Source organism: Diadema antillarum, unplaced genomic scaffold (genome assembly GCF_040938485.1).
Source record: "Diadema antillarum isolate AM-2024a unplaced genomic scaffold, OU_Dant_1.0 seq00000968_RagTag, whole genome shotgun sequence".
In the NCBI taxonomy this organism is placed as follows: Eukaryota; Metazoa; Echinodermata; class Echinoidea; order Diadematoida; family Diadematidae; genus Diadema; species Diadema antillarum.
The window spans coordinates 196,144-268,232 of NW_027271813.1; the positions used below are offsets into that span (position 1 = coordinate 196,144).

Consider the following 72,089-nt stretch of genomic DNA (forward strand, 5'->3'; position numbering starts at 1 on the left):
TATAATCTGTATGGGCTGATCATGTGACTAACTGGATCATGTGTCTCCTGAGGAGAAAACAGCACCAAAAAAAAAAAAAAAGATGCCTACAGTGTACATAAAAAGTGATTAATAAAATGGGGTAATGAAGTACCCGATCAATTTATTGTTCACTGTGTTCTATTGTGCCTGTCCACGCCTCAACCTGTTTAAACACAGTGTGCATGTATGACCAAACAGCTATTTACACTGCACATAATGCAATATGATGAACAGTGGGTATCATGTCATATGATATTATAAATACAAGAAATTGTCTGGAAGCCAGACTAGGAAAAAAAAAATAACTGTCCATGCAGCGTACAGGAAATTGACCTCACTGATCAGAGTTCTCAACAAAGCATGAAAAAATATATACGGCAATGCATTTGCCTATGTACACAAAATCACTTCAAAGGTATCCAAAAGTGCATTCACCTGATTTATGCCAACCAGCCAGACAAAAATACACTAACCTCATACAGTCATTCTTCAATGCCAATGTCCAAGGCAAAAAAGTCAGTACTAAATATCATACATCATATATTATATGCATATGAATATGTAATCAATCCCATCATACCATATGGGATCCAAGAATCACCATAGACTTTGCACACAACCTCCCAGGATGCAGTGCCAGGGAATGGGTTTAAATACTGAAATGTTAGTCTCAGTAACCTACCCCCTCCCCCATAACACATAATATTGTCATCATTGACATAAACATAATATTACATATCATGATAAAAATGTTCTACACTTTGCTATCATCGGGATGCTACTGGTATCAATGGTGATACTGGTAGGTGGGGGTGGGGACATGTACCACCGTACAGAGAAAACAAAAATGGAATCATTCCATCTTAAGAGTTACTGAAAATAAACACTTGAACAATAGAAAATGAAAATAAAACACAGAAGCACAATCTACAATGGTTTACTAGTTGTTTACCAGTACACATGGTTCACTGACATGGCTTACAAGAACAATTTGGTCTCATAGCATTTTAAGGCCACTGGCATATAATGATGGCCGATTCAAATGTTAGCACAAGGACATTCATATTAAACACATTCCCAGATTATTCCTTCAGAACAAACATGAACAAGAGAAAAATAAAAGTGGAAGATTTAATAGCAACTCTTGCTATGAAAATACCCAACTGCCAGTGCAAAGTGACATCTGCATGAGAACTTCTTGCAACAGTCATGTTAGCCTTTTGCCAAGGCCCTCTCACTCTATGATGACTACAACGAGTGAGCAAAGCGAACCCAGCTGAATGGGACAGCACTAGGGCCTTTTGAGATCTGCTTCACACATCACTTACTATTCATGACCACATGAACCCTACTATCATACGTATTAATGGTTATGGTCGACCAATTGACTGGTGCACTGCCAACGCCGACATCCTCTGCCCTGGCATTTGGGCCCATTCGCATGCATCATTGACCACCCGTGGAGGTCAAAGGCAAGCATTCACCATATGTGAATTGGGCTCAGACAAACAGACATGCAGATTGGTCAATTTTGGCTTCCAAAATCGGGGAGCAGAAATTCGCTAACATACGCTGTAAGGATGCGAATCAGATCTCAAAAGGCCCTCGTGCTGCCATACTCAGATGGGCTCACCTCGTTTACCCCCATTCGTTCACCACCATACAGTGAGAGGGCCTTGGCAAAAGGCTACAGTCGTGTGGACTGGATAGGAATTGTTATGAAGGGTAACCACAGGAAGCTGATCGTAGAGACATCTTGAAAGCATGATCTGTTTTGTTCACATCTTAATCAATTCTCCATTAGATCCTACATCTCCACAGACGTTGCGCAAGACCAACCAGGTTTGTGCAGTAAAGGGTTTATTTTTTTTAAAGGGAAACAGGAATAAAGTGAATGAAGCTTTGAAAAAAAAAAGCTACAAAACAAACTACAAACTAAATTTCTTGCATCTTTCCAAGAAATCAACTCTTCTGACACACATTTCAGGGATTTTTTCCCCCCGGTACAGCATTTAGGGGTATCAATATGACTGGAATACAAAATATCATTCATGTAGCAAATTCACTACATCACATTATACATCATTTTGTTCAAAACTTCTCTCCATCAACTCGTTTTATCCAGTTTTAAGGGAAATTATTCCCTAAATTTGGAAATCGCAGTGGCCAGTGAATATCACTTGAACTAATTTGGTAAAAAATCAACTCGGTACAAAACTAAACTGGGACAACTGATGCTTCAAATAATAACCAGTAATACTACCTAGAGTCGAGACAGAAGAAAGTGACTGCCTGTCTTTCCAACTCAAGTGAGTAGACCATTTAAAATATGGCTGTGACATGGCTGAATAAAGGAAACGTTGAGTAATGCTCACAGGGTTGCTTGTCTCGAAGGTGTCTTAAAACATAAACTTTACCATGTAACTTTACATAACCTCTGACATTGTCAGCACCCGTGTATGGTACCAGTGCATGAAAATCTACAAGTTGTCTCTCTGACCCAGATTTGCTCACAATTGGAAAAGTGGTAGGAAGCAAATGTATTTGACACAAGAGAATCCTACATGTAAGATTCAACATGATTATTACTTCTACAACCTCTGACATTAGCTCATAACTTTGACATGTAAAATCCCCCTTATTTGGAGTGTCAGCTGCAAAGTTATTCATCATATCTAAAAAGAATCTCGCAGGTGATGAACTTTTATACAGAAAAGACTCTTACATAAGGTAACTGCAATGGAATGAGGTGGTTAAATGTGCTGCTTTGTTTTTACATTGTATACAAGCAGCAAAGTCAGAACATAGCAACCTCTGAATAATAGTTGAGTGTTTGGGAATGCCATGTGTGTAGTCCTGTTACCCTTATAATGCATGCTACATAGGAGCAAATTCTGTTTTTCATATGCATGCTTAGTGCAAATTTTCTATCTTGTTTGCCCTGAATCGTTGCTCAACATGTCACTGTATATTACACTGCAATAGTGAACATGTACAGGTACTGGAAAAAAAAAAATGGGGCGTGCACAAAAATTTTGCGAGGAGCCAATATCTGTAAAATTAAAATGCACATGAAAGTTATTGTCTACATTATTATGCACTGACATGCCACTGGAAATTTAGAAATATTTAATGCTATGAAAAAGGCTGTCGGCTCCAATTTGAATAACATTCATGCCACATACATTTCTTGTTTTACAGTAGATGAGAGTGATGGCTGTGCGGTAGCAGGTTAACAATAAACCCTTGAGGAATGAGCTGATTTTTCTGTAACACACATTTCTCATGGACACCTGCCTACAGGTTAAAAGGTGTGATTGCGCAAGAGGAAAATCCTACATTCTTTGGAAGAGGGGGACAAGATGGCTGGAGCTATGGAAGGTAAATGTGTGCATCTGTGAAAATGCAATCAAGGATTTATGTACACTGACACACATAAGATTGGGCTGAGCTCTGGGCCCTGTTTCATAAAACTTGTTATCAATTGATAATAAGTTACAGCAGTTGTTATAAGCTACTGAAATCCTTGCATCTAATTGGCTGAGAGCAAATTTGCCATAGAAATGTGGCACTTGTTACTTAAACGAGTTTTATGGACAGTCCCAAGAAGACCAGTCGTCATCACCCAGGCTTTTGTCTTGGGATAGACTTGGAATGTTCATGGTAATCAGGTCACATCCTACAATGGCTTTTAACCCGTTCCATACTGAATTTTGAAATGTCCATAGACATTCACAGGCCACCAGGTTCCCGTACAGAACAGGTTAGGGCTTTAATATGCAGGTGAGGTGATTCGTTTATAGTATGTCCCTGAAATTGTGCTTCAGGAGAGCTATCATTTTGCCCCGTGAAAGCAAATGAGTTGGAAGTTTGAGTGCAGTAGCAGTGGCTGGTATTTAACCCATTTTAATAGGATATTAAAGTTGATTTTGTTATACCATGCATTTCCCATAGAAACTTGCCCCAGTACTGTAAAACATGATATTCGCGGCATGAATTTTTCGCGAATTGGAGCCGACGGCCTTTTTTGCGGCATGAAATTTTCACGAACTGCCACTGGCATTAAATGCATATAGTGTAGACAAGAACTTTCGCGTGCATTTTAATTTCGCGAATCTTGGCGCTCGCGAAATTCGTGAAATTAAAATGGACGCAAACATTCCTCATTTTACAGTATATATTCGAGGTTTAAAGAAGCAACCTTCATCACCAGAGCTACTGTACAACCTAATTCTTCTCCATCTTCTCCACGTTTCATCCAGGGCCTGATCCACTTCATCAAAGTGACCAGTGAGCTAAGCATGTGACCTTGGGCACTGTCAAAGGATGAAGATTCGCCCCCCCCCCCCCCCCCCCCATGACTCTCTGACCCGACTTTGAGTAGTGGTCATATTCATCACAAGAGTCTTGCAGGCAAATTTTATAAACATTTTTGTGAATGGCAGACACACAGTGGGCAGAAAATGAACAAACATGACTTGGTTGCCCTAAATCCCATCTCTACCATGAATGACCCAGACAATGAAATAAGGGGGTCATCCCACATGACCTACACTCATGAGTCGTACAACCCACGAGATTCACATCAACAAGAGGACAATGAATCATACATACAGCCCATGTGTCAATCAGCCCATGAGTTTGACACTATTCTAAAGCAAATATACAGGCCCTGAGTTTGACATGAGGTATTAAAACAGCCCACAAGTTTGACATTACTACAGAGGGCTTAATGTGTTGGTCTTGTGGGCCTTGTTTGCTTCAAGTGTCAAACTCATGGGCAGTATGAATCATGGGCTGTATTTGATAGGCGTGGGATGTATGACTCATAGGCTGTATGGCTTATGGGTTGGACAAGTGTATGACTCATAAGTGTTGTTCTCATGACGTGCAATCCAAATAAGAACAGATGTCATATTAATAGTTCATGGTCAAATTCTACGTACCTTCACTTTATATGAAGAAATTATTAAATGTCATCACATCATATTCAGTTTTGCTAGGTGTGGTTGGCTAATCACTAACAAAGCTTTAGGTCAATGGGTGGAAAAATTTGAGAGTTTTAATAAAAAACAGAGTTGTACACATTGATTTGTTCTTTTATTCATTCGATGTCCCGAAACTTATCATACAATGTACTGAATTCATACCTACACTCTGACTGAAGTGAAAGCTACGATTCAACATTATCATGAATGAGGTTGCACTTCCACCTTTATCAGCAGCACGTCATTCTTGACAAAGTTACTATTACGCTCCAGGGAGTCAATTGAGGCAAATTCCATGTAGCCGAATCCCTTGTGATTACGGACAGTCTTGGGTCGCTTGAACGCATCCAGAACACTCTTCGCCTGGAGCATTTCCCTAATGTCTTTCCGCTTTGACACGTCCTCGTTCTGGTCGATAATTGAGAGCGTGATGGAGCCGCGGAACGGCCAGTCCAGGAGGTCGTCGTACTTTCCCTGCATGAAATGCACAAAGAGCGAGATGTAGCCTGCCCCGGCTAGCCCCTCCGACTTGTTGATGTTGACGCGGATGCACAGCCGATAGCCGCAGGAGCTGGTGTAGAAGCCGTCACTGTGGCGGACGGTGGGCTCCCCTCGCTCAGCGGCGTAGCAGAGCCTGCTGTAGCCGTGCAACCGCCAAACGAAGACGCCATTGGCCGAATGCTCCTGGATGTCTTTGATATCAGTCCGGGCCTGCTCCACCTTCCCCTTCAAGCTGCGGATCTCATGCTCCTTGCTCTTGTTCTTGCTCTCCAGCTCGATGACCTGCTGTCTCAGCATCACCTCCTTCTCCTCCAGGCCCCTCACCTTGTCCTTCAGGATCTGGATCTGCTCCACGAGGTCCTGGCTCTGCCAAGGACCGAAGCTGGCGTGCGGCGCCACTGCCGGCGCCACTGGCGGTGCCGGTTCAATTTGTGATGGTTTCCCCATTCGAGTCCTCCCAAGCATATCTGAATTCAGTTTCTTTGCACCGTACTCCTGCACATCAATGTTCTTACCGGCCGAAGCTGGAGGCTTGGAAAATAAACGTCTCCTGCCGGTAGGCTCAAAGTAGTCCATGCTACCTGAGGTTTCTACGCTGTGATGAACACCAGGCGCTGTCCTGACATACAATGCCACCAGTTCTAGATGCTTGGCCATGTGATTTGTCAGGTGGGTCGCCATCTCTTTCTTCGGCACCTTGGATCAAATGAAAAAAAAAAAAATGCAACTTTTAAGAATCTCAAATTTGACCATCTCAGGAAGTTAACATGACAATGATGACATAGTCAATTTTTGAATGATGGAGGTCAACTCATGCAATATGCAACTTTATCCAGCCTTTTTGAACATACATTGTTTGTGACTGTGCATCACAAAACCAACAAAAAGTAGCACACTGCAACTTTATATGAGGTGTCAAAATAGGTGACATTGGTCAATCTGTTCAATCCTTTGATATAAGTTTTTGTTTGTTGGTTTTTTTTTACATCTTCTGAAATAGCAATGCTTCTTACACATGATTCTCAAGTTTGGGATCATAAAATGGCTGGAAAATTGCGACTTTAGCAGTTTTTGTACAATACTTTATTGTAGAGTGGTGTTGTTACGCATGTTTTAATCTCCCCTTTTAATTTCTTTTTAATAATACTCACTCTTCACTTTCACCTCTAATACAATGCTACTGCTTTGAAAGCCAGTATCAGTCATGAATAAAATGTACTTGTAGTTTAATAGTGTGCAAATTTTCAGCTTACTCTGATAATCCCTTCATTGTGGCTACTTTGGGGTTTTACATGCATCCTGTTTTTTGTCCCATTCATTGCACAGAGCACAGCTTGGTGAGGATTAACACTTGAATAGACCATTAACTTCAAAGCTTCTTTTCTCAGGAAACTTGCTTCCACAGTGTGTACAATTGTACTTTCTTTCTATTATTTGAATAGATTAGGAAAGTCCATTGGTATTGAGTTATAAATCATTCTAAAGCTTTCAATAGAGTCTGCTCTTTATAATGTTGAATGCATTCATTCTCAACATACCCTTGGTTAACCACGTAGAGTCACCATCAGCCAAATTGAGACATGCAGGGAATAAATAAGGCCCTTATCCCAATTAAGCAATGTTCAGTCACCCACACACAAGTTCATTATGGGCCTTTGCTTTATAATGCAGTAAACCCCCTGAGTGTCACCAGCATGCTGATGCTGTACATGTTTGAGTACACATTGCTCAAGTGAAATTGGATATTGTCAATCACAGTTAATGACAAATTCTGTTCAACTTACTTTAACTTGCTGGGATTGATATAAACAAATTTATGACAGTGTACAATTGTGAATCATCGGGGGGCTGTTCTGCCAGGTCCATGGTGGACTACTGTAAAAAGCTGTTTTTATCGTGAGATTTTGATTTTTTCACAAATTTCACAAATCACTGTTGAGCTATAAATTGAGCAACATGAGGGCAAGCAGATTTTCAAACTGTTGCAAAACACTTGTGCGAATTTTACTTGCCAGAAAAGAAAGTCCAAAAATATAAAGAAAATGAAGTAGAAAATCACTTGTAAGTCAAGAGGTGAATAACAGCACACACTGATTAACACGCTTTAACACATTGGAGTATTAAACTTGGTTTGATCAAGTAATGGTGTTGCATTGCATTGGGGCTTTTTCACATAAGCGTTGGAAAGTTGCTATAAAATAAAATTTATGTGTGTTAAAGTCAATATCTTTGAACTTCTGTATACATTGTAGCTTCATGGGTTTGAAAGGGAGAAAAGTATTTGTTTTTTCTCATTGTTCCAGAATACTCGCACGACCTTTGATTTTCACTTGCCCCAGGCAATCCGGCAAGCGCTTATATAGTCCCTTGATTGGACATGTAGTGGGTTTCCCTCCATGGAGCATCTGCATAAATTTGCATATTAACAGTCCACAGAGGAGCCTCAGTACATTACCTGCTCCGAGCAGCCAAACGATGCAAACTGGCAGGGGACTGGAACCTCTGGACATGCAGTGTCGTGGTGCATCCCGAGGTCACAGGCTAGCACTTGGAGCTTGCAGAACTGGCATGACATGGGACGGTCTGGACACTGCAGAATGTGGCTCTGGAGTGAAAATATAGAGCAAATCATTGTTTTTAAATAGTTTTTAATATGTAATATGCCAAAATCACAAATTTATGAAATGCAGAGTTTCTGAACATGTACCTCTCCCTTTCATTTTTTATGCTATATCCAGTCCTACATTGATCAGCACATGAATTTAATCATTTTAACTTACTTGAAAAAAACTTTAAAAACATAATCAAAGAAAGCAGTGCAGATATAACTGGGAGGTGTTATAGATGGAGTGGCAACTCTTTGTAATCCATGCAAACGTATGTTTGGGTTCTAGAAAGATGTGTTTCTGTTCTCCTTGTAATGCATAAATCAATCCGTTGAGGACTAGTCCCAGGTACTGCTGATACTCGGGCACGTGTCTATGGGAAATGCATGTTGTAGCAAAATCATCCCATCCTCAACTGGTTAATAGGTTTCTTTAAAATCTGATATTTTTCAATGATGCTCACATTTGCCGATGTTAGTTTTCTGTCACACTCAATTTTCCAATAAAGTATATTGTTTTATAAATGAGTTCAAACATTTTTTTTTACCTTTTGCCCCTAATACATGAGCACTGTAAAGTGTAATTCTTACACTGTATTTGGGATCGCTGTTCCAATTCAAGACACACATTGCTGTCAGTACATTGAAAGAGAAAGAGAGAGGGAAATGCAATAGGGGACAAAGGTCTTTTCTGCCGTGACAGTGCTAGTCCTAATTACTGATGCTCTCATATAATTTGTCAAAGGACTTGTATAGCACCAGCAGTTAATGTTGTTTTCCCACTGTTGTACAGTCCACTATAATAGCCCTTTTTACACTTGTGTTTCTTAACTCCGTACTTTCTCTGACCCAGGGCTATCGTTAGTCCCGTACCAATTTTTTCAGCTTTTTACACTCGCCAATAAATTCCATACTAAGCTCTTGTCCTGGGCTAAGGAGAAAACTGACCTTTTTACACTCATATTTCATAGCCCCGTACTTTCCAAACTAATGAATATTCATGATTACGCTGTGCACTGTACAAGTACACGCACGCACCGGCAGCACTTGATTACCTCGTTTCTGATTGGTCAGTGGGGGGTCGTACTTCGTCTCCGTCGCTTGGCCCCAGATTATTTTTTCGTTCTGTTTACACCCGCTTGCTTGGCACTGCAATTGCGGGGTTAGCACCCAAATTGCGGTGCTACTGGTACCCCTGCTATTTTGCAGGGCCAGATAGTACGGGATTATCGGTGGGGCTAGCCCACTTTCGCAAAAACAAGTGTAAACAGAAAGTGGGCTAAGGAAAGTCCGGTACCAACGGTGGGGCTAAGGCCCCCCCCCCCCCCCCCCTTAGCCCCACCGTTGGTACGGGACTAGTCTAAGCAAAATTTTGCAAGTGTAAAAAGCCCTTATGCAGTTGTGACTAACCATTTGTAGCTGATCTTGAAATTTTTATTTATGTCTATCACAATTTGAACCACAACTTAAATCATGGTTGTAAACATTGAGTAATCACAGTGATCAGATCTTATCAGATCTTGAGGTCAGTAATGGCACCTACATCAAGTGTATGTTTAATAATAATAATAATAGAAATAACGCTTAAGACTACAGTGTAGTTGAAACAAAGTAGGTATGAAAAATATTTCAGAAGGCAACTTTGTTCAGACTTAACCCATTGAGGACGAGTACCGAGTATACTCGGGCAAACGTTTAGATAGGAAATGCGTGTTGTAGCCAAATCAAACCGTCCTCAATGGGTTAATTATAGGCCTCTGAAATCCAGATACATGTAGCTGAAAGATGCCCCCCCCCCCCCCGAATCACCACAGTTACATGCATTGAAATCCACATTCAGGCCTACTTAAATAGCACTGTGTGCAAAAGTTTTGAGCTGGAGGGTCACACAATTATGTAACATTGCAGCATCTAATATCACTGCATTCTCCTCCTTTAACACATAAAATCATTTCGAGAGTCATTCCCTGATTTCTTTCATAACTTTCTCTATTTTTTTGTCGTTGTTGTTGTTTCACTTCAGTACCTGTGTGTCGTCGAAAGCGATGTCCATCTGGCAGAATTCACATTCCACCAGCCTCTTCGGACAAGAGCTCTCCAGGTGGTTCCTGATTGACTTTCGGCGCATCGATGCCCCGCAGAGGTTGGGGCACGGCTCGGTGCGGAACTCACACACCTCCCGGTGGTTCTGGAAAAGAAGAAGAAAGGGATGTAAAAGAAAGGAAAAGGATTATGCATAACTTGTACCGGTGTGTGTAATCGCGCATCATAAACCCCCCAAAAAAATGGTTCCACTTTTGATTTTTTTCAGTCAGTATAGGCCCGAAATAAAACTTACTGGGCAAACTATGTTGACTTTTTCTATGGTGTTTTCTACAGTATATGAGTGATCCCTTTAATATTCATCTAAATACGATTAAGGTCTTGAAGCATAACATTACGTAAGAAGTTATGAGTTTCATTTTTCTTTTCAGAGTATATACAACCACTGCTGTTGTTGTTGCTGTTGTTGTCAACTCTGGCTTCTTCTGTTTTCCAAATATGAGGTTGATGAGAGCAGGCAGTCAAAAGAAATAAATGTACATTCAAAACAAAGTGAAACTGACCAGAAATGAATACTTTTCACGGTCAAAAGAAAAACAGAAACATAATAATTCAAAAAAAGACATCAGTGAAAATAAGATTTAGACTTAAGAACTAAAAGTACTATGTGCTTTGAAAAAGGGAATGCAAATTTTATTAGGATAATGTGATATTGCCTTTCACAGTGCTTGCTACAGAGTATCAATTTCATTTTGTGCCTCCAGATTAATCAAAGGTGTCAGTATAAACATCATTTTGACGGACCCTATTGTAAAATCAAAGGGTTCCTTCTCTCAAAGTAACTTTTCTGGTGGCTTGATTTTAAGAGTTAGGCTACAGCTGCTTAAAAGTAACATGTTATTTCACCTCTGAGAATCTGTGTTCTCAAATATTGATATTTAAACTACATGTACAGCTCTACTTCAAAATACAGTTTGTTGGTTTTGTGATGCAAGTTATTGTGACCTTTGCACCAACCTGAGGGAACCATTTGCCCACATGAAGGCCTACATCTCACATACATATACACGTTGTATTCAACATACAAAATTGTACCTGGGTCAAGTGCCAAGAAAATCAACTTCCAAAAAATTTTCTTTTTTCAGTTTTCTTCTTCTTAACTTGCCATAGCTGATCAATCTGATGGATGGACAACTCAAAAGCATATCAAATGCATCAAGCACTATTCACCATTTGAAGCAGGAGTATAAAAATATATTTCTGTTGTTTTGTTTTTGTATTAACCTGTTGAAGACGAGTCCGCGAATACTCAGGCAGGTGTCTATGGGAAATGTGTGTTATAGCAAAATCAGCTCATCCTGAACAGGTTAAATAGATTTTACCATCTTGGAGCAAGGACTGATCATCAATTTTACAAGCATGTTTATTCTTCAAAATGACTAGTGTGTTCAGGTACAGCCACAGAAAATGTAATTTGTTAACACTTTGGAGCATTGTTCTCAATTCCACACTGTCCTAAGCAAACAATAATGTATGCATGTATACACCGTTTTTGAATATTATACGGGTAAACCCCACATAATTTGAACAATAAATCATCAATAAAATACACCCCAATTAGCAAATATTTGCAAACAAGAGCACCCATACTGACTTGGAAAAGTTACAATCTGGAATGCTTTCAATATGCAAATGAGACCTGTTCATCAACATTTTTTGTATGCATATGAAGTGGAGTGATATTATCACAGCTTTGAACAAACAGTACTCTTGACTAATGTTTTTTTTTTTTTAAAATCTACACAAGTAAAATGAATAAATGACAAATGGCTGAATACCGGTATACATAAATAAATTGATATGACACAAATATCTTTATAAAGGAGAAAATTACATAAAAAGAATAATCGATGAATACAAATTGTAATAAATCCCATAACAAAGAAAAATGAATAAACAAGATGTAGGTCTTTCAGTTTCAATTTAGCCTCTCTAAGATTTAAAGGGGAAAGGCTGCTGTATTTGCTACACTAATGTATTTCAAAACATTGTTTCATTTTTATGTTCCTTTCTTCATCTTCTTCTCCTTCTTCTTTTTTTTTTTGCACAAACCACACATGGAAAAACTGCGAGGCATCATCCAAATGATATGTAGGTGCCTATAATGTGGTCACGATGTACACATCTGTCACTTTCTCATTGTATTTCCTTCATTGTGCATTCTTGTGAAACTGCTGCCGTTCAATCCCTTTTATTTTTCCGCTGTTTCATGAAAGGCAACTCGAACACAGGAGTACAGCTTGCTGGATTTTTGCTTCATCCGCCACAAGCTTATAGTAGAGGATTTAAAATGCCATCTAATGTGTAATGGCAAACACCACAGTACAACATACACTGTATACAGCCTTGCACAGCATTATGCTGCAGTTGTGGTGACCATTATCTATAGTCTACAAAGGAAAAAGGGACAAATTCAGACCCTGCACCACAAAACAAACAAAAAGTCGCCAGACATGAATTTTTAGTTAAGACCATATTCTGAAAGAGCAGACTTTAAGCTTTAAAATGATGTATAATTCAAATCAAATGGACTCTCCTAACCTATTTAAATATATGGAAAGAAAGCACAAACTCAGGAAAAGTGTGAACTGAGAAAAGAGGCTCTCAAGTACAGTGTGTCTAGATTCAAGCACTTAATCTTAACCAAGCTGTGCTGGCTGTGCGATGAATGGGACAAAAAAAAAAAAAAAAAACAGGAAGTAAACCACAGGAGTAACAACAATGAAGGGATTAGCAGATTAGACTGAAATTGAGCATGCCTCATTAACACATTCTGTATAATCAATGCCAACTTTTAAACCAGTAGCATTATCCTTTCAAAAGTTATTAGAGTTAAAAGTGAAGAGTGTGTACAATGTTTTTCAAAATGAAAAGGGGACTCTAAAGACACACCTAATCACACTATTTTACCAAAAACGTTTGAGATAAACTGCTATTGGGAAAAACACACTTTCCTGCCCGTTCCATGATCCCAAATTTTAGTACACTTTGTAAATGTAAAAGAAGACTTGCCCTTTCAGAAAATATGAAAAAGTTAAGATTGGCTAGGTTGACCCATTTCACTTATTGTCAGTCCTCATACAAAATCAGTGTGTGCGACTTTTTGTTTGTTTTGTGATGCACGGTCACAATTTGTCCCTTTTTCCTCGGTGAGATATTTTGTCAAATTTTGACAAACAAACCAAGAGAGGGCGCAACTTTTCTCATTGCAATAATCATGAGACTGCACGCTCAGCTCGCGTATCGCAATCCCTGCACAATCCTCAGGTGTCACCCCCTCTGCTGTTTGGCGCTTAGGTCTACACTGAATCACTGCTACAAGTAAAAAGAGTCCAGAAGCTAGACTATGGTGACCTAGGCACTACATGAAGTCTTTATGCTGATTGTAGTTGTACTGAGTGACCTGCACACCAGTGAACAACAGATTTTTTTTCTCTCTTTTTCATTGTATCTTTTCCTCTGAAACTGACCCAAAGGTGAAAGACCAGCACCTGGACAATGGTCAAGCAAATCTCCAGACACTATGAGCCCATACCGCACCTGTACATGTACACTGTACGTTTGCCTATCTCAACTACCAGTACTATTCTATTGTGCACATACAAAGTCGTACTGGGGTCCAGGAGTCACACAGTGAAAATTGTACGGAGTGAGCAGCGTATACGATGGTCTATAATACCATCATGTCTAATAGTCTCACAACCCCTTTAAATCAACATAATTCTCGGTTGTGGTAGTTGGTAATTAGATGGTTGCTTTGAAGATATGTCTTGGGGAAATGGAGAGGCAGCAGCTAGGGAGTTTCCCTGTAAACATTCTTTATTTCCACTGCTGAAACATTCAAGGAAAAAGGGGATTTCCCTGATTTTTCCCCTTTCTAGCCAGAGGAGGTTTCAAGGTCAGTGACGGGAATTTTGATGACAGGGCAGATTGGCTTCCGTGCAGCGTGTGCGTGTGTGTAAGACAGAACCTGTGTGATAGACAGAATAACATCAAAGTCGTTCGATATTTTCATAAACTTCACGATTTTGTACAGACTCTGTCTATTGTCAAAACTGCAAAAGGCAGAGGTTTAAACCCGTTGAGGATGATTTTATTTTGCTACAACACACATTTTCCATAGACTTGTCCTCAACAGGTTAAAATTCTCTCATGCTCTGTTTTTTTTTTCTCTCTCTCTTAGGATATATATGAAAAAAAAAAAAACATGAAATGAAATGCAGTAATGCATTGTGGACATTTTGTGTATATATTATTGTGACATTTTGCATGTTATATAATTACACACGTGGATGGACTACTGTAGCAGTGCTTGTACAATATAATGTAGACCCCTTAGTATACATGCACACAAAATATAGTTCAACAATTTCCAAAGAAAAAGCAAAGTGCTATAACGAAGACACTACAACTGTAAATACTGTACATTGTATACAAGCTCAATTATTAGCTCTGTGTACATGAATACCATAGGTTACATGGTCAATGGTGGAAATGCTATCAATACATGAGAGACATTTTCGTTGTTTTTTCTTGCAGGTTGCATAACTTCAAACAGAGTACGCAAAGGAAAAAGGAACAACTGATACACATTGTATTGTACATGCAGAGCTACCAAGTCTCACGCATTCTGCGTGAGACTCAAGCATTTAGGGTCTGTCTCACGATCTCACGCATGGCACCCATTTTTCTCACGCATCTGGTGAAGTCTGCAATTTGGGCCAAAAATAAGGAGCATAGCTCAAAGGATTAAAGTGATAGTTGCAATTGAAGGTATATTTCCCTTTTGCCTTTCAAAATTAGTACAAAATAGTCACTTAAGTATGCACCAGATAGCATCATTAAGAGCTAATAATTAAAAAAAGCTCCCTACCATGGGAGGGGGACACCCTCCTCTTTCGCATGCGCATGTGCGCAAGCGCCGAGACGCCGAGTCATAAAAATCTCACTCATAAAAGTTTTTTGAACTTTGCATCTCTGTACATGTGTATGTGTACATATCAACACTGTGATTACTGCTTTCTTTCACAATGTCAAGGACTTAAAATCCTACTGAACTAGATACATTTTAGTACATCCTGCAATGCAGTAAAAAAGGCTTCATGAAAAATTTCTCTCGTTACACAGGCTGGACATGGATGAAAATTCAATAGTGGAAATTTGAATGACAGGATACTGTAAAACAAGACATTTTCGCGGCATGAAATTTTCGCAAAAAATGAAATCACAAATGTTCGCAAATTATCACAAATGTTCTCAATTTACCTCTAACACTCAATACATATTAATAATGTAGACAAGAACTTCCCCGTGCATTTTAATTTTGCGAATCTTGGCTCTCGCGAAATTCGCGAAATTAAGATGCACGTGAAAATTCCTCTTTTACAGTAGGTTGATGTGTTTTTGTTCTTGTTTTTTTTTTTTGTTGTTGTTGCTTCTTCAAAAGAACATTGATTATGAGAAGGAAGGAAGGTGAACAAATACTGTGAATCCACACTGTGAATTTTCTTGCCCTTTTCCTACATGACAGCCAGCACCAACATTAAAGTTCAATCACATTTTACACTTCACACCCAAGTTGATTTTGATTAATTATAATGAAATGCCAGACATGAGAAATTGTCAATGTAGATAAGTTCCATCAAAGTAAGATTCATGGAAGAGTGTAGAAAATTTCTTTTATAGACTTCACAACATAGTGCAATCATCTCACAATTCTTCCACTGCATAGCCAAAAAGAAAAATATTCATTATTAATAAAACTCTTTTGCCTGAACAGTCAAGATTGCCAGGCTGAAGCAAAACTACAATTTGATGCAAGGGAGAGTATATATTTAATATATATATTTTATTGATATTGATGTCATACTAAAAGGGCAAATTTTTTGGTATTTATTATACTGTAAATCAAGAAAATTGTACATGCATCTTATTTTCACAAATTTCACGAGAGCCAAGACTTGCGAAATTATAATGTACGCTAAAGTTCTTGTCTACACATGGATGTCTATGGCAATTCACAAAAAAAAATTCATGCCGAAAAAAAAGTCGATTCGCAAAATTTTCATGCCACAAATATTTCTTGCTTTATAATAATCAGGGTCTGTGGAAGACTTTACATAAGAAGTGAAAACACCATCTATCCCTTCAATTTTACATAACATGTGGTTCCCAACTTTTTCACTCATCCATGAAAATTTACACTTAAAAAAATATCAGAATTTTCCAATGTATTTTAAGTCCATTTTCTGATGAAACCTCCCATATCATTTACATTCTCTGATTTCACTCTTTATCTATGTATAGTATCAGGGCTTTGTAACATAGTGTGGGATTACACTTTGCTGAGATCCGTTTTCTTGAATAATTCATTTACCTCTGCTATTAAATAAAAACAAGCATGCCGAGTGAATGCTGGGGCTTAAATCAATTTCGCAAATTGTATTTGACAAAACAAGGTCTGAGAATGAAACTGATGGGACGCGTAGCATGTGTTTACATTGTGGGTTTCTTTCCTTCACTACTGTACATGAAAGGTAGGGAACTTCCCAGAATTCTATACCTTCCCTGAAGTTGTTGGCGACAGGACTGGCTGACTTCCATGCGCGTTATGTTTCACGATACCAGAGACGTAAAGTAAGGACATAATAAAGATCTAGTATCACTCTAGAAATCTACATCGAGAGTGTTCTGTCCTTTTGTGGCAGTAACTACAACATGTTGCATCTTGTTTTCCTTCTTGGCTGGTTTCATAAATTGTTTTTCCTGTTTAATCCTAACTGCGCTTCGCTGGTCAATTGGCATGCATGTGGAGTGCTTTAACCCGTTGAGGACGAGTCCCGAGTATACTCAGGCAGGTGTCTATGGGATATGCGTGTTGTAGCAAAATCAAACCGTCCTCAACGGGTTAATACAATGGAGTTGATTGGCATGATGTGGATGTCAAGAGTCTAATTCTGATCGTGCATCACAAAACCAACAAAAAGTCGCACCCCTTGGTTTTACATGAGGACTCAAAAAATGTGACACGGGTCAGCCATGTCAATCTTGATTTTTTTTTTTCATGTTTTCTTAAAGAGCTATTCTTCTTTGGCATTATCTTCAAGTTTGGGATCATAAAATGAATGGGAGAGTGTGTTTTTAGCAGTTTTTCTGCAACCCCTTTTTTGTACCTAGTAGTCTGATCAGGTATGTCTTAGAGGTCTGTTTTCATTTCTTGGAAATCCTTTGCACACTCTTCACTTTCAACTATTAATAACTTTTGAAAGGATAATGCTACAGCTGTAAACTGCTTTGAAAGTTGGTATTAATCATGGACAGAATGCGTTAATAGAGCATGCTCAATTTCAGGTTAATCTAATAATCCCTTCATTGCTGCTGTTATGGTGGTTTACATCCTGCTGTTTGTCCAATTCATCAAGCAGCGAGCATGATTTGGTTTAAGATTAAGCATTTTGTGAATAGACCCTGCACTTCAAAGCCTTTTTTTTTTTTTTCAGTTCGCACTTTTCCAGAATGTGTGCTTTATATCATTTATATTAAACATTATACATCATTTTAAAGCTAAGAGTCTGCTTTTTTCAGAATCTGCCCTTATACCTAACAATCCATGTCTGGCGACTTTCTGTTGGTTTTGTGATGCAGGGTCACATTGAATACTGAAAAAGCTTGGCAATATATAAAAGACCTAGAAGCATGAGGATACCATGTCCATGTAATGGGAAGGCTCGGATATATTCAGGAATCCCTGCAACAAACTGCGTACAGCTGATCCCTAAAAATGAAAGTACACACACAAGGCTATTTAAAAATCTTGACTGGAATCAAACACTACCGATGAGCGTACACTTTGACACATGCTGTCGCTGGCAGACAGTTCTCTTTTTAGCAGGCTTGCATTATTTGTGCTTTTTTTCATGTCCCCTGTGGGCAGGATATGAAGACCAACGCAACGGGGCAACCTTTCTCTCCCCATGATACCGGATCTAAATCCCCGAGCACATTGATTATCAAAGACTATTTAAAAGGGGCAACTCAGCCTTTTTGCGCCATGGTAGAAACCCCTGTGTGCCACTTTTTCCTGAGACCACAACATAATGCTTTAGGGAAACATTTCTGTTTTTCAAATCTATGTATTAAACGTTAATACATTTCTGTCACTCCGGACATGTAATGAGCACCGTCAGCACTGACATACGTTTTGTAGCTGATGATAAGGAAGTTTGACTTTCTCAGGTATCATTGTGGGTGTCTGTTTTAAATGTTTGTTTGTTTGTTTGTTTCCTCTCTTTTTTTTTCTTTTTTTTATTCACGCAGGGACTCGGTTTTGAAGACTATTGACAGTACGAGTAGGGGGTTTCCCCACAAATTTCCCACTTTGCCAAGGCGCAACGAGTCTGATAGATGTCAGCTGTGCAGTGGTTGGTAAGAAGGTGGGCTGCCGTTCAAGAGGCTTAAAAAGTCAGAGTTGAATACAAAAAGGAAATGGGCTGGGCTGCACATGAACGTCACAATTAAAGAGCAAATCTGTAAAATGTTACTAGTAAACCATGATGAACAGAGTAAATAAGAAGAAAAGAAAAGTATTTCAAAATGTTTCATCAAAACAGACACGTACATGAAGTCAGTACTGAGTGTGCAGTTTTACGTATTATGCCTTTACTACATCATGATCATTTTGGTAACCGACACACATCACATAGCTGAGGTGTTGCCATCATCAACTCACACCTTTCTATTTCAAGGCATGATTTACCATTTGCAGATGAAACAAAAACCCAGCTTTAGTGCTTCAAAATAATTCTAAAATATGTGTTAGGGATAGAAACCACTAGTGTATTAAACAATTTGCATCAGTAAAATCAATGTTAAGTATTATCAAATATACAAAATGTGAACAATAGTTATACCGGGTAATGTAAATGTTTCTACTCAAAACTGTCTACAGTTATGGTTTAGCTTGGGAAAAACAGTGATATCTCCTTATAGTTTAGGCTTTGTTACACAATGTTTGTATGGTAGGATGTTTTGTGATGTAGTGCAAGTTCATCGAGCAACTTCATCCAACTCTTCCTTCTCCAAATTAAATTATGATGATAGTATTGGAGCAATGTTCTATAAAAATTATACAAATGTTTTGGGCACTTTACAGTTTAAGATATATTGACAACTTGACAATGCCTTTTACACACACAGACATGTTTGTTTAAAGTAAATAAGGAATCACTGATAGACAACTCAACCATTTCATGCAAATGATAAAAATAAATTACTACAGCATGATTTCAACTGAAGCAAAAAGAAGAATTTATAGTGAAGACTTTTGCATTATTCATGTCAATTGGACAATTGCACACTGTAGGGATTTGGGGACTAGGTATAAATCTCTGTTCACTGGCAATTTAAATTTCCAGTCATTTATCCCTATCAGCAAAAAAAAAAAGGCACAGTTGTTACTAAAATGTACTCGTTCTCACAAGGTTTCTTTATCACTTTATTTGTTTTGTTGCTGTTGATGTTGCTTTGTTGTTGTTGTTGTTGTTGTTGTTGTTGTTGTTGTTGTTTTGTGCATGTGTGTGTATGTGTGTGTGTGTGCAGTTGAATGATGAAATGACAAAAAAGGCAGAATCTATCCTATATGGAAAGCTGGAAATCTGTATCACAGCAGCATGGATAAACCTGTTAAAAAACTTACATCGATATTCCGAAGCTCTACCAGTTCAGGGCAGCCTTTGAATGGGCAATGAGCTTGCAAATCCATGATTTCTCTCTTAACGCATATATCTGGAAACATCTGTGATAATAAAAATGAAACAAAAGATTCAGACAAGAATTCATTAGTAAATTTGAATAATATTATTACCATTCAGTACCCACTGTGTGCGATAGGGATTAGAACCAGCACTGGCTGTTGAGTGAAAGCTCAGTAGTCTAGTGCAGATACAACGCTAGTCTAAATCAGGGGATTGATGGCTTAAAGATAATATAAAGTTTTGGTACCTCAAAAGTTTCCCTGAGTTTCCTTGTCTTAGTTTGTGTTTCAGGTTTAAGTACCGTTCATAGAACTAACACTGTGAGAATTACTCGCCCCAAAGTGCTCTCATGTCTTAGTAATCATGCAATAATGGTTTCGTATCACAGCAGAGCGGGCTCTGAAAAATTTGAATGAGCCGTTAGTTTGATTCAACGCGGTACTGCAATAATCAATGTACACGTATTGTACAAAACCATTATTGCATGATTACTAAAACATGAGAGCACTTTGGGGCGAGTAAGTCTCACAGTGTTAGTTCTATGAAAAGTACTTTAATCTGAAACACAAACTAAGACAAGGAAACTCAGGGAAACTTTTGAGGTACCAAAACTTATCTTTAAATACACCCTGGGTGTGCATGCCCATGGTTTTTTCACATGGTTACTACTAAAACACTGAATAATTAGTGTGTATTTATCTTGATGACAGGCAATTTGTCAATCAGTTGCAATGAAGAAAAAAAAAACTTGATGCAAAAATGTTAAAATAAAAAAAAACACTCAAAATCAGTAGCCACTGGTGCTGAAATACTTTAAGTTTAGCGTACCAACTTCTTTCCATTTGTTTGCTTGCTCACTACTTTGTTTGCTTTTCTGTTTTTTCAATAGTCCTACATTTGCTTGAGTTGGATCACAGTAGCATCTCAAGGATTTTAAAGCCTCTGCATTTCATCAAACACAAGGAGTCAAGGGGCCGTGAGCATGGCATACATTGTAGATCTGAACACAATGTATTTTTGTCCGCCTGAGTTGGTTTGTCCATCAGCGTAACGATCCCCTCTTTATTCCCTTTATACTTAAAACCCTTCCCTCAATTTTCCCCATTTCACAGATCTTTTAAATCACAGAGCAGGATGCGAAAAAAAAAAAAAAAAAAACGAAGAAAAGAAGAGAAAAAAAAGAGGGGCTCACCTGGGCTTCCGTCAGCGCCACATTATCTACAGGGCAGCGTAGACTTGTAACTCTGTGTTGATTGCAACAAGGAAGACAACATGGGAATTTAAGACAGAGTGAGAGAGGTAGGACCCTACATATATAGCATAGTGACGGGGTCAAAAGTTGAATCATAATTCATTATCATAAACCCTACAAACGTGATACACCCTGGAAAGAGTCTTGTATCAATACCTCTATTTAGTGTATCACTTGTTCATTTTCACAAACCCTACATAATACATCCTGGAAAGAGTCTTGTATCAATACCACTAGCGTATCACACATTGTAGCAACATTTTCTTTGCAAATATTGTATATCTCTGTATGGACTGTTCATCACCAATATTAAGACTTGTATACACACAAATACATAATTTTCAGTTAAGAGTAGATCCCAAAAGAGGAGACTCAAAGCTTTAAAATGATGTATACCTGAACACACATGGACTCCCCTAACCTTTCTACAGAGCCAAAAGAATGTGTATATTCTGTATAGAAATGTTTACCAAAAAAGGATTAAAGCTCAAGGGCCTATTCAAATGCTTGGAGAGCAGTGCTCTGGCAAAATAAATGGAAGAGAAAAAAAAAAAACAGAGTATAAAACTCTGTAGAAATTACAATGAAGGAATGGAATAGGCTGCAATTTTCCTTTTGAAGCCATTCTCTTCATTGCTGTGCCACCAAATTTCACCACAGTAGCATCAACCTTTCCAAAGTCAAAAGTTGAAAGTGAAGAGTGTGTGAAGGGTTTTCATAAAATAGGAAGGGACCCTAACTTTTGTATCCACCTATTCCACGCAAAGGTGTTCCAGAACAGCTGCAAAAAATATAATTTCCGATTTGTCTTTATATGATCCCAAAGTTAAGAATTATGTAGAAAAAGAATGCTCTTTCAGAAAATATCAAAACTTTGTTAAAAGTGGACTATGTTGACTATTTCCACCAATTCTAAGTCCTCACATTAAAGTGAGTTGAGCAACTTTTCGTCGGTTTTGTGATTTCTCACATTAACAAAAAAGCAATTGACTTGCATCTTTCAGAAGGCAGGCGGGGAGAAACACTACCCTTTTAAATACATACATTGTAATGTCGGTTTGTAAAGTCAAGTAAATGTGTACTTTTCAAAAGAGAAAAATCATTTTGTCGATTTTCTTTGCATAGTGTCCTTGTCATTCTACACATGTGACATCACAAATTGTTTAAGGTCTTCTCAGCGAGCTATGGTGGCATTGAAACTCCAAAATTTAAATCGGTTCAAAATCTATTCAAGGATTTTTGAACAGATTGCCCAATTTTCCTCAAATTTGCATGGATGTGTTGTACTAATAATGTTGCATAAACTCAATCCACACCTACAATGTAGTTAAAGGTATACTTGTCTTTCAAACGACGTCCAAGTGACTTCTAGAGGTTTGACACACTGGTACCTTAAGCAGTGGCGAATGCAATCAGCACAGAATCGATGCCCACACTCCGTCTGCACGGGATCCCGTAGGCACATCAGGCAGATCGGACATTCATGCTTTGGATCCAGCTCGGGTTCAAACTTGTACTCGTAGCCGCTGGGGAGGGGCGAGTCTCTACCCCTGCTGAGCTGGCCGCCGGGCGCAACAGACTCCGCATTTCGACTAGACTGGTGATGACTGATGTAGCTATCCTCAGAGGTCGGCAGCGACAAAAAGGCGGCGGGCGGGGCCTGGTGAGGGGCGACGTGCCCGTGGCTGGACCGGTATAACCGCTCGACAGAGACGGTTGGGGGAACGCTGCTGCTTCTTGCGGGAGCTGGAAACCAGTTGCCCGGATAGGCCTGTCCCTGGCGGCTCCCTCTCAGCCCATCGTCACTGCGGGGCGAGTGAGGGACATCGGTCAAGCCGTCTGGAAGACCAGGGTCATACTTGTGGTCACTCATAATTTCCGTCCTCACGGTGCCCTCTGAGGTCCTGGAACTCTCTCCTCTGATATTCCCAGCATGCTACGACCTCCCAGCATCTACCTGTCAGAACCAACCATAGATTGTGACAAGTTCATAATGGGTACGTTTAATGTGAAACACCACCAATAACAAGGGTGTGTCTTGGCAGTGCAGTCGCTAAAGATGGTACCATTTTCTTTCAGGTAAAATGATATCAAATGTTTACAATTGGTAAGTTAAGATTAAAACAACTAAACGCGATCAATTTGAACTGAAAGTGTTAGTTGTGCCATCTGCAAAATACTGAAATGGATGTTTCTATGATGAGCAATGGTTGCCACTGGCTACTGTAAAACATGATAAATTCGCGGCACAAACATTTCGCGAATTGGGGTCGACAACCTTTCTCGTGGCATGAAATTTTCGCATATTGCCACTGGCGCCCAATGCATATTACATGTACATGTACATGTTGTATGTAGGCAAGAATTTTGGCGTGCATTTTAATTTTGCAAATGTTGGCACTCACGAAATTCGCGAAATTAAAATGCACGCAAACATTCCTCGTTTTACAGCATTTAACAACTTACAATGATATATATGGGGGCAGTGTACCATGGAACACTTTATTTTTTTATTATCTTTACCACTGAAACATAGTGTGATGCTTATGAAAATAGAGATCTCTATGTAAAAAAAAAAAATGTCTTTAGTGAAATGTGCATTGTATACAGGTACAGTGTTGTATGCACAATTTTCATAAGCAAGGGGAATTTAAGTCTCACAATTTAATTTATTGCAAGTTACAGTGCTATGTGCATTGAACTTCCTGTCAAATATTGATGTCTCTATCAATGACCTCTTTCGATCTGGGCAGATTTATCAGTACTCCTTTGACACAGATGTATGTATTTAAACTCTTGAGTCATTCTGAACTCAAGTGGAGTTGTTGATACTGCATTATCACTGAAAAGGATGTCATGCTGTACAGCAGTCCATTGTATACACTGCCGTACACATTGCACATTTCCAGAAAAAATAAACAAACAAAACAAAACAAAACAGTTGTAATATAGGAAAATGGTCACTCACTCTATTTAGTTTTCATTCTTCAAGCATGGTGACTCTGAACAAATGGAGTAAGTAGAACTACTTGAGTACCGGTACTGGAAAAAGCTCTACCCAGATGCATTTTTGTCTTTTTATTAGGAATTGTATCAAAACCAAAAAGCACACTTTTAATGAATTTTAGGCCAAGAGTGTAGATAGTATTTAACAGTGCGCAGTGTTCCTGTTGAAGGTGTACCTGTGTACATGTTCCGTAGGCCTGACATATTTGTCCCAACACACATACGAAAAGGTAATAAAAATAAAAGGAAAACAATTACAAGAGATTATGTTTTCACATAGTAGAACAAAAGATTGCTTTTCCCCCCTTTTTTTGATGGGAATTCATATGTGTGGGAGGAAGCACTATTACACACAGATACCAGTAATTAAATGGCAAAACTATGAGGAAGTACAAGGAAACCTAAGATCTGACAACTTAAGCCTTGGACTATTTTAATCACACACCACTGACATGGGGTAAATTTGACCTGGCACAACCTTGGTTCTTGTATTGATATAAGGATTTTGCAACTATTTGGTCAGTGGAAGAACTGTCTCTCTTTTCTGCACATCTGTAAATCATCTCAAAGTACAAATTTATGATATCTATTACCAGCAATGCACATAATTAGCTTATCATCTATGTGTACATTGTCCAATTCTGACATCTTGAATGCCACAGGAGACACACAGCTTTGAAGGAATACAAATGATGAAACTCCTGAACAATTTCTGAACAAGTTCTAAAACAAACCATGTAGAGTTTGGGTTCCCCCCCCCCCCCCTGATTTCTTTGGTATTGATGTTTTCCAGGCTCAAGGGTTACCCATTAAAGGACAAGTCCACCTTCATATACATGTGGATTGAGTGAATGCAACAATATTAGCAGAACACATTAGTGAAAGTTTGGGGAAAATCGGACAATCCGTTCAAAAGTTATGAATTTTTAAAGTATCTGCGTAGTCACTGCTCGATGAGAAGACTACTACAGTGTATGATGTCATATGCGTACAACCATATAAAGAAAATAAAAAGAGAATTTCACAAAACTTTACTTTTTGAATAAAGTGCACATTTCTTCGACTTGTTACTGACATATGTTAAGGGTAATATTATTCCCCCTGCCTTCTGAAAGAGAGAAGTCAAGTGTTCTTTTGTTATGCGAGGAAAGTGAAAATACATGTATGTTGAATTTTCTTTATTCTTTCTTTATATCGTTGTACTCATGTGACATCACAAGCTACAGTAGTCTTCTCATCCAGCCTTGAGTGAGCAGAAACTTCAAAAATTCATAACTTTTGAACGGATTGTCCGATTTTCCTCAAACTCTCAATGATGTGCTCTACTAATATTGCTGCATTCACTCAACCCACATGTCTATGAAGGTGAACTTGTCCTTTAAGGCTAACCATCAAACATGTAGGGCCTACAGCACAAAAAAGTGAAGATCTACAAGTTGTATGTCACATAATTCCATTTCTTCTTTCTTTCTTTCTTTCTTCTCCTGACCTTGAGACTAATAGCACCATGAGCATCTTTTGATGGACTGTTGCGCTATGAAAGTATACACTACTATTATTATTATCTAAAAGACCCCTTTTACGTTGTACCTCCTGTGCTCACTTTTTGTCGCTTCTCTTTGGTATTTCAGACATAAAAGGATGGTACAGTATTGGTGGAGATGAGGATTGGGCTCTTAACTTTTTGTGAGATAGCAAGAAACCACAAGTATATGAAATGTACAGATCATACCATTCTAAGAGGAATTCAAACTTTATTTGATGAAAATCAGTTTGGAATGGCTGAGACATCCAAAAACAAAGTAAAACAAAGCAACTGTAATAAAAGGTGAGTCCCACCTTTCATTAGGATTGCTCTGTTTTGGATATCTCAGCCATTTCAAAACCAATTTTCATCATATGAATGTTGATTCCTCTTGGAAATACATCTTCTTTCAGATTTCATAAAAAGGTTTCTCACTATCTCACCAAAAATGTTAGAAACATGAAGTTAGGTCTCCACTAAAACTATACGATCCCTTTAATCTGTTACAATAATTCTTATAATTTTCTTTCAGTATCAGGTTCACTATAAATGTCTATTATGAGAATACCATTTTCATGTGTGTGTGTGTGTGTGTGTGTGTGTGTGTGTTATAGAAAATTTCAGACTAGTGTTACAATCATATTGCCTTTATCATATCAATAAAGCTTCTTACTTGTACATTCTGTGCTTATCTTTTCTTTATAATTTAAAGTCAAAATCCTCTAGATTCAAATGCTGGCCCATACCCAAACAGTTTAGTTGCTGAAGCCGCTTGGAAATATTGCTTGAAAGATGATCTTGCCTACAGAAAATACATCAGTGCACAGACTGAAGGGTGATCTGATCCAATCTGCATAAAAAATCTGAACCCCCCCCCCCCCCCCCCCCCCCCCCTTGGGAGGTGGTTTCCGTGGCAATCCAAGACATTTGGGACAAGTACTGCATATCTACAGGTTTGATGCAAATTTGCTGAAAATGCCAATATTTGGGGTATGTGTAGATACAGTGTCACCTATACAGCTATTTATCAGCATACGGTTGGCCAGGTGCCGGTACAATGTGTAGTTTGGATTGCATTTTGCCACATCAAACACTCTCTCCTTGTGCATAATACTTCATTTGATACACAAGTCTTCTTTAGGAGAACTTCTAGAGAACCTCTGGAGGACATGTACTGTAAGACGTAAATGAGCGGTAGAAGTGAGATACACGTCTAACCCTGCAGGGGTGACAGAAACCCCAATTATAGACTTCCTGGTCATCTAGCATGAAATAGGAATATGTTTCTATGGAAACCTTTAGCAAAGCGTTTCTTGTCGAGAGAGGTGGCAGTACAGTGCACACATGTACATATGTACCCACACAACGGACAGTGCAGGTCACTGGAAGTGTGTACCGTGTTTACCCCGCAACTGTTTAGAGACTCTAAAAGAGGTACAGTATGTACATTATAACATGCATGATACACCTATAAGTACAATTTGTATCAGTGCACGCGCTGAATACTGTAAATGGACAAAAGTTATGCAGTCAACTCTATTTTTTTTTATCATCATCTTTTTCCTCACAATTTATTTAAGGGTCAATCAGTGCATAGACAGCAATAAAATAATGTACCTTGAGATTTTCAAGCAGACACTGAAAACAACTGCCTTGTTTGTGCCTGGATAACTACAAGATTTAGCACTGTACTCTAAAAGTGACAATTTTCACCTATTTTGCACAGAAGCTATGGCAAAAGTAAAGCATGCCAATATGTTTGCATGCCATCATGTTCAAATAAAGAATGTCTTGATTAAGAACACTTGAAATTTGTCTATACCCAGCCGAGTGCAAAAAAAGAAAAAAGAAAAAAAGAAATTACTCACAATACTAGTCACAAGTACAATACTCGGACAGGTGTCCCCGGGAAAAACACTGTACCTGGTATTCAAAATTAGTCAGCTTTTCCTCAACCAGGGTAAAGGAATGAATTATCAACATCTCTAGCTGGCCAAATCTGAGCTGTACGGTCCTGATGCCATCAGGGCGTAGGACTGGTATCGTGTGATTACAAGCAAGAAGCTACAGAAAGGGACTAGCAATATAACTCAAGTAATTATATATGCTTCAAAAACTGTGAAAATCTATGAATGACTACCGTACACATTGTACACCATGTTGGCAATTTGTTTTGAGAATGGCATACATACCAACATTCTGAAGTCACTACCAAAAGATCTACAAACAAATATCAGTATGCAAAATTATTAAAGTTGTTTTTGACTTCTGACACAGCTGTCCATGCGAAATACATGGACAGTAGTGTCAGAATAAATCATTTTAAAAATAGCAAACTGTATTTTTGCACACTGATATTTCTTTGTAGATGGTTTGGTAGTGACATCATCATACATAAGTGTCATTCTCAAAACAAAATTGTGCGCTGGCAAGTTTTCCTTTTTGATGATTCTGAAAACCATCCTGCTGCTCCGTTGTGAGCAAAGTTCAATCTCAAGGTCTGAAGTCCAGCAACCACATGTTGATAAACCACTGCCTATTATAAGGGCCTTATAATATCCTGTTGCACCGCACAAACTCCAGCAGCTGAAAATGAAATCAATCGGGGGAATATTGAATGACATCCTTTTCAACATTAAGATGCACTCAAACATTTTTGGTTTTACATTACCGGTACACTGTAGGTCCTACTGGTACTTCCAATTTGCAACTGTGTATTCCAAAATACACGATTTACCTTGAACACTGAAAGGACAAGTTCACCTTCATAAACATAAGGATTGACTGAATGTAGCAATATTAGTAGAACACATCATTGAAAGTTTGAGGAAAATCGGACAATCCGTTCAAAAGTTATGAATTTTTGAAGTTTTTGTGCAGTAACCGCTGGATGAGAAGACTACTGCAGTGTATGAATGACTTAGATGTCACATGCGTACAACAATATAAGGAAAATATAAAGAGAATTTCACAAAATTTCATCTTTTGAAAAAAAAGTACACATTCCCTTGACTCGTCACCGACATATATATTATGTTATGGGTAATATTATTCCCCCTGCCTTTAGAAAGAGGCAAGTCAAGTGGTCTTTTATTATGCGAAAAAAAGTGAAAATATGTTGAATTTTCTTTACATTTTCTTTATACTGTTGTACGCATATGACTCACAAGCTTTAGTAGTCTCCTCATCCAGCGGTTCCAACACAAAAAATTTAAAAACTCATAACTTTTGCATCGATTGTCCAATTTTCCTCAAACTTTCACTGATGTGTTCTACTTATATTGCTGCATTTTCTCAATCCTTATGTTTATGAAGGTGAACTTGTCCTTGAAGTAAAAATGCCTTTCACCTCAGCAGCTCCAGTGTGCATCACAGACTTTGTTGTCTCAAACTGGCTATAAAATCAAACATCTATACCAAGTCCTACATGTACATATATGTGTAATAGTGTTTGTGTGATACATTTACATCAGAGTAGGCTGTATAGTTGGACCTACCACTCATCGACCACTTTTTGAATGAATACAATGTATAAAAAATATCCCTCATTTTCACCTTAATTTCATTCCACTCGAGGCAGGAAATACCGCAGATTCATATCATGGGCTCAGATTGTTGACTCGTACCGTATGCGCGGAGTTCTGGGCGACAAACACAAGTGACAATTTTCACTGTACACCAGCGCAAGCTCATCATTCTAATAAATCGACTACCTGTTTTCCCATTGAAAAGCACATAAATCCAATGAATGGGCAAATATGTGTTAACAATATACGTGTATTAGTATTAAATGAGGATTTTCTTCATTCTCTTTCCTCCTGTTTCCTCAGGTTATTTACCTGTATATCCCCCTAATATTTCTTGATTTATATTGATGTTCGAATGTTCCAGTGTATTGCGCCCCGTCCCCACATATTTTTTATTTTATACGCGAGAAAGCCATTGCGCGAGGGTGGTCAATCTAAAAATAGGTGGTTGATGAGTAATATACTGTAAGTAGTTAAACATTATACAAATAGTGAATGGTCGCGAGTGCGATGGTACACAAGATTTTGCAAGAGTGAGCCTCATCTTTCACCGAGTGCAAAATCTTGTTCCACTGCACGAATAAAGACCATACACTATTTTGTTTTATAAATACAACACCTTGAACATCAACAGATGTGGTCCACACAGATTCTTGAATTTAGCACAGAAATGGCAACCATTTTCCGTGAAAGACAAATGAGTAGTCGCCGCACAGTCACAGCCACCATGTACGTATGTACGCGAAGCCGATCGGTTGAAGTTATTTACAAAAATCAGTGACAAAAGTATGCACTTGTATTAAGCGCATTTGTGATTGTTGAGCGCGCACGGCAAATGTGTGTCTGTGACATCAAAAACTTGGAGGCCAATTTTGAGTTTAACACGGGAGTCAATGGAAATGGGCGACATCTGCCAGCCATGCGCTACACTGTATCCACTTTTGCTCAAACAAAATTGCACAGCTGACAGCCACAGCCTGCGATGGAACTTTTAATTAAATGTCACGTGATAGGCAATCAACCAATCGGATAGCTACAGGTGTACATTTTATTTAAATTTAGGTGTTGCATAATCCTGAACCTATGCCAATGCTAGCTACTTACATGTACAATAGTTTTACAGTGCTGACGAGCAAATGTACACTATTCTAGATCTGGAATTCACACATTCTACCCCAGGTTGTTGTCATCGTATTCGTACAGTCATTTTTTTTTTATAACTTGTAAGTAGTCGTACCACAGTGGACCCATCGAGATGTGTGATATCTGGTAACTGGCGCGTCGAATTTATATATGCAGTGTGTAAGCCAGAGGCAGAGCTCTAGAGTCTAGATAATATTAAACTTAAAGGTCCTATCCCGAACCAATTTTATGGTACATGGTTGTATGCACGTACACTCTGGACTTCTACAGACTGTACATACGCATGAAACAATAATTTACTTGTAAAATAGCTTGCACAGCACTGTCAATAATACTGTACGAATCTGTAGCACTACTCTACCCCTATTACTCAAGCAAGAGTCGCTGTACTCAAAGAAGATTCAAGGAAACCGTGGACCAAGAAGAACATGCCGGTAGCGTGTGTAACGTGACACCTCCTCACATAACGTCGCGTCGTGTCGGTAGGGTAGAGTCCACATAAATTTACAGTAGTATGCGAGTAGGCCTACCTCCATTCATAAGTCAAGTGCACTTGTATACGAGTGGACATGCGATTACACAGCATAATAAGTGTGTTCTACAATAAGGGGTGCTGATCGTTGATTATGTACTTACGTTTTTATGTTGAATCTCCATAATAAGACTAGAGTTCTAGACGAATCTAGTTTCCATTCGCAAAACGGGTTCCGGAGGCGGTGCATCAAAGGCGGAGCTCGCTAACTCAATGCCTTTAGTTGTGTAGGCCTACCCACCCTCAGTTCAACATTGACACACGATGTGGATCTCGTGCAATACACTGCTCGCCGCGGGGAAACGTATCAGCTTCTGCATTGGCACATCACAGTCATGGTGTGAATACACACACATTACAATACGTACGACACACACATCATCACCCGTAAGGCTGCGTGTGTGTGCGCGAGTGTGTATGATTAAATCCCGAGATACTTGTTTGTTAACCTCTGTTCATCTCGTGCGTCGTCCGGAGAAAAGAAGGGGAAACCCCCTTTTCCCCGCTGCGGGCTGCGGTCTTTTACCACGGTAAAATTAGCTAGTCTCAGTCATAGCGGAACATGTAATTCCCGCGCTGGAAAGCTGCTCTCGAAATCTCGTAATGTCGTATGACGGAACTTCCAGGTTAAAATCCTTGTACTGAAACGGTATGTCCACAGTACGCACGACTGGATTTCCTTTATGGTGAATACGAGATAAGTTCAGGGAAGTCATAAGAACTAACGTTATTGTTGCTCACGCGCTATCGATCTGTTTTATGGTGCCTGGTAAAATCATGTCAGAGGTTTAAAAAAAAAAAGATAGGGGAAAAAGCTGGACAAACTTCCAATAGATGTAGTATTTTATACTGGGCGCATATATTCCTCTGACAAATTCAATTTATTTTTAAGATCTTAAACACCATTGTTATTTTTACCTCAGGCATATCATGTGACACGGGTCGTCCGGCAGTCTTACACTAATTGACATTACACAGGACACGTAACTATCTGCCGCTAGCATATTAATTAAGTATGCCATATTTACATCGACTATCACTGACAGATCCAGGGGAGCGCACCGGGCGCCCCCTTTATTTTCTTAAAACAGAAGAAATAAAAAGAAACAATGGAGGGTGTGCATGCGTCCACCCCCCTTTTATTTTGTAAAGTCCTCCCCCCCCCCCCTTTTTTTTTTTTACGGAATTCCTTGATCCGCCTCTGTATGTTACCTCCGACTTTCTTTCTTTTCTTTTTCAACCTCTTACAATCATTTTCACTGCTGGTATTTTAACCGCTTACATCGAGTTTATAGGTATAACCCTTGGCATTTGTATATCCTAGGTTTATGGCCATGTGATATTTGCGTTTGTTGCTGATTTTTACGGTTGCCTGTGATATTTCACCTGTGACACTTTTACACATGGCATATACCTTCGGCAAATTTAAACTACCCTTGTATTTCTTTCTGTTCACAATATTGCAAAGATTGTTGTACACCTGAATAAAAATTAATTCTAACTTGGCTGAACGGTGGCCGTGTGATCAGAAGCGGGAAGCCTGCGTAGACTGCTGAGTAGCCTACCACGCAATCGACTCATCCCTTCATAGCAAACACAGTTGCATAAGATGGTACCCTTACACGTCAAGCCGGAGAACTCGACGCAGACTCTCTAAATCTCTCCCGTAAAGTATTTGTGAAGGGCGCCATCACATGTCCTATGTACAGACAGGTCTACGGAGGAATGTATACTAGTTGAGTCGAGTTTATTTCACCACGGGTCACTCACTTCAGCCAATGGCTGTTCTTCTGTGAGTCCGTGAAGTAAAAACCATACAATTACAAAATACAACATTCTATATATAGTATAGGAAACGCTAAAAAAACACACACAAACAAACAACAAACAAACAAACAAACAAACAAACACACAAAAGCAAAACATACATGTACAAAATAATGCGTATTACATAAAGAAAATGAGAATTAAGATACTGAAAACAAACCAAAAGAAAATGATCAATGCACAATGTTACAGTTCAATGCAAACAAAATTACGTATATAACTTATCTACCTTATTTTTGAATAGGCCTATAGAAAGGGATACACTTTGCTTTACATCATCTGATAAATTATTCCAATAGTTTAGCGCCTCGATATGTTACACTACGTTTCTTGAAATCAGTTTTCGAGTGTGGTACATGTTCATTATTCCTTTTCTCAGTATGTAAGTAGTCTGCTTAAATGGAAATAAATTACATATAATTTGTGGCATGGTCCTATTAACAATTCTATACATTACATACAATAACTGTTTATCACGGTGAGTTGGCTCAGTCGGTAGCGCGTCTGTCTCACGATCACGCGGCCCGGGTTCGAACCCGAGTCTGGACTGAGCAATGTTGTGTGTAAACATACCGTCCCCTCTAGCAAGAGGCAAAACACTCTGTCCCTCGGATAGGACATAAAATGGAGGTCCCGTGTATGAGAGAGTCACAGCTCATGCACGTAAAAGATCCCGCTTCATTCATTCATCGCAAAGAGCAGGGTGTCTAACCCGGTGAAGTGGTCCTACCCCACATCCAACTGGACCCCATGGAAGACCAGCTTAGTGTAGCTGAATATGGGCTATCTAGCCATCTTCACAGATGGAAAATGAACAACAACAACTTCTTTCAATAAATGTATACATCTTTAACTTTAAATTTGTCTGTGTCAAATCAAATAATACTTCACTTGAAAATCTCCATTCTACATTCATAGAAACTCTTAATGCCCTATTTAATGATGTCCGAATTTTATCAATACTTATTTCCCCCGCGTTTCCCCAAATTATACTATAGTAATCAATCCTACTTTGAATAATAGTTTTATAAAAAATCAATGCCATTTACTCTGTTATAATCCATAAGGTCGAATTCATTTTAACAAACATATAAAAGGGTTTGTAATTTTTAATGCAATGAATCGATTTGATTTGACCACTCTAAATATTGATCAATTTGCACACCTTTGAAACACGAGTTATAACGGTGTCCTTTATCTTAATACATGGTGGCTACGCTGAGTTGAGTTTCGTTCTTGACCCAATTAAAAGAATTCACACTTTGTAACACTGAGAGCGAGTTTATTTCTGGTTAACTATTTATGTATTCTCACTAATTCTTCATTTAAAACGCTCGTCAATCTATTCACATCACTACACGAATAGTGCAGGCAGGTATCATCTGCGTATAATGAAACCTTGCATTTCTTTACAAATAAAAGCAAATCGTTTATGTATGGAACAAAAAAGTAAAGGGCCCAGATTTGACCCCTGTGGTATTCCACATGTTGTGATTGTCCATGAACTAGATTGTACACCGTTGATGATAGTGCATTGTGTGCGATTGGTAAGATAGCTTCGGAACCATTCAACAACAACATCACTGATAACCATACACACGTAGTTTCTTCAGGAGGATACCATGGTCTACCGTATCAAAAGCCTTCTTTAAGCCCAAGGTCACTATCCCAACAATGTTGTCTTTGTCCATATTATCAAACCAGTCTTCAGTGGTGGTAAGTAAGGCAGTCGTGGTGGAATTGTTTGGCCTAAAGCCTGACTGGTGCTCAATAAGCAAATCATTCATTTGCAGATATCCATAGAGTTGATCAAATACTAGCTTTTCTATAATTTTTGTAATAATCGATAATAGATATAGGTCGGTAGTTACTCATATTAGTTTTCTCACCACCCTTGTAGACTGGCGTAATACGAGATCGTTTCCACGACAACGGCACCTTACTTTGTTGTATTGACTGATTATTTTTTATGTCAGCGGCTTAAAAACGTATTCAGCTATTGATCTTAAAATGATAGCGGGAATATTGTCCAAACCAGTTGCTTTATCAACAGAGAGACTATTCAAACAACTCAAAACATCTTTCTCATCTATCTTTTTCATCTTAAAATCATTTCCGTTATCAACGATTCCAGGGTCATTGCTCCCGTCTTCATCGCTGACTTCAATGCTCTCTTGAATAATCTTGTCAATGTTTTGAAGTGCTTATTGAAGCTATAAGCTATCTCAACTTTAACATAAATGTCCCTGTTTTCATTTTGCAATACACGTTATTCTTCCAGTCTGCGGTTTCCTAGGTAAAACATAACTCAATGATTTCCATACGTCACCAGAGGTACCACAACTATTTTCAACACAGCTAGCAATTTAATCTTTCTTTGCATTCCGAATTTCATAACAAAAAAGATGTTACTTTATTTCGCAGTAACTTATACTAAACTATTCCAATCATCAGACAGACCTGATTTCTTTGCTACACGGTTTTATACGTTCCTTTGTCTGATTAATTCGAGAACCTGCTCAGCGATCCAAGGTGATTCTTTTTTCTTTATTCGTTTTTTCCTCAATGGGGTATGCTTGTTTTTAATACCATCCAGTTATCACCTCTTCAAACTTATTATACAAGATTTCCACATCAGTTTCTGTCATCATATCATCCCATACTACAGACGATATATCATTTGAAACAATTCAATATCAACTTTCTTTAAACTACGAGAAACCTTATACAAATGTCGAGCATCTTTTTGAGTGTGTCTTTTCCCAAAAGTACAATACACAAGGTAATGATCACTTAGAGTTAGTAATACATCCACCATTCCTATTTTTTCTGCTGCATTTGTCACAATGAGATCAATTGTGGAAGATGTAGTAGCTGTATCCCTACACTGTAAAACATCGGTGTTAGATTTAACACCACGGGTGTTAAATCTAACACCGATCAAACTTCAATAAAGGACCACACCCACAGGTGTTAAAAATGCACTGTGATGGTGTTGAAAAGTGTTCACCTGACACTTCGTGGTGTTATTTTGACACTGTACTGGTGTTAATTCAAAAATGACACCACATGGTGTTGATTTGATATTTGTTGGTGTTAATATCAATGGTTTAACACCCGTCCAGCTTCAATAAGAGACCACACCAGCTGGTGTTACTTTGGTGTAAATTTATTTTCACATTTTTTCAAAAATCTAGTATTTTAATGTAAAATTCTTGATCGTCTTGTTTAAATTAAAAATCAACAAGAAGTGCAGTTACTAAGAAAATCTTCAAAAAACAGTTTAAAATTTGAAAATGACACCCGGAGGTGTTAATTTAACACCATAAATGAGCACCGAAAATTTAACACCAGCTCGGTGTTCACTATTTAACACCGGACTTTTTGCAGTGTAGTTGCAGAATTTACTAATTGTTCATAACCATAACATTCAGTTACTTCAAACAACCTTTTAATTTGCCACGATCTTTTCTCAGACATTGTATCACAATTCATGTTACCAAGAAGTATAAATCTTCTATATTCTGAAGTACTGATTCAAGCAAATCAAATGCGCTCCGAGTTGAGTGAGGAGGTCTATACCACGTAGCGATCAATATTGGTTTTACATATTCACGTTTTATTTCAATAATTGACATTTCCAGCTCGGAATTCATCAGGTCATATCTTACAATATAATCAACTTCATCTCGCACATATACAGCTACACCACATGTCCTCCCCCTGATCTATCCCTGTCTTTACGGATTATGCTATAACCGTTACACAGTAATTCGTTATCATAAATTGATTCATTAAGATGTGTTTCACTCAGTGTTAACACGTGGATACTTGTTTGAGTACAGTGAGCAAACGCAGTTCATCAATGTTCTTTGTCAGCGATGCACAGTTTAAATGAGCGATTTTGATTCCATCCGCACTGCGAAGTTTATCTATTATGTTCTTCCAAGGACGCTAATACATTTCTTTTCACTTTACAGGGTTCCAAACCTCGATGTTCATCTCTGTGGGATGCATTTTCATTATCAGTGTGCAAACCTTCATCAGGTATATCGTAAATGCAATCACTGTTTACATGAAATGGTAATTCAGATAGGCAACAACATCAACAGATCCAGTCATCGTCTGAGACAAATAATGTCTTCACTGTAAGGAGTGCATTTCAAATGACACCAACGTCGACACACAGAACATAAGAGCGCATTTTGGTTGCATTGAACTTTTTTTATCACAAACAATACATAGGTATTTAATATTCATAATTGTCTTAGTTCACAAGTTGGTATTACAGCTAACCTTTCTTTATTACAGCCTCTCGATGTCGGACATGTTCCTGATCGGGACTCGCTTGTCGTCTTTCCCGTATATTTTGACTAGCGCGGCGATTTTTCCGTCTTTGGTCCATACCCGTTTCACGGACGACTTTTTCGCTGCGGCGTTGACGAGTGTCCGTCGCTGCAGCGTCAGGTCCTCGTGCACGAAGATCGGGCTGCCTTTGAAGCGGGACTTCGCGTCGTAGACCATCTGACGAGTGTTGTAGACTGCAAATTTGACGATGATGGGTTTGTGTGCCTGTTGTCGCTCTGTTTCCTGTCTGGATCTGGGTGTAATACGATGACTCCTGGCAATGCACGAAGACTGGAGGGTGGTGCCAAGGTGTTTCTTGACGACATCAATGATGACGGTGTAAGTGCTTTCGTCCTTGGTTTCTGGTATCCCGTAGTAGGGAATACTGCTCATGTTCTTCAATGTCATGCTGTACCTTTGAGATGTCATTTTCCAATGCTTTCAGTTTTGCATTCATTGAGTGTTGTTCGGCCTTTAGCTGTGCTAGGTCCAGTGAAATGGCTTCGTACACACAGTGACTCTGTGTCACTTTCTCCAAGATGACGTGGGTGATTATCTCCTGCATTCTTTCAGTGATGTCATCCAAGCACAATGCCTCCTTTATTTGGACTTGAAGAGTTTCTTTGACGTTTGCCATGGTCAATGGGAAAGTCTCACTTCGGTGATCAGCTGAGGTCTGGGGGTCTGTGTCAGTGGGACTAGCCGGCGATGCTGCCCGAAGCCGATTTGTCCATGCACCGTCACCTTGCTTGGACTTTCCAGGGGGGGGGGGGGGGGGGGGGGTTATTATTCGGCATTTTTCTCCTTGATTTCAGCAGCTACCCCTTCTGATATGAGTGACGAAAATAGGTAGATGAAGAAACTCAGCTCAGACAGTCACTATTTATGCGTTGTTTGATTATATAAATCAGATTATTGGCGTGAATCAGGGGTAACTTCGAAGCACGTAGCACGTCGTATAGGTTTACAGAATAGATAAATGTAGCCCAAACATAAGTAGCCCAAACATTTTAATTCTTCCTCTCCGGCGGGAGTAAGTTGGGAGGGCAATTTGTTTTCAACTCGACAGGTACAAAGTGAGCTTATACGCAACTGACGACGAATAGCCAAGCACCAACCAAACTAAAAAAAAAAGCCCCCCCCCCCCCATTAAAAAACAACAACAAACAAGCAAACAAACCAAGACGATGAAAGAGTAGGCCTACACAACTTGTAATTCAATACAATTTTCAATTCAATAGTTTATCTATTTCTACAAAAATACATGACAACAAGATGTACATAATTATATTATGTCAATTCGACTTTCATCTAGTTGGGAAGGACAGATCATTAAACACAAAATAAAATATAGACCTATGCACGAATGGTATATATTATATCGAAGAAGAAAACAATGCACGCTTTGCCATCGCATAACAAAAAAGAAGAAGTAGTCATAATGAGGGCGATCTCCTGCTTTAGATTATGTCTGTTATTACTGGTTACTTTATCATATTATGGTACTTATCAATTAAAACGCGCGCGCGCACACACACACACACACACACACATACATTAAATTGTTGCTTATTAATTTAATCCTTTTTTTATTTTTCTTGAAGGCATTTGAATGATTCTTCACAGTCATCTCCTGTCACTGATTCTGACTGATTTATTTTCAACAGCAAGGAAATCTGAATCAAAGAAGAGTGACGTGATGCAGGTCAAGATTGTAAACGTATGTATGATATTCTTGTTTTAACGTAAACCAAAGGACTAGAAAGAGGGAGAAGAAAAGGAACAAAAAAACAAACCAACGATTTATACTTTCTCAAAATGAAAAAAAAAAAAATCATCGACTGCTTAAAAGGACCAGAGCACAAGTGGTTAAGATACTCAGTAGTTATCAAATATTATTGCAATATACAGTGTACCGCACGTGTGACAGAACAGTTTTATACAGAGTACTGCAGTTGCTCATCTCCATATTGTGGACGATGAGGACGCTATAAACGTGTTCATAATATTAGTACTTTCGGAAACTTCCAGGCTGGCCCGAGTTCACTATCAAGGAAACTTTTTTTTTTTTTTTTTTTTTTTTGTCCGTAATTCAATCAAGGACTTTTTAAGGCGTTTGAAAACTTAAAGAAAAGTTCAAAAATATTTAAAGATACTTTGAGAAATTCTCAAACATTGTTATCGATACAAAATTTTGTATAAAAAGGTAGAATTCAGAGAAATTTGTGAACAATTTATATCATCGATATAAATCGTAATTGTTTTGTACTATACAAAATAACCTGTATAGCAGAATTCGACTATTCCACATTTTCGAGAATGACACTGAAGCGTGCATTGTGTACGATGGTTAAATAATGGATGTGTGCTTGTAAACACATGAATAATAGGGCCTATTATCGTGCAGACATCTCGATTCAGATATGCCAAGGAACCAGGAGACGTATAGCGTCACTGGGGTGACAAGACCTTGCATCTGCAATTTTGGTGAAAATGCCTGTTTTGCATTAATGCTGTCCAAATCCTAGCTGTCTTACCCCTAAATGGTTCCACCATGGCACGTCAAAGGAACGGCTGTCCCATTTGGTAAAGTGCTTTGGCCGCCATGTTTTTTGGCTCTCCTGAACATTTGACATTTTGTAGATACAGTGTACGAGGTCTTGTCGCCCCAGCGACGATAGGCTTTGGCAATGTTTCGTGTAGGTGATATTCATTATTTTGTACCGTATGTCTACCGGTTTACCAGCTGATATGCCTAACTCTAGCAGGTTTGTCTAGGGCCAATCAGTGTTACAACACGTGAAGCATAATAGACCCACTACTTCGGCTGTTAATAATGTTGTCATTACTGCTTAGAGTATAGCAAGAATTTAGGTTTATTATTAGATAACATGCAACTTTACATGTGAGCTTCATAAGAAACAGGTGCAGTGATGTCGTGGATGTATTTTTTGTTTATTGAGTATTATTTTTTTCCGTGTTATAAATGACATGTGTGTTGTTATCTTATATGTTTCATTTTGAAATGTGTATTCTATGTTGTCATACTACTATCTTCATCAGTTTCGTTATTGTTTTTTATAAAATCATTGTCATCATTTCATGATCAAAAATATTTTTCTGTTTACCCAGCACATAATCATCATGGAACATATTGGCAGTCCTGAGGACGCCTTTGCATTTTTTGATCCGGTTATAATAATGCTGTTTACAAGAGTAGTTGATTGTATTCTTCGCATGCGAAATGCGGCAGTGGTTAACAATTAACATCGTTGACAAATTACCAAAAGGGTTATGTAAACAGACATATACCCGAAGATAGTAAGATAAACTAACCACGAACACATGACGGGATGTAATTCCCAATAGCATAATGAGCCCTCTCTCACACACACAAAGCAACAAAAAGAGGAAGAGGGCGAGCGAGAGATAAAGAAGATAGGAACCAGATAAACAGGGGAAAAATGGGATCTCATAACAACATACTGATTACCGGGGGTAACGCGACACCCCGAACACAGAGCAGATGCGGGTTAATGAGCAATCTGAGTAGAGATGACATTAATGAAGGGAAAACTGACATACGACTGTGATCAAAACGCACATGAGACCCCGCGCGGTCGCCCTTTGACGGAAGATGGAAAGGGGCCGACTTCTAAGGCGACAACAAAGTCCCCCCCCCCCCCCTTCCTCCCATCTTACACTCGCTTCCTTCCAGAAACAAAACAAATAAAAGAGAAAAGAAGGAAGAAAACAAATGCATACCTCTTACGCATTTACACAAACATACTGTACATACAAACACGAAATCATGAAGACGCGTGCAAACAGTAACATCGAATGTAACAACAGCAACAACAAAAGGGAAAAAAAGTGTTCAGCGCACGGTTCCCATCCATTCGATATCCGAGCCGTAATATTTCGACTTTTTTACTCTTTTATTCTTTTATACACATCTCGGCTTATCACATGGACAATAATGTGAATGTTGTGTTATGTCATTGTTATTGTCCCCATCCCCCCCCCCCGTGTTTTTTCTTCTTGTTTTTAATTGAGTTTGTCTGAATCATGCATGGACAAAGGCTGCAACAAGTAATTTGCTGGAGGTTTATTCCAAAACAGAGCAAAAGAAGCAATATGTGTGAGTGTGTTTGTTGTTATTGTTTATTATTGTTATGGGGGGGGTATGATTTACAGTAGCATAGATAAGGCTTCCCTGCTGCCCTAAGAATGCAACATACACAGTAAATGTGGTGGCTTAATTGAGTTAGAGTTGTGTGCCCCATGGCTGGCACACTTCATTGATTAGTTCGGTTGGAGATGCATTATGTCTTCAATTGCTTGATGCTGGCTTTACGAACAGAAATCATTTCATTTGCAATATCATGGATGTTGATTGTGCAATTAGAGAAGTATCAGCCACATTACTGTCAACGTCTCAACAAACACCTCAGGGTCGCTTCTATAGCGTTGGTCTACTTGTAGGAGTTGGATAATTACACTTGTTTATAGTCGAGAAATTATAACATACCAATAGTAAATGTAGGGCATTGCATGAATATAGCAGGTATAAACAGAAGGCATTATTATACAGAAAACACGGTGATCAAAGAGCACAATATCGGTATGCAGATGAATTATGAAAATGCTGCAGAATAGCCAAACTTAATCTCAATACATTGGGTGAAAATATCCCTGACAGTAACATATATCTTTATGAGAAAGGCAAAATCCTCCGAGCTATAAAACTATTGTAAAAGTAAAAGCTATTCCACATAATGCAAACGGTTACGTCTCGTCATTCCGAAGGTTCGTTATTCCGAAGGCTCTTTATTCCTAAGATTCGTTATTCCGAAGGTTCATTATTTCGAATTTCATTTTTGGATTAAACAATATTCGGACTAACGAACCTTCGGAATAACGCCACAAAGTTTCGGATTAACGAACCCTTTTTTTCATTTTCGGATTAACGAACCTCTAGGTATAGGGAATTGCGTGTTTCGGATTAACGAACCTTCGGAATAACGACCCTTCGGGATAGCGAGCCTTCGGAATTACCCCATAACGAGCAGCACCCAATGCAAACACCTCTGCATTGATTTCCTATGATTTATTACTGTTTTATATCTTTATCCCCGTCTTCTGCCTTGTTCTCCATTATTTTCTCCCCATCCCATTATTCCATTATATTCCTCTACCACTTTTCTCACTTTCCTTCACTTATATAAACGTATATTGTATAATATACTGCATAGTATGTAAATTATGTAGATTGTGTGTATGTCCAATATATTATAGTCTTATGGTGAAAATAATACTAATGTTAGACACAATACATCCGAAAACGTGTCCGGTGTGGCTACAGAACTTTATGTCTCGTCCAACACGTTTTAATTACCCTGAACCTATTCTGGTGTCACTTAAGCTGAATCATATATACACATTGAGTATGAGAATAATGAAAATTAGCGCAAACACACATAAGTTTGCTTATATCACACTAATGCGTAGGGGGATCTCTTTTGAAAGATAACAACATACGTCTATTAATTCAAAAGAGAACTTTTGTTATAGGAAGTATGGTAATATTCATCTCTCTTTTCAGATGGATGAGAGGTTTGTTCCCAACACCTATTTATTATACCCTTGAATCATTACTTTCTCCCTATAGAATTTAGAATAGACGAGCACCTTATATAGAAAGCGAGCACGGTGTGTTTTGGTTTGCTTGTTTATTTGCTTCCTGTACCTCAAGGATGCTAACAGGAAAAAAAATTATCTATGAACACCATTCAGATTGAAAAATGATAGCCACATTGCGATCACATTCAAAGTATCTAATTCCATTCAATTTAGTTTAATTTCATTTCATTCCATTCCATTTCATTCCATTTCATTTTATTTTGTTTTATTGCATTTCACTTTGTTTTACTTTCTTTTATTTAATTTGATTTTATTTTATTTTATTTCATTTCATTTTGTTTTATTTTATTTTATTATATTTTATTTCATTTTATTTTATCTTATTTCATTTCATTTCATTTCACTTTGTTTTATTTTCTTTTATTTAATTTGATTTGATTTTATTTCATTTCATTTCATTTCATTTTGTTTTATTTTATTTCATTTTATTTTATTTTATTTTATTTTATTTCATCTTATTTCATTTCATTTTATTTGATTTTATTTCATCTTATTTCATTTCATTTCATTTCATTTCATTTTATTTCATTTCATTTCATTTCCAACAGAAGCATTAAGTACACTATAATATCTGCATATACATACGAAATCAATGCAGCTCACATTTTTTTTAATAATAACAAAAACACACGTTAAGAGAATGAAATCATAATAGGCAAACTGTATATCTGAATTGTAACAAGGAAAAGTTGTATCAAGGGAAAGCTTCAAAACATCAAAACAACATGATATGAATGCGCAGACACACCAACTTTCCCGCATTCGAAAAGCTGACAACAATCAAGAGAGAGAGAGAGAGAGAGAGAGAGAGAGAGAGAGAGGGAGAGAAAGGGGATGGGGGGGGGGGAGGGGTCGGAGCAGTCGCAAAGCCGACAGGAGATGTAAGGCTTTATATTAATAGGGAAAGGAAAGAAAGAGACGCGCAGAAGGGGGTTGGCGATCACTTACCACTTTAAAAGGTTTTCCCCATTAAGTCTTCGTCTCACAAAGAGTGGGGATAAGAGAAAGAAAGAAAGGAAGAAAAAAACTGCCACTGTGACAGTCTAAAAGAAAGGGTCCCAGACAGTCGGACGACACTCACACACGCCCTAATCCGCCGGAGCATTTCTTTCAGCCTTACGTTTCAAAACGATCTTTTGTCTCAGTTATACCAAGACGGAGAAGCGGAGAACGATGACATGTCATCAAGTGATAGCGTTGAAAACCAAAACGTTAACTCCTGTTTGGAGACCAACAGCTCGCTTTCGAACGAAACATCATTATGTCAGAGGTTGAAGTGCGGTATCTCACGACTTGAGTTGGCCCGAAACTGCACAATAGAAACAGAGACAATGTCTTCAAATCAGATAAACAAATCAGCATTTTTATAGCTTATTAATATTTCCCTTGGTGCCTCACGATGTTTCGCCAAATTACTGGTAATATGCTACCGACACAACGCCGTTTTCCCTATAGATCACAAACTAATTATAATATTAACGATTGATGTTTAGAATTGGGTATATATCAATTTGTCAATGGGCGATTATCTTTTTTGGAGAAAGTAATAGAATAATTTTCGTTTGTCTGTTGATTTTCCAAATCAACATCAAAATGAGTCTAGTGCAAACTCATGAATTATGTGAACATATTCTAGATGGTAAGTTTTGCCTGCACTTCTCACTCCTAACCTTCTCCGGTCACCCCCCCCCCCCCCCCTTCCGCACACTTTCCCTCTCTCTCTCCTCCTGTCTCTCTTCCCTCACATCTCCCACATCGCTGTTACCATGGTTACACACTCGTTCCTCTGAACTAACTAACATGTTACTCCATAATGGAAGCTTGAACCCCTCAAAAACATCAATATAAGTCGTATATACAGTTCGAATAGCTGCACGACCTTAATAGCCACGATGTGTTATAAATGAAATTACCGCATCACGTAATAATTCATACATTTCTATATAAGCAGTTCAAAAATGATACTGCATGATGAGTATATTGAGGTTTTTGACGGGTTTCTGTTTCCATACAACTCACCTATTCATACTCTCATTCAAAAACTGTTCTTTTCCGAAAGTAACTACACTTTCTCTTAATAAACACTTACTGAACTATTTTGATTCAAGTGGGCAATTATTGAGCATTGTTTTGCCACTGATAATCCTTCACATAAATGCAAAATGTAATAATCAGATGATACGCTTGGCAGCAATGTAGCTCCCCAGCTCCAAACCCCTTCAGTAAATTGCAATGTCTTTCAAAATATAACATGACTATCCTTCCATGTGCGTTTAAATACTTCCGTGTTTATCTTCGATTGATTTTTAGTCTTCTTCGTCTTTTCATTTCTGTTTTATAGGGTTATACCGAGAGCGGACAATCATGGTCTCGTCGGTTCATCAAAACGGCAGCGATATTGTGAGGCCTGGACCAGTCAAGCAAGACGCCGGGTCTGGCCCCGTACAAGTGAGACCAATTAAGGTCCCTTCACTAGCTCCACTGTCCGTGGATGCAGATAATTGTGCGATTGTTTAGGAAGTTGTTTGGCGGTGTGCCGTTACCTTCTTTTATGTCCCCCTTCTCTCTCTTATTTTGATTGTTTGCTTGCTTTTTTCTTTCTTTTTTAAGATCTGACTTTATAAGGTGCTTTCCTAGCTAGTTCTGGAATCATGCATCAGAGTTCTGCAATAATCGTCTCCAACACCAGTCAGAACACACTCGCACATACACACACACACAACATTCATGAATACCATTTTTCCTCTATGTCTGAAACCTTTCTCTTTTACGTTTTGTTTTGTTTTTTGTTTTGTTTTTTTGTCTCGTTCTTCCCCTAGCCCCCTTCTTTCTTCTAATTGAATTGACAAGAAAAAGAAACAGAACAAAAACAATGATGACCAAAGATGCTCAGGAGCAGTACCAAAATGATGATAAGTAAAAGATCCTAGTATTCAAAGCTCCGGGAAAGGGGAGGGAGGAAGGGATAAGATGTTAACTGTCCAGAAGAGCAAATAACATAAGTGAAAAAAGGTTGTCCTTTTCTAATGATCACATGTAAGGATCACCTACAACATTTTAATCGAGTATTTTTCTTTTTATATAAACAAACGGAAAGCATGATTCTTGCTCCTAATTGAATTGACAAGAAAAAGAAACAGAACAAAAACAATGATGTCCAAAAATGCTCAGGAGCAGTACCAAAATGATAATAAGTAAAAGATCCTAATAATCAAAGCTCTGGGAAAAGGGGAGGGAGGAAGGGATAACATGTCCAGAAGAGCAAACAACATAGGTGGAAAAAGTTATCCTTTTCTAATTTGATTTGATTTGATTTGATTTATTGTTCCACATCTCAAAACATAAATAACATGACACAATCGATTTGACATAAGACTGAACATATAGCGTCGTATACAAAGAATACAAGAGAAGACAATACAAACATGAAATGTGGGGACCTACTAAAAATCAAAGCTTGTAATGTATAGGTCCCTGTATAGATGAAATGTTGGTCTTCTTAAACAACCTAGTAACGAAAACTATGAAAAGAAGGAAAGAGACGTATAAAAGAAAAGAGAGCAAAAAGAGGAAGAAAAAAAACATATACGAGAGCATAACGAAATACTAAGTAGCCACCTGTATTCGCTTTAGTCACCCGAGCAACATAGTTACGTAACTGTAGGAATGCGCCAAAATGCACATGATACATACACTTGATCACCATAACGACTGTGAATTTTTCGGTTTGTTTGTTTAGTTAGTTGTATTTTCTATTTTTTGAAGGGGGATGTTTTCATCCCACCGAGTTTACTACAATTTTTTTTTTTTTATATTGTAAAGTTTCACAAGTTTTCAAACGACAGTGATATCAGTCGCTAACTATATTCAAAGCAGATTATGTTGAATTTTTAGTTTATCGATAAGGAGGATATAATTTGTTCTACACGTGAAACCCTAGAAGTGTTGTCATCGCATGGGGGTTGAATGTCGTTGCAGAATATCTGACCGTAAACACGATTTATTTCTTTTTTCTTTTTCGCAGAATGTATTAATGTATTTTCGCTGAATGTAAGTTTTGCATATACGTATTTTGCTTCTTCCTGTACTGATCATTATAGACATGAACATGTTGTTATTTTTTGCTGCCTGTTAATCATTCGATAAAATGCCTTTCAAAATATTTCTTTGTATACATTTTGTTAAAAAAAGTGAAAATAAAGTTTGAATTGCATTAGAATTGATTGAAAAAAAATCTGCGTATAAAACCTGTAAACTATATGATTACTATGCTCAATCTGTGCTCGATGAACACAGTGGCACTTCTACAATTCTATTTGTATGATTTTAAAGTGTTATTTAAAAAAAAAAAACTGCTCTGAAAGCAAGGGGTCATTGTACTTTAGACAAGGACAACACGTAGGTGAAGAACGTCTGGTCGTTTCCCCCTCGACGATATACATGGAAACAACATAAAGACTTCCAAAACCCTCTTACCATGCGGTCATCAGATTTCACTATGTATACTGCGAGACTTTTCACGGTGTGATATATGGACATGCTGTCAGTCTGATGGTCGTGCTCACTCATCAAATCATTAAACCGTGACGGCGCCCTCATTGTCAACCAGGTATTTCAGACGTCCATTTTGTTTGTCCTTTTGTGACCCACAGACTAAATCGATCGTGTCTTTCCTTTTGCCTGTATTTCTTCTTTCTTAACTTAGCCACTTAAATAAGTTTGAAAAAAAAAGGAAACAAAAATGTTATGTTTAGACGCCAAATCTTCTCTCAACGGAAAGGTTATCTGTACTTTCCTGGAGGATCTGATGTGTTGAATCTGCCTTAAGACTGTCTATTTATACCTCTTTTCATCCTCATCCAATAAGCTCACAGCTTGACGGATAAGAAACATAGCTTGTCATCGATGAGATGCGATCTCTTCTGACCATCATGACAAGTAGTCAGAATTTTTGTTGTTTTTTGAAGCCTATCAACATTAATTTCAATCCAAACGAAAGAATGAACAAATCATACTTTAACACAAACAAACGCACGATCATAATAATAGTAGGCCTATATTATACACTGTGACATACATAAACAAACAGGAAGAAAATCTTGAATTTGAACAAATCAACATGTTATGAAAAAAAAAGTTTGTGAAAAAAAGTTTATAGGTTATAGTATTTTTATTGTTGTTTTTCTAGAAACTTTGAGAAAGAAACTAAAAGGTCACCACATTCTGTCTATAAAAGGGTTGAAATGTATATCATTAACGCGTAACGTGTAATTGAGACTAATGGATGAAATTGAAATTTACGACAATATACAACTTTTAGATATCGTCGTAATCGTTGCCGTCGTCGTTCTAATCATCGGGAGCTATCTCGCTACTTTGGTAGTCATCGACTGCATGCATACGAAACGATGGTCACAAACCTACAGTAACATTCCCCTTCAAAGTCCCTATACCTTTAGAGAAGTATGAAGGGGAGGGGGACCGATGGGGGGGGGGGGGGGGAGCACACAATAATCCTTGCCACACACTTCAAATTGACATTGAGTTTCCTTTTTCAATCCTAACACGCCTCTATTTTCCGTTCTTTTCTTCTCCGTTCAAACGCTCAAAGTTAAAACTTCCTGTCCCCAAGGCGTGGTTTAGAGAGTCTTTTGGAGAAAAGCAGCTCACAAATTGGGTAAAAAAAGGAGCCACGCTGACAGCCAGCCCTCTCTTCTTCCTCTCGTCTCAAATTCTGCATCGAGAACCTCCGAAGAAGGTTAGCAGGTGAAACAGTAGAAGACGTTGATAGTCTTGCGCTAAGTCACTTTTATTCATATTTTTATCCTTGTCTGTTTATTGTAGCCTGGGTTTGAATGCCCACCATCAGTCGTTTTCCTCGTCAGTTTCTTTGGACACTGGATGAAATTTTACGTTGATTGGCACTATAGGAATGAAATAGCATACGTTCATGGGTAATTATCCTTCTGCATATAGTATAGGCAACTCCTATATCATTAAACTTGCAGTATACGATGTAATACGAATATTTGAGTATTTTCAGTGGATATATTAAGATCTCCTTAGCCACCAACGATCTGAGATAATATCAGAATAACAGTTGCCATTTTTTCAAAACCACAGGTTGCGTCAGGGAAAGAAGCCTCGCTTCCAGAATGAGATGAAGAAATGTAATTTGCACTTTGTCAAGACGAGTTCATGAGAGTCTAAATTTTGACATAGTACGTGTAGCTATAGCTATCACGTGTTGGTCAAAATATATGAAACTTTTCGCAATCCGCCCCTCCTGTCCCCGTCCCCATAGCATCTTCTCTTACCTCCCTTCATAACTTTCAACTTCTCTCCCCTCCCTATCCGTCCATCTGTCTATGGTTGTTGTCTGTATATTGTCTGTCTGTCTGTCTATATCTCTCTCTCTTGTCTATTTGTCTATGTTCCACGGTCTGTCTCAACAGGGAGGTGTTCTCTTCCCAGTGGCGGATCCACAGGGGGCGCAAGAGGCGCACGCCCCCTTTATTTATCGTTAAAAACAAAAGAAATAAAAAGGAAAAAAAATTAAATGAAACCCGGAAGTGGCACGAAAAATAATAGTTACCCCCCCCCCCCCTTTCACAGAATTCCTGGATCCGCCCCTGCTTCCCACCTCCCTGGTCTCAAGTATCTCCCCTCCTCCTCCCCTTCTCTCTCCTCTCTCTCTCCCTCTCCCAATCTGTCTATCAGTCCTTCTCTCTTTTTTTCACGTCTCATCCTTTTCCTCCTTCGTACTCTCCAGGGAGGTGGTACTCTCCCTCTTCCTCTTTCTCTCGTTCGAGGGTGCTGACAGGGACGAATCTTGAGATTAGACTATGTGCTCAAGGTTTTATCTCGTTTAAAGGGACAGATGGTTTTGGTTGAAATGAGAATTGAGCCTTTAACTTTTTGCGAGATACTAAGAAACCACTTGTGAAATGTTGTACTACAGAGCATACCATTCTACGAGGAATTTACAGTTTTATCTGATGAAAATCGGTTCTGGAATGGCTGAGACATCCAGAAACAAAGCGGTACCACCTTTTATTAGTATCGCTTTGTTTTGGATATCTCAACCATTTCGAAACGAATTTTCATCAAACAAACGTTGAATTCCTCTTGGAATTACATGCTCTTTCATAATTTCCGAAGAAGTTTCTTATTATCTCACCAAAAAAGTGAAAAAGCTGAAGCCAGGGCTCGACCAAAATAAGACTATCCCTTTAAAAAGAGCTTGGACAATTCTAAGAGGAATCCAAAGGTGATTTGATGAAATTTGGCTTTGAAATGGCGGAGATATCCAAAGACAAAGTCAAACAAAGTGGTCCTGACTTAATAGGTGGGACAAACATTTTATTAGGACCCCTCTGTTTTTGGATATATCGGCCGTTTCAAAACCAATTTTCACCAAAATGAACTTTGAATTCCTCTTAGAGTATGCTCTTTTAAATTTCATAAGAAGTTTCTCATTGTCTCACAAAAAAAAGTTGGAAACCTGAAGACCCATCTCAGCAAGAACTATGCAATCCCCATCTCAGCAAGAACTATGCAACCCCATTAACATGGTTTTGGTGTTTGTTTGTTTGTTTTTTTATTTCGATTCCATCAAGTCACGCGTGTTTGTTGATAATGCTTTCTTTTACACTGATGATTCAAGCTGGCCGGAAAAAAAGGGGGTGCAGAAGAGTATGACTTATGCTTCTTCTTCGTGGATGGAGAGGACAGCTATGAAGTTTTGGCTCGTTTTAAAGAGGCATTATAGTTGTATTGATCGGGTAGGCCTACTTGTGTATTGTGCATGAGCGGTTGAAGCTGCATGCAGGAGCTGGAGGAAAGGCGAATCGTTATAATAATAAACATGAAATGGGCAATCTATCTATTTTGTAATATGTCCTTGATTCATGTATGATTTTTGCATTGTTTTGTGTGCCCTTTAATGTGAAATGGGGAATAAAAGAGCAAACAAACTAACATAAAGAAAGTGAAGATTTAGAATTATTTCAGGATTTTACGAAAGCTGCTTTAACTGATAATTTCGACAAACCAGCCAACTCAAGCAATTGAGTATATGAATATAAGAACGACCCAAGTCCATGGAAGACCATTTCGAGTAAACTCAAAAAAACTTCATATCTTTTTTATTTGTCCAATAATATTCTATTTAACTGTGATGGGAAGGCAACATTGTATATACAAATTAGAACATATATTATTATGACAATTAACATTTACATTAATTGTGGAGAGACCATTTTGTGTGATGGACTTGGGTCGTTCTTTGATTCATATGGACTTGGGTCGTTCTTTGATTCATATACATGATATTCTGCTATAGAGATGAGAGAAGGACGAGAGAGGGCGCTATAATATGAATGTAAGAATGACCCAAGTCCTTCATTCTTACATTCATATAAGATTTAACTCATTTATTTCAGGCACTTCCGGGGGTAATTAGGATTTATCATTTATACACAAGATTTTCATTTTTTTTTCAATTCAATTCATTTATTTTTCATTCTTCTTTTTCCAACAAAACATAACGCATAATATATTTGAAATTACATCATAAACATAAACATTCGACTTTGTAAAAGATAAATGATACAAATAAACAAAAGAATGCATACTGGCAAAAAAGTACAAAGTTATGCTTCAGTTGAGAAAAAAAAAAGAACTGAGAGGTCCACTAAAAAGCAAGCTTGTATGTTGTGAACCACTCAAAAAATGAACAAACTTATGAATTACTTATTTACAAATACTTATCACAGATATAATTTACGACAGAACGGAACAAGACAGGAGAAATACAAAAGACATGACACGACTTGACAAAGATGAGTCCATGCATAAGCTACAATTTCCCATGTCAAACTAAATTTGGCCAAAAATTGGACTTGGGTCGTTCTTATATTCAGGTCCTCAATTGATAGGCAAGTCGATCTTAAAGGCATTATTTACCTTTTGCAGATGAATAAAAAACCCAGCATTAGTGTTTCATAATACTTCTAAAAGGTGAGTTAGGGATAAAAACAACCAATGTAAAAATTTGAATCAGTATAATCAATGTGAGCATTGTTCAATACACTAAATGTGAACTACAGTTAGAATAAAAATGTTTCTATATAGACTTAACCGTCTACATTGTGGTTTAGTGTGAAAAATAGTGGTATCTCCTTATATTTTAGGCTTTATTACAAAATTTTATGTGGTAGGATGTTTTGTGATACAACTGAGCTCACACACATAATCACGCACCAAATGGGATATCTCGATTTTTTTTTTAAAATCACTGCTCCCAATGGTAAACAGTACCTTTACCTTTAAAGAAGAGAGAGAGGGGGGGGGGGGTAGGAGGGAGGGGAGGGGGGGGGGGGGAAGAGGGAGGGAGGGAGAGGGAGGGGAGGGAGGAGGTTGATACTTTCATTATCGAATGTTCACCAGTGTTATAACTGATTATGGATGTTGTTGCTCTTGGACAGGAATTTCATCTTACCCTCCTCTTCTTCTTCTTCTTCTTCTTCCTTCTCCTCCTCCTCCTCCTCCTCTTCCTCCTCCTCCTCCTCCTCCTCTTCCTTCTCCTTCCCGAGAGACTTACTGTCATCACTCCATCTCCTTTCAATCTAACTTTGTCTGGCATTCATTCCATTCAAGCAGATTTTATATTTGGTATTTCTTGTTCGAATTTACTTTCATTCAAATGAATGAGTCGCTGTTTTGTTCTTTCTTGTTGGCCGTGTAGATATAGGAGTGGTTGTATAAGGAAGTATAGTTAATTATACATTTTCAAAATGTTTCAGTTCAGTCGGAGCTATTTTGGCGAATAGTCTCAAGGTTGTTTTCGTCGAGAAATGAAGGGTAGGAAAGGAAACAAAATCGAGAGGAACAAAAGTATGTAATGAACTGATTGAAAGCAAGATTTTTTTTTCCCCTTCCTCATTCAACAACGAAGTGTGTGCCTGCCCGCGGCAGCAAGACGTAAGGGTACACGGGTTGCTTCCGTTTTTGAACGGGACGCGGGCGGGCTGGTCATGCCCTCCCTGGCTGCTCAGCACCGGCGCGTGAACGGGCAACAAAAGAAATCAAAATACGCCCTTTGTTTTGTGGTCGTTTTGGCTCCTAGAGGTAGCAAACAAACCTCGCACTGTGTTATGAATAGAAGGAGGAAAAGAGGTGGTGGAAAAAAAAAGAAAAAGAAAAAAGTCCTCTCGGAGGAAATCCAGTGTGCTCCAGAGAGAAACAACTTCCATTCTGTCTGCACGTTTATCAATGCTGAGCACATTTCAATGCACGTTTTTACTTCTTTTTTTTTTTCATTTCCCGAGTGAGATTTCAAACGTGAAACTCTATTTCCATCCTAAATGTGTTCGTGTTTCCAAGGGTTGAAATCAAGTAACACTTCCTTGACGTTAAATTTTATCCTTAAAATTGAAAGGCAATATAAATGGCATAACAACTGAAGCAATGCTTAAGATTACAGTGTGACGTCATAATACGCTCGCCCCACACTGTATTTCACAGAATCGCCCAAACGTTGAATTGGAAATAATTATAGTTGCCCTCAATCAATCAAAAATCCATCAAAAACAGAGATGCACCTTGCGGGACACTTAGGACACCTATAGGATTAGGGCAGGGAAGTCCTCCCTGATTAGGGTAACAACCCCTGTTCTTATCAAAGAGAGTTTTCGTCTGTAAGACCAAGGAGGTATGTTGCGATATCGAATACAATGTTGTCTTTCTTGGGGCCAGGCCGGGCCCCCCATTTGTTCATTTTATGCTGATACGCTGTGATATCAGCTCACCGCCTTACGTAATGGGTCTTCTCTTCCTCATTCTCCACACTGGCGTGGTGTTGACCAAAACAACGATTTCTTCTCTTTCTCTTTTTTTTTTTCAAACAGGAGGAATAATGTCTGCGATTGTTACCCCTTGATAGGCGTTCACATTACACGCAGCTATGTGTATAATGGGTAGCAGTTTGCGATATCAGCACCAAGTTTCCATGTATAGGCTAATAGGCGCCGAGTTCTGGACAACTCTTCCCACAGGGCGTGCCGCCCCTCCCCCTCGGCGTTCGCTGACTCAGAGCACGGCCGCTGATAGTTTTATAGTGATGTTATGGAATGAAAAATTGAGCTCGTGCTCAAATGCAATTATATCAGAAAGACACCAATGACATTCTTTGGTAAATGTCTGTATTCGAATAGAAAATAGAAGAAGTATAACTTATTAGTGTTCATGAATTATCTACTTCACGGTAGTATATAGGCTAAGTATATCATGAATATACGAATCTTCATAGAGTGCAGTTTGTGCCAGTTCGCTGTATCTCCTTTTGTAGACCCTATCAGCAACTGCAGGGGTGCTCATAAGATGTTATACGCAATTTCACTGTGAAATTATCATAATCGACTATTCTAATAGACCCACATAATGTTATTTCATACACATTCATAGTGGAAATGTGTAATATTCCTAGCTATATTCCTATACCTCTCACATCCAACCTCTTACCGCTAATAGTGTACAGTCTTCCTTTCTGTCGATAATATCTAGCCGTTAATGAAACCGAGTATCCTGCTATGGAATATTCAACACCATTTTTGCAACAGGATTTGACATTTTGGAAAACAAGACAGAACAAAACATAGGCTCTATAATCCCACAGTATTATTGTCCGATATCATTCCGCCTGAAGAATGACTTGTAGTAGCCTAAAATCAGTGCTGAGTGTCAATATCTCAGCGAACTGAGTAAGAGAATTTGCCAGTGCGGGAGTGACATATTGTCATTTATCTTGCACGTCTTGATTTATGACTTCGGCGATGTCGCGGGAGCATAAACTTTTATCACATCTCGATCAGCAACCTGTCATGTGTCCCGCCAAAAAGGAATGATGAATGGACCAGGAGAAGACAGCATCCATCATCGATCGAGCTCCAGAGAAGAAGAGCTCAGACCCAGAGAGAGAAATTAGAAAGAGAGGGAGAGGGAGAAAGAAAAAGAGAGAAGATAACTCCCAGCTGACATCTGGGTTGAGATCGGGAGAGAGGTGGGTGTGTAATAGTTTGCAGGCACAAACCCTTGTTGGTCGTATAGGAGTCTGCATGCGCCAAGACTAATACACGCACCACTACACTGCAGCCTCTATCACAGGGCCTATGGGACAGTGCCAAAGTGGTGCATGTAGTAGTCTTGGCGCAGACTCCTTTACGACCAACAAGGGTTTGTGCCTGCAAACTAGGTGTGTAAGGTCGGAGTGCGGTGTAATTAAATTACGTAATGCTGTAAATCGCTGGGTAGTGTAGGTAGCAATTTGTTACTCCGACATGTATACAGACTGTGGAGAAAGGGGGGTGGGGAAGTCCGGCAGAGAAGAATGGAAACGCCTTGAGCGCTGAATAGTGCCCGAGTAAATAAATCAGGCTGACTGACAGCAGTGTGACGGGTGAAAGCGTGTAGGGTCCTAGTAAATTCTTCGTGTAGTCTTTTTCCAGACGCCAGAAGTATTACACTCTATTCCCTTTCTTTTCTGTTCGTTTATTTGTTTGTTTTTCAACGTGGAGGTTCACCTCCATGGTTTTTAACCAGAACTTCGCCAGCATCTTTGAGGAAAGATGTGGCTTAAAATCCTCCTATTAATGTTACTCTAAAGCTTCACTACCCCTCCTCCTTTGGCAACATTAGGATGCGATTTAAAAAAAAAAAGGGCAACGAAATTTTATCTTATTGCAACATAGCACATCCTTCATCAATGAAAGGTCAGCTGATGAGGTAATCACCTCTAGCAATTTGAATTGTGAGGTCCCGACAAGCTTTAACATTCGGTTTGAAAACGTGAAATGATAATGAAACAGCCTACCTGATATCAAGCTTTCTTGAATCCTCAACAACTTTGTTCGTCCAAGTTTAATACTGGGGAAACCCAACGAAATTTAACTGTAAGGGTATCGCAGGTCGAGGTCATTCAAGGTCATTGCAGAACTTTTAAAGGGATAGCATAGTATTGGTTGAGGTGAGGATTGAGCTTTTAACTTTTGCGAGATACTTGGAAACCACTTTATGAGATGGTAAATGCATACAATAATTCCAAGAGGAATTCAACGCTAATTTAAATTGAAATCTGTTTTGAAATGGCCGAGATATCCAATCCAAAACAAAGCGATCCAAATAAATAGTGAGAAAAACCTTGTATTAGGATAGCTTTATTTTACTTTGTTTTTGGATATCTCAACCATTTCAAAACAGATTTTCATCAAATAAACTTTGAGTTCCTCTTAAAATGGTATGCTCTGTAACATGTCATAAATGGTTTCTTAGTACCTCGCAAAAAGTTAAAGCTCAATCCTCATCTCCGCCATTATTGTACCATCCCTTTAAAGTAAAACAAAACAAAACGTAATTAACAAATTTTCTAGAGCAATTAATCTTGAAGCATAAAAGAAAGAAAAATAAGAGAAAGAGGGAGAGAGAGAGAGAAGGAAAGAAGGAAAGAAAAGTTATTTCAGCAAAATTCCTCACAATCTTTTTTAATATTTTTTTGTGGGGGGGGGTGGTGTCGATACATTTATGGTTGTAATCCATGACAAGTAAGGGTTTCATCTCCCTCTATTTGTATGTCTTGGCGACTGTGTGACCCATCTGAGAGGAAGACTTACTGACTCTCGGTGATGTTTTAAGAGATAAAGATACTAAGCCACATACCAAGACCCCATTGATTTTCTTCCTTTTTTTTTCTTCTCCTTTTCTTCTCACCATAAAAAAAGTTTGCCGCTACCTTTTGGAAAGGGTTCACCCTATCACCACAATCCTTACAAACATGGCAAGCTGCTTTTATTTCTCTTTTCTACCCATTGTGAAGACAGGACCAAGATAGTGTCTTTGGTACCTCTATACCCAATATACGGCTACACTTTGCACGCAATCAACCGTCTATTGTCCACGGCTAATTGTCCCCTAGTTCTGCCCTGTTCGTCGCTCTATTCAAGGCGTTCGCCGGTCGGAGGCGCAGCCTTTCATATCTATCCATTTCAACATTTTGTTATATACGCGATTAGCTCTTTCCGTCGATTTCTCTTCATTCTTTCATTTTATTCTCTCCCTCGATCTCCTCTCCCTCTCCCCCACCCCCTCTCTCTTCTTTTCTATTTCTCATTCATTAGTAACTCCGTCACCTTTTTGTGCGTCTCGTTTTGTAGTCAGTGTGCTGCTTTGACGGTGAACTTCGCACTGTACTTTTTTTCCTTCGGTTTTTTTTTCTCATTGGAAAATAAAATACTCAAAACAGATATCTCAAAAAGGTGCTCAATTTTCTAACAACATATAAGTTTCACAAGATGGCAGTATCTCACCTCCCTGGTATGAGGTTGTAAAATGTAGGAAGCGGAAGTTGTTTAGTAGTTGCTTTCAGGGTGTTCATCGCTTGAGTGTGCATAACTGTTGCCGCATATTAATATCGTTTGTTGATTAGATTTTACTGAGGCGAATTCATTTGCATTTGACTGGACTTTTACAGTGGAATCCTGAGATCGCAGAGACATGTATTCATACATTTACGAATTCATATAACTGTATATTATCATAATTCATTCTATATCTTTGGTGTTTCTACTCGCTACTATAAGGCAGTGTGATGATGTACTTTCGGACAAGAAAGTTTACAAAAACTTTGTTCAACAAACATAATAGCCACGTACCGGACATGTCTTTGTAAAAATGCAAGAAAAATTATTTCGCACGTAGTATTGATTTAAGTACATGCAACGGTTACATATTTCCTGTTATTCGAGGAATTATAGGAAATTAGGTAGCCTTACATTATCGGGAGTGTTATGAACTATTAATATAAAGGTGAAATCGGTATTCTATCGAGAGAAAAGAAAGAAGAGCAAGAAAAAAGGACTTTCAGCAAACTGTCCATCCTATGAATGGAATATACACTAGCATGGTTTCCATGGTAACGGAAACAGAAATACGGAAAACTAAAGCTACTCAGTTGGCTTTACAATCTATTTTCATGTACAATCATTCTTATTCACACAAGGTATCACTAGTAAAGTTACAATTTCAATTGGACCTTAATGCTTTTATCATGGAATATATTGAGCTACTTTAGAATAGTTCCACGCTTTTAAAGTGGAAATCACAGTAGCATCAACAACAAAAGCACTGGAGCAAAAGCGAAAGCGTGAGAATGATGTGACGTCACGCACATCGTCCATTCAAATCAGTCATTGTTTTAGACGGTTGTACCAGGGGAACCCCTGCTAATTTTTCCCATCTCTATATTCTAGCATTCCACAGCCTCAATTGAATGAATACTGGACCAAAGTGAGGCAGAGCATGGACTGCTAACTTGAAGCTGTGATAGCCCCTTTCAACTCTCAAGCCGTCTATCTCAATATCCACACACCATTTTTGCGCTTGCCACTCCGAGAAGAACACGACACAGCGGGCCCGGCCCCTCTCCCGATGGTAATAGCTCGCCCTACAGCATTACAGCTGTCAACAAAATATATTTCTCTGCGAAACACAATGCGAAAACTTCAGATCTTCATAAACACATTATCTATAATAATCACCGGAACAGAGCGAGGGAGAAATTGTGGGAGTGGGGTATAAGGATGCGGAATAGGACGGGGAGAGAGAGGGAGAGATAGAGAGGGAGTGGAGGGAGTGGAGGCTAGTGTTATACCCTGAAGTAAATTTTGGTGGGATTAAGCCTGAAAAAAAAAGTATTCCCTTTCCTTTATTTATACGATGAGTGGCAAACGACACTGGCGATCCTTTCGGCGCGAAATAAGAGCCGCTGAATTAATTAGCGGGACTACCAACGCGTGTTGCCGCAGTTTACTGCGGGGACGGAAATCGGACGGTGTTATGAATATGAGGTAGGCGGGATTTTCTCAAAAAGGAGGGGGGGGGAGGTATAAAGTACTTTTATTTCGAAGGTTTCTCGACATTTCATAACACGTTGTCATTCCAAGCCTGGACTGAAGAGAGAAACTGCTTCTCCAAGAACACAACTAACCAACTGATATCTGGCACTTGTCTGGGTACAATACTGTATAACTATAGAGCTATACTCCATTGTATATAAACCAAGGGGGTATATACATAGAACCTCCTCGGAAAGACGTCAGTGGTGTACAATATTCATGTGGATGTGCCATTCTAGCTCAGGATATAGGAAACCCAACAGCAGTAGCTTGAAAGATTGATGTATGGCCAATTGAAAAAAAAAAAGTTTCAAGCAAATTAAGTCTTTAGGGACGAAATAGAGATGATTTGTTATGATAACATTTGAAGTATCAAAATCCGGTTAATGGGGAAGAAGCTAGGGACCTTTGTGATAGTTAAGTATTACAGTAAACCATGACAATAAAACGGCAGAGGTACGATTCTAAACAGAGGAAACAGTTTGAATCAAACGCGAAACTTATCATCACACGGCACTGCATCCCGAGGCAAACACTTTGATGGGGAGTGGAAAACGTTCAGAAACGAGAGCAATCTATGTTATGTAATCATGTTTCCATTTCCGTTGTGCACCATACAACTGCCTTAAATGTGAGAGGGATTGAATCTCTTGCAACGCCGTGCGAAGCGGTGTAATGTCCTTGGCAAGCTTTGTCCCGAAGAACCGCTATTTTGACGAAAGAAAAGAGAGTAAGCAATGCGTTAAATTTATATTATAGAAAAAAAGCAGGCTCAAATGACATCAAAGCATTAACTTCGGGAGATGCTTTTTGGAGGTTATTGTGGGTCATTTACTGCATGATGTGATCCACTGAAACCACAAACACTTGCTGACTGAACACCAAGTAAGAAATGTTAAAGGGATGGCATAATGTTGGTTGAGATGAGGATTGGGCTTTTAACTTTTTGAGAGATATCAAGAAACCACGCATAAAATAATACGCACTTCAAGAGAAATTCAAAGTTTATTAGATGAAAATTTGTTTGGGGATGGCTGAGACATAATAAAAACCCAACAACAACAACAATAACAACATCATCAACAACAACAACAACAACAAACAAACAAACAAACAAACCAAAAACCGATCATAATCAAAGATGGGTCCCAACTTTTATTAGGATTGCTCTGTTTTGGATATCTCAGCCATTTCAAAATCAATTTTGCATCAAATAAACTTTGAATTCCTCTTGGAATTAGATCTTCCTTCACATTTCATAAAGAAATGGTTCCTCATTATCTCATCCAAAAATATTAGAAAGATGAAGTTAGGTCTCAACCAAAACTATACAATCCCTTTAAGGGTGAGTTTGGGGGTTGGGAAGGGGCACAACCCCGTCGTCAACGGTTGACACTCATGCCTAATTGTTGCATGTCAGTTCTCGTTCAAAGTTTATCTATCGGAATCTGTTTATCTATGATTGATCCCTTTAAATCATCTCACCAATCTCTTTGGTGTTAAAAAATAAAAAAAAATAAACGGCAATTACCACCACCACCCCCACCCCCACTACCACCTCTTCCGACACATGTCCGCCATTGCAAATAATGGCAAGGGTCGTACATCATTTGTATCGGCATGACCGAAGAACATAATGAACCTGACTGACTGACCAAGAAGAAGGTACTCACCTAAAGTGCCTCCTTGGACACTCTTGGACCATGGAGGTACAGGTGCCTCCATAGTTGGACTGACTACAGTATGGGCTATTAATACGAGCTGTGTCCAATGAATGCTCTTTATGCTTTTTCTTTTTCTCCTTATCATTTGTATATCCATGAATTTTATTTATAATATTTTGTTATGTTCACATATAATATACTTACATGTATATTTTATGTGAAAAAAAATATTTACAAGTTTTGTTGGAGATGGGAAAAATAAATGAATGAATGACAGATGATCTGCGTTATCCTTTAATTTCGTAGATATACAAGTTGTGATAATCGCCGTGATTTTAAATGCACATCCCTATTGGCAGAAAACAATAACAAACACTGTGTATATGACTTTAAGAAGGAACAGGCTTTACAACGAAGAAAGGTGTGCCCGAAAAAAAAAAACAACAACAACAACAGAAAGCAAAAAACAAAACAAAACAAAACAAAACGAATAAAGCAAACAGAGGAGGATGCTTTCCATAACAGTAACTGAGAGCGTGAGAGAGAAGGAAAGAGAAGAGAGAAAAAAAGGAGACTGACAGAGGGATTGTGTGAGAGAAAGAGAAAGAGAAAGAGAGGGAAGGGAGAGGGAGAAGTGGGAGGGGTGGGAACGAGAGAGAACGTGGAAGAGAAGAGGGGAGTAACCGCTATACACAGGCGATACTTCAACTGCTTTAACCATGTCAAATGAACTGTGACGAATTAGGCACTTCAGTCGAGTTGTTAACCGTAGCACGGAATGGATCTGGCGTGTCTTCCGACGAGTTCCGGAATCTGAATTGTATACATTATACGCAACGGACTGGTGCTACCGCTAGCTCCTGGTGATGTTGCATTGGCTCGTGGGCTCTTCTCTGCCAGAGAGATACGGAATACAACGTTTCCCCGCTAACGCTGGGCTGGTAGGATATCAGTCTCCGCTCGACTCCAAGACCGCACGGGTGCCAGCTACCGATCTCCTCCTCTCGTATTATTAGTCCACCTACTTTTGCATCCTTTGCCAGTGCCCTGAACTCTGGAGCCAGACCAAGGCTGGGATAGGTCCCTCCATCTCCCTAGTTGGATATCGAGACTCAATTACCTGAATATTATCCTCACTGTAGATTTTATTTTTAACCATCTTAGATTTTGCGAGACAGACCACTTCAGTCGCGAGGACGTACCGCGTGATTACGGGCTTCGTGGATATAAACTGGTTCTATAACATTCTTTCAAGCAATATTGACGATTTGATACCGCCCTTTTTGGAATAAAACTACAAGTGACACTATTCAGGACTCATCTTATGTTCTTGTTCATCTGGTGAAATTTCCAAGCGGACAGTGACATTATTTGCAAGGGAGTTACCTTCGTGTAATTATTGCCTGATCTCTGAAAACTTTCAGTCAGTGAAAATACTTACATTGAAGCCGAGATTTTGTTTTTCCCCAAAATCATTCCTGGCGTGTATGATTATACTGGAAAAAATTCTTGATATTAATGAAGTCATCTCATTTGGAATAATCATTGACGTCGGGTTCGTGCTGGACTGCTTGGAGAACTGCTCCAAATTTAAACCCTGAAACAAACTCGGACGGGGGTCAAGAGCGTCAATATCTGACCGGTAAGTCAGTGCAACATCACTTTGTTACATTTTCTTCTTTCTTATCCGTTGTTCTATTAAATCAAAGAAATCAAATAGTTCTGATTTATTTATTCAGAAGTCAGAAGTTCTGACTCCTCCCTTATTGTCTTTGTACTGTTTGTAAGTCATTTATAGCAAAAGTCGCAACGGCGAGAGTGGCTGACATTGAACTCCAAACAGTAGCGATCAGCTGTCAGATATCAAGTTTGGCATGTCTTGTTTGTAAATAATAATACACTATGTCAATACGCAATACACGTGTGCAGAAAACTAGTCTATCATACTAAGGAAGACAGCCGTCATATCACATGAGGCAGACCATGGGCGGCTTGCCTGCCGGTAGTAGCCCGGCCGGCTCGCGGGCGTTGGGCTGGCACAGTGCCGTGCGATGCTGCAAGCTGCAGCTGAACACGCGCGAAAGAAGTCACAAGCTTGCTTCATCGAAATGACATCGGATAATACTCGGCAACAAAGCAACCACTTTCAGCATCACTTCATGTTCACACAAGGACCGTGTTTTATGAACTAATGAGTATCAATAATGATTTACACTTTACCGCGTCTTCTGTGTCTGAGAATAATCGTACATCTTACATCTTTTCATCTTAGTTTTACGCACCTTATTTTCTGTAACAACAAGTAATGTCTAGGGCCTATATGTTTTTTGTCGGAAGATGAAATAAAAATTGAAAGTGAATTGAATTCAATTGATGCTTGTATGTGTAGCAAGCATCTGACTGCTTTGATTTTCCTCCGAGGAACTCGGCAGTGATGAAAGGGTTTTATGCCTTCTCCGTACGGGATAGGACAGGGTGCCCACTGCACTATACTGATAGAGGGGACTCGAACTATAGGGGGTGTCCTGGTTGGTAGTCCATGATAACAGAGACTTAACCACTGAGCCACAGCAGCTTCTCCAGTAACATCACAGACTTCAATCATGACGCATAAAATGACAAAAATATGGTGTGTCAAGACCAATGATTTATGGTGAAAATCACACTAAGCAAACTAAGCAATGCGGTATCTGTGTATGATGTTGTCAGTCTCAATTTTTCAGCTGTTTTCACACCCAATTTACGCGATGTTATCGTTGCTATTGTTCCGTGAAGCGCACACCTGAAAACAACGCTCTTTTTTCCCTCTTATAACATATCTAGCACGTTACCTCTATTCATATAGGACACCTATTCTGCCACAACAAATTTTTGATCCCTTGATATGCTCAATAGAAGAAAGGCTTAATTCATCGTTTCCACATAATGAACTGCATCAAAGCCAAGTTGCCAGTGAGCTAGTCCTTCTTATTCAAATAAACTTCGAAAGCTGAAGCGAACGGTACAGTACAAGCAGCCGAGCGTGCCTCGGGCTCTTGGCGGCCGCATATCATCGGGACACTACCCGCTCGCTAGGCCACGTATAGGCACTGATGCAACACACTCCGCAGGAACTCCCTCGTCCTGTGTGACACTTGTATTCCAACAAATCATCGCGTCAACATTATTGATCAACAATCAGCACAACGGGTTTCATAAAGAGAATAATCATGCCTATTAGGTGGACTTCGCAGTGATTGCCATAACTATAATGCCGTCATATTAAACGAATTACGCACGCACTTAATTTCAATACGCCAATGGACTTTCCAAACAATTTCAGCTGGCTTCTTTCCTTCAGGTAACTTCATCGAGCTAATTTCTGTCTGCTGGCACCAGTAAATAATAGCAAAACTTAAATGTAGGGCCTACTGTATCCAAAGATAATGCTCTTCTCACATTCAATTGCCAATTATCATAATTCTATTCTATACTTTCTTGAAGCTGTCTGCCAATTACGCGTCCTTGATGGCCGGGTTTGTCAGAAGTTCGGCAGGACAGTCTCCTGCTGCTGAGGTGTGTTCATACACCAATGTTTGTTACATGCAATATTATGACAGTAGGCTTGTTCATAGATGAAAAGCATGCCGAATGAGGATATACTCCAAGAGCATCAGAATGAAATTAATACCTTTAGGCCTTAGCCATTGATACAGCTCTGTTTGCCATGGAGAACTATACTGTCAAATAATTACTAAATAACAGTGTCACGGCATACGACATAGAATAATGCTGCATATGGTCACATTAGCAACACCTTCCATCTATGGAGACTAAAGACAGCTTTTTGAAAATTGAAAGATAAGATAACTCTGCATGATATCACAAGTTCAAAAGAATTTTTATTCATCGCATTCTCTGTTAACGCCTGCCTATCTGTCTGATCATCACTGTGCATGCGCACAGAGTTATGTGCATTATTTTAGTATAGACCTATACAGGACGACTTGGTAGGCAGAAATGCATTAATTTTCTATTAACTACACTCACAAAATGGAAGGGTATCTTTGTACAAATTCTCTCTATGGTAGTAATCAATAATAATTATAATTTAGATTATGATTATGATAATCATTATCATATAGGCGAGGCGAGACAGTAAATTTAAAGAATAGAATCCACCAAAACCATCAAAAATTGTAGCTGTATCGCACTTTGTGATAATTCACTCTATTTATGACAGTAATAATGATGATGCAAAGAATGTCTAGAGTCCCTTACAGCAGGAAAACTTCAAGCTTTGTCTTTATAGTGATTCACACTGTAGTTATGATCAGTCTTCATGCAGAGAACAACCAGAATCCCACAAAACCACAAAACAACAAGAAGTTGCGTCTTTGCATTTACTCTAATATGATATATTGATCAAGATATGTTGAGAGAGGGATTCAGGTTTCAACATTTTCAGAGATGATTATAAGCTTATAATGCAACAGCCAAATGCAAAGATCACTTTTATACAGACTGCGAGTATGTAACATTCTTCATGATCTTCATACATTTTCAAACAAACTTATCAAACTCGACTGGTCAAATCATTTACTGAAACAACCTGCATTGAAGACATGTTGACTTTTGTCTTGTGCCTTGTAACTATTGTTATTGTTGCAGTTGATTAGAAACCTCTTATAGAAAATATGAAAGACCATGCAATATTCTAAGACGAATTCAAAGTTTATTTGATGAAATTTGGTTTTGAAATGGCTGAGATATCCAAAAACAAAGAGGTCCAAAAGAGATGGGTCCCATTTTTATTAGGACCACTTTGTTTTAATTAAGTTTGGATATCTTAGCCATTTCCTAACAAAATTTTATCAAATAAACGTTAAATTCCTCTTAGAATGTTATGCCCCTTCATATTTTGTGAAGTGGTTTCGAATCATCTCGCAAAATGTCAAAATCTGAATCCCCATCGCAACCAAAATTAAACCACCCCTTTAACAAATACAAAGAGTTAAATCAGATGTATATGATGGATGTTTATACGTTTTGTGAAAATCGGACATGGAAATCTATATAATTGTAGAGCAGACTTTGAACAACGTGTTGCAAATTTTCAGTTTTCAGTTAGTGGTATCATTGGTCTTAACTCCACACGCGAATCTGAAAAGACGCGTTGAGATGTCATCGCCTCGCAGCTCCCCCGTTGGCTTTTACAGCAAGAACGTCGTAAACGTCAACAATTGCGACTCCCATATGACTATAATACATGCAGTCCCCCTCCAAGGTTTATTTACAAGACGACAATAAGTGGATTCAAAGGATTACGCCTTGTTCTTTTTGTTCTCATTTTAAAATAGCAAATAAGAAAAAAGAAATTCCTGAAGATGCACGTACATGATCATTCTGGTTCTCCGCCAGTTTGCCGCACTGTAATTCATTTAAAATAGTTTTATCTTTTAGTTTATCACCATTTATGGCTTCCCAATAATTATTATTTTCAAACCCAATCACATGGAGCCTCACCTTCACTCATACAAAAAAGAATAAGAAAAAAGCTAATAATGCAAGAGCAAAATGCAAAGATCACTCTTATACAGACTGCGAGTATGTAACTCCAAAAATTCCTCGTGATCTTCATGCATTTTCAAACAAACTTATCAAACTCGACTGGTCAAATCATTTACTGAAACAACCTGCATTGTTATTGTTGCAGTTGTTTCTACTGTAGTTGTTGTTGTTGTTGTCGTTGTTGGTGTTGGTGATGTATAAGGTTTGCCAAACAAGATCTCTCTGTTCTCTCTCTCTCTCTCTCTCTCTCTCTCTCTGTACGACAAATTTATTAAAACGTTTCTCCCGTCTCAAATCTTTGCTGTTCAGTTCGGCTAAGAAATCTTGAATTTGAAATCATTCGTCGTTCCGTCTCATCTTACTGTAAAACATGATACTGTAAAACATTAGGCCTAATAAAGCATGAAATTTTCGCGAATCAGAGCAAACGGCCTTTTTCACGGCATGACATTTTAGCGAAGTGCCTCTGGCACAAGAACATTCATGCGCATTTTGATTTCGCGAATCTTGGCTCTTGCGAAATTAAAATGACGCGACCATTCCCCCGTTTTACAGTGTAAAAGTGGAGATTGGTCAGGAAAACAACGAAATGCATATTGGATTACGTTCTTGCAACACCAGTTTCAAAACGGTTACCTGGATAAGAGGGCTCACCCGTACATCCCATGCAGACGGGAAGGGATGCAGCTACACGCATATCAGCCCTGCTTGGCCATCCATCAGACAATCACCATGGAGATAAGACTGAAGAAGCAGACGATAGACATTTCACTGATTTCCCTCCAATACACTCCCCATTCTTTTTTCCCAAATTCTTTGCACGTCTGGTAGTGGTACTTTTCTATCTGTCTGTCTGTCTGTCTGTCTGTCTGTCTGTCTGTCTATGTCCCTCTCTCTTCCTCCTATTGGTGTATTTTTCTTGTAAAAGTCCTTGGTTGTCTCACGCACCCGGGAGATAAACACAACTATGTACAACTTGGCTTCACTTTCCCATTTTGGGCAAGACGCTGTTGCCAAATTACCCAACACGATTATCATGAGGGGGTAAGCATTGGTTCAGGAAAGTTAGGATGCGGGTTTGATGTATAAGGACAATGTAATGGCATAGCTCCTGTATAGTATTTAAAAAAATGCTGATTTTTATCGAACAAACGAGCATATCCCCCGTTGAACGATAATGACGTAGACGTAAAAGGTATCGCATACCTTTTTATGTTTTATTTTGATTTCTTTTGTTTTGTTTTGTTTTGTTTAGTTTTGTTTGTTTGTTTGTTTGTTTGTTTGTTTGTTTTAGCTCGAGGAAGACACTCCAGTCTTGTTTAACCCAAGGTAAGATGACGTCACAATACTATGATAAATGGCAAAGGTAATGGTTTATCAAACAAAAAATAAACCTTTTATTTTTGACCTGCAGTGTATTTGATCATCTTTGTCTCGTCTCGCCCCCCCCCCCCCCCCCACACCCTCCAAGTTGTGGTTCTTCTTTTGTACTTACGTTCGAGTAATACTTTCTTCTTTTTCTTCTTCTTTTCCAACTCTCATTTAAAGTTCTTTTTTCTTTTATAATCTTGGCATGTAATGCCTTTGCAATGCCCTGCTTATACATTGAATGATACTCATTCACACAAGGAATACTAAAGAATGAAACATATGCAATTTTGATTTGGGTAAATCTAGCGGTTTGACAATACACGTATTTGTCAAACTAAATTGAAATACCGTGACGTAATTCATGTAAGTATTATCAAATTTGATGGTAAAAATGAACAAATGTCATGGTAAGAAAGAGTAACTCCTACCCATAAAAAATAATCATCCGAAATGGAGGGTCTCAATGATACATCAATAAAAGTAAAGATATTTTTCTTTTCTTTTCAAGGATCATAACACTTTTTCCCCTATGTCTTTTAGTAGATAAAGATATACCAGTCATCGCAATTGTGTATTATAGGATTTCTTTGGTGTAGCTCATGGTGGTACAAAATTAATCTGTACCTTTAATTGACCAAATATTAAGTGCGTTCTAGGAGTTGGGAGATTGCAAATGTGAGAAAGAAGCATTTTAAGAAGTTGAAAGGGCGCCTTCTTTTGGCAACAGATGTTCCATGGTAGGGTGTTTTCTTGCAGCGGGGGGAATAAGCCCCATTTTTTCGCGGCTTCTCTTGCGAAGAGGGCTGATTAATCGAGAAAAATCTAGGCCGACTCTGGGCTATTTTCGTTGCTGAATTGAACAATCTGGTTACGGAATAATATTATCTGCTCTCTATGAAGATCACGATAGAAGCACAGGCACCGGCCGATAGGAGGCGCTATGATTTCTTCCGATGCGCACGTCACTAATCCAATTTCTTCTTATTGATTCGCGTTTGTATGATACAGGCGACACTTAGTATGTATGAGTGATGACACACGGGCGGTTTTCTATGATCAGTTTATAAAGGTTTGTACAGTAATCTAAGAACGTTGCCCGAGATTGTTCACCGACAGATACCGAATGAAGTCAAACTGGCAAGCATGGAAGTATAGTCATATTTTCCATTTGTTTTATTGTATTTTTGATGATAATGAGTAGCGTTGGATTTATTCATATGTTTGTTGTTGTGTTGTATGGTTTGTTTTTTTAATGACCAATAAGCAAGCAGTCAATTGATTATAACCAAGCAAACAAGAGTTTCAAATGTCTTAGACAAGATTAGACAAGATGTTAATGTGCCTTGTTATAGATAAGGGGACATACGACTGCTACGACGTCCCGAGGAGACTCGAACTAAAGTCGACCTAACGAGGGAGAATCCGTGGTCTCTTTCCTCTGAACCATGCAAATATGGTAACGGCTTAAAACAGTCTCGATTATAATTCCCCGAAATTCTTTACAAGGATGCAAAAGAGTTGTGGATAATTCAGTTCCAGGTATATTACTCACATTAGATGTATTCCATAATGAAAGAATGTCACGTTTCTTTCAACAGATGGAAGGCAACTATTAATATGCAATGAAGAAAAAATACCGGTATGCATAATAGCAGAGGAACCTACAGAGAAAGGGAGACGCAAGAGCAATGTAGCACCTGATACATAGGCCTAAACAGTTGTAAATCATAAAGAAGCATTTTAAGTGAGACATACTGCTGTCAAATGGATATCATTGATTGATACAGGGCTGCACTAACACCCTGTCTTGATCTTTGTTTTCTTTTTAAAGTTTTGACCTCGGACGATATTCGTACAAAATTTTCGCAAATCACTTTTTTTTCCAAGTATTTGATTGTTTAGATTGTTTGTTTTGCATTGTTTCTCTACAAAAATAAAAAGGAAAGTCAAAGAGCTAAACGAGGAGTAAGAAATACCAGATGGACTAATTTTGTAATGAATCCAAGCCGTTTTTTCATTTAATCCATGTGAAAATGAAGAACGAAGAAGTAAAATGGATTGCATATCCTGCCTGTGCATCGCAGGTGGTGGCAGTCATCGATAAACTCGTGATGGGCAATGTTTGCATACCTGGGACCTGAGCAAGAGTGCTTCGCCTGAGGATACCCCTGCGATTATTTACAAATGAATCAACTGATAACAGCTCAGTATATATAAAAAAAAAATGTTCTGCAAAAAACATGCAAACAAACAAACCAACAAACAAAACAAAACAAAATACACCACCACTCCAGCACCTCCACCGTCGGACACACTACATCTTACACCCCATCCAATACAACTCTCCTGTATTCAAAAGTTCATGTACATAAAGACAGTTATATTAAACAAAAAAGTAGCAACACTCAAACACACACACACACACACACACACACACACACACACGCAAACACTCGTAGTTGCAGACACACAATGGCACATACATGTACTCTTGTAGACACGCAGTTGAAAAGAAAACTTCAGCAAACACACACATTCTCGCAAAATACTAGTAAGTGAACTTATCAGTCACGGAACTATACAAACAACTTACAACTTGCACGCATCAAGGAGCTTCAAGCTCCTTGCACTCATCATGGACCCATCGCGTGTCTTCATCAGCCCGAAGTATTAGGTCCTTGCACTCATGAAGCACACATTACACACACACTAACGCCATGCACACGATAAGTGTCTGTCCACTGTTACCCTGGACGTCCAATGAAGGGCCTAATCTTTGCCTGATCCCTTATGCCGATAAACTGTGCGAATCCATGGTGTTATGTATCCGCCAGTCATCCAGGAGAACTCAGAGGGTCATACTGGATCATAGTGATTTCTGAGAACTTGTAATAATTCTCCGCCAATTTCATGTTTGTAATACACAAACAGAATGGCAAGAGTTTCATCCAAATTGGCATGGTAAAACGAGTTACGGAAAAGAAGAAAGAAAAACATGAGAGAGAAAGAGGAGGACGAGAAAGGAGAATAAGAAGAAGACAACCGTAGAGTTTGAGGAGAAAGCGGAGGAAAGAAAAAACAGAAGAAGGACAAAAGAGGGAGATGAGGAAGAAGAGTCAGATGAAAAGGGGGAAGAAGAAGGAGAAGAAACAGGAGAAGAAGGGGAGAAGGAGGAGAAGAAGAAGAAAAAGAAGACTAAATAAAAACATGGTCTTTGTCCTCTTCCTTCTGAAGATAAAGGTGACATCATGGAGGGGGGGGGGGGAGGACCCCCCCCCCTCCCCGTCGCCTCCATCACATTCATGGAGGTAGGAATTTCTCCCATCGCCCTCTTTCATTCATGTAAAACTCCTTCGCTGGCATGAACAAGGTCAGGCGGTATCGAAGTAGATAGAATGAGATGGGAATCTTGTAGTGTAGGGGTGTTATCTCTGGATATTGGACGCCGTTGCTTCTGGGTACAGGATTAGGGGAATTTTCATGTCAGCAGCCCGAATGTATCAAGGACATAACATGGCAGTGTGCTTCTTGATATTTCAAAGGTATTGTTTTACCATTGGGAGCAGTGATTTAAAGAAATGTCCGGGTGTCACATTTGATGCAATTATGTGTAGGTCAGTTGTGTTACAAAACATTCCGCCATGAAAAATTGAAATTAAGCCTAAAATATAAGGAGACGTCACTACTTTTCTAAATAAACCATAACTGTAGACGGTTTAGTTCAGAAACAGTTTCATTATAACTACTGGTCACATTTTGCATATCTGAAAATACTTAACATTGATGATATATACTGATTAACATGTTTACATTGGTTTATATTCCTATCTCACATTTTATAACTATTTTGAAGCACTAAAGCTGGGTTTGTGTTTCATCTGCAAATGGTAAATAATGCCTTTAACCTCTTTCCTCTTATTTCCGTTTTCTCACCATGTTACAGTTTTGTTTCGTTTTCAGTCTACCCCCAATACAATTTAAAAAGGACCATGCAAACGTGGCAAGTCTGAAGTGTTTTAACTTTTTTTAGGACATAAGAAAATTTTCCAAGCAGAACAGGACAACTTCATCAAAATCTGATACGTATAGGGACATTTCGAAGTTGTGAAGTTTCACTAAATTTCGCAATAAAGAAGATCTTGCACTGTCAATGTGAATGTATAAATAAGTGAGTTGATGGCATCTTCGCCTTGCAACTTGACATATTATAGTTTGTACATGACATCCTGGCATTTCGAATTTTGTTTTGTTTTAAATTCAAACGCAGAAACTACTCGTCTTATATCCTGATAAAATTGTGACTGATCATTATCTTTGTCGTTATTGAGTCATGTATTAAAAAAATGTAATCGTACAGACGAAGGACAAACCAAGATTAAAACCGCTTTAAACAATATGCAATCAATATTGTTGGCTTATCAAAGGCATCTTTATCACTTAGAGATATATTGATGTGACGTCTCCCATCTAAAATGAATAGACCTTGGAAGGTCAGAAGAATTTGGAGTGACCTCGTAATACCCCTACAAAGTTCTAATGACCTTTTCGTCCAGTTTGCAGACCAACACATCAGGGATAAACTTTTAGAATAGGGGAAATGAATAACCGACACGAGCCATATAGGAAAGAAAAAGAAGGAAAAAAAAAAGAGGAAGACGATGTATGACAAGAGGCATCTGAATAGTGAAACACTCACACACTTCCGGTGATTTCCTTCTTCAAACC

The 72,089-nt window shown here is 38.6% G+C and overlaps 1 protein-coding gene across 1 annotated transcript; it reads right to left on the reverse strand.

Moving 5' to 3' along the window:
- Positions 1–4,513: 4,513 nt before the first annotated feature.
- LOC139741970 (TNF receptor-associated factor 6-A-like) lies at positions 4,514–31,170 on the reverse strand. The gene is made up of 7 exons (XM_071652536.1): positions 31,060–31,170; positions 22,614–23,179; positions 21,163–21,214; positions 19,913–20,011; positions 10,142–10,303; positions 7,966–8,115; positions 4,514–6,206 (listed from the first exon to the last, which is right to left on the reverse strand). The coding sequence occupies exons 2-7, from the start codon at positions 23,093–23,095 to the stop codon at positions 5,211–5,213; spliced, it is 1,941 nt and encodes a 646-aa protein (XP_071508637.1). The 5' UTR covers positions 23,096–23,179; positions 31,060–31,170; the 3' UTR covers positions 4,514–5,210.
- Positions 31,171–72,089: the final 40,919 nt, after the last annotated feature.

Excerpts from the sequence above, each read along its gene's own strand:
- LOC139741970 (XM_071652536.1), bottom strand. The coding sequence starts at position 23,095 with ATGAGTGACCACAAGTATGACCCTGGTCTTCCAGACGGCTTGACCGAT. Across the intron at positions 20,012-21,162 it reads TGGCGCTGACGGAAGCCCAG|ATGTTTCCAGATATATGCGT; the intron begins GTGAGCCCCTCT and ends TTATTATCACAG. Across the intron at positions 6,207-7,965 it reads CGTTTGGCTGCTCGGAGCAG|GTGCCGAAGAAAGAGATGGC; the intron begins GTAATGTACTGA and ends ATTTGATCCAAG.